Source organism: Xenopus tropicalis, chromosome 2 (genome assembly GCF_000004195.4).
Source record: "Xenopus tropicalis strain Nigerian chromosome 2, UCB_Xtro_10.0, whole genome shotgun sequence".
NCBI classification, from domain to species: Eukaryota; Metazoa; Chordata; class Amphibia; order Anura; family Pipidae; genus Xenopus; species Xenopus tropicalis.
In genome coordinates this window covers 45,792,662-45,854,756 of record NC_030678.2, presented here as the reverse complement: position 1 = coordinate 45,854,756, position 62,095 = coordinate 45,792,662, and the positions used below count along the sequence as shown (strand labels likewise).

At 41.7% G+C, this 62,095-nt stretch overlaps 1 protein-coding gene across 2 annotated transcripts; it reads right to left on the bottom strand.

Annotated features, from left to right (window-relative positions):
• Positions 1 to 19,463: 19,463 nt before the first annotated feature.
• Positions 19,464 to 56,901, bottom strand: pitpna (phosphatidylinositol transfer protein alpha). 2 transcript variants are annotated; one of them, NM_001097363.1, is given in 12 exon segments: positions 19,464 to 23,169; positions 24,392 to 24,458; positions 25,357 to 25,479; positions 27,830 to 27,940; positions 28,188 to 28,265; positions 28,734 to 28,817; positions 28,970 to 29,044; positions 32,156 to 32,163; positions 33,411 to 33,502; positions 34,091 to 34,236; positions 53,111 to 53,141; positions 56,844 to 56,901. In NM_001097363.1, coding segments are annotated over 11 exon segments (816 nt in total). In that variant the 5' UTR covers positions 56,864 to 56,901; the 3' UTR covers positions 19,464 to 23,169; positions 24,392 to 24,410.
• Between the last annotated feature and the right edge of the window lie 5,194 nt (positions 56,902 to 62,095).

Genomic DNA, 62,095 nt, shown 5'->3' with positions numbered 1-62,095 from the left:
CCACAACAGAACAGCTATAGGTACAGCATCCCTGGAAGACTGATGGACCCAGGGCCGGGCCAAGGTATTTTGGCACCCTAGGCAAAGGCTTCAATCAGTGCACCCCCGCCCCCCGCATTACCATTTCCCACCTCACTATTATACAGTTTAATTTTTTTTTTTGCATTTTAAATAAAATTGTTAGTGGCACAACAGACAGTTTCATTCATCTTACAACACATTTATAAGGAAACTTAATTTATATAAATTAAATACAACCAAATAATCACAGCACACAAGAAAGAGCAGTCCCCAGTCATAGCAGTCACACATCGCAACCCTGAGGCCCAGATAGTCAGAATCTGCCATCATCCAACCCTTCCCCCTTCTGACTGTCCATGTAGCCATGCCAGCAGCCTTCATATTGTCCCCATGTACCTGGGCCATTACCCATCATATTGCCCCCAATCTGTACCTGTGCCAGCAGCAGCCAATCCCTCCAATTGCCCCCAAATAATCTGTACCTGTGCCAGCAACAGCCATCATATTGCCCCCAATCTGTACCTGTGCCAGCAGCAGCCATCATATTGCCCCCGAATAATCTGTACCTGTGCCAGCAGCAGCCATCATATAGCCCCCGAATAATCTGTACCTGTGCCAGCAGCAGCCATCATATTGCCCCCGAATAATCTGTACCTGTGCCAGCAGCAGCAATCATATTGCCCCCGAATAATCTGTACCTGTGCCAGCAGCAGCCATAATATTGCCCCCAATCTGTACCTGTGCCAGCAGCAGCCATAATATTGCCCCCAAATAATCTGTACCTGTGCCAGCAGCAGCCATAATATTGCCCCCGAATAATCTGTACCTGTGCCAGCAGCAGCCATCATATTGGCCCCGAATAATCTGTACCTGTGCCAGCAGCAGCCATCATATTGCCCCCGAATAATCTGTACCTGTGCCAGCAGCAACCATAATATTGCCCCGAATAATCTGTACCTGTGCCAGCAGCAGCCATAATATTGCCCCCGAATAATCTGTACCTGTGCCAGCAGCAGCCATCATATTGCCCCCGAATAATCTGTACCTGTGCCAGCAGCAGCCATCATATTGCCCCCAATCTGTACCTGTGCCAGCAGCAGCCATAATATTGCCCTCGAATAATCTGTACCTGTGCCAGCAGCAGCCATCATATTGCCCCCGAATTATCTGTACCTGTGCCAGCAGCAGCCATCATATTGCCCCAATCTGTACCTGTGCCAGCAGCAGCCATCATATTGCCCCCCGAATAATCTGTACCTGTGCCAGCAGCAGCCATCATATTGCCCCCAATCTGTACCTGTGCCAGCAGCAGCCATCATATTGCCCCCGAATAATCTGTACCTGTGCCAGCAGCAGCCATCATATTGCCCCCCAAATAATCTGTACCTGTGGCAGCAGCAGCCATCATATTGCCCCCGAATAATCTGTACCTGTGCCAGCAGAAACCATAATATTGCCCCCGAATAATCTGTACCTGTGCCAGCAGCAGGCATCATATTGCCCCCGAATAATCTGTACCTGTGCCAGCAGCAGCCATATTGCCCCCCGAATTATCTGTACCTGTGCCAGCAGCAGCCATCATATTGCCCCCGAATAATCTGTACCTGTGCCAGCAGCAGCCATCATATTGCCCCCAAATAATCTGTACCTGTGCCAGCAGCAGCCATCATATTGCCCCCAATCTGTACCTGTGCCAGCAGCAGCCATCATATTGCCCCCGAATAATCTGTACCTGTGCCAGCAGCAACCATAATATTGCCCCCGAATAATCTGTACCTGTGCCAGCAGCAGGCATCATATTGCCCCCGAATAATCTTTACCTGTGCCAGCAGCAGCCATATTGCCCCCGAATTATCTGTACCTGTGCCAGCAGCAGCCATCATATTGCCCCCAATCTGTACCTGTGCCAGCAGCAGCCATCATATTGCCCCCCGAATAATCTGTACCTGTGCCAGCAGCAGCCATCATATTGCCCCCGAATAATCTGTACCTGTGCCAGCAGCAGCCATCATATTGCCCCCGAATAATCTGTACCTGTGCCAGCAGCAGCCATCATATTGCCCCCAAATAATCTGTACCTGTGGCAGCAGCAGCCATCATATTGCCCCCGAATAATCTGTACCTGTGCCAGCAGCAGCCATCATATTGCCCCCGAATTATCTGTACCTGTGCCAGCAGCAGGCATCATATTGCCCCCGAATAATCTGTACCTGTGCCAGCAGCAGCCATCATATTGCCCCCGAAGAATCTGTACCTGTGCCAGCAGCAGCCATCATATTGCCCCCGAATAATCTGTACCTGTGCCAGCAGCAGCCATCATATTGCCCCCAATCTGTACCTGTGCCAGCAGCAGCCATCATATTGCCCCCGAATAATCTGTACCTGTGCCAGCAGCAGCCATCATATTGCCCCAATCTGTACCTGTGCCAGCAGCAGCCATCATATTGCCCCCAAATAATCTGTACCTGTGGCAGCAGCAGCCATCATATTGCCCCCGAATAATCTGTACCTGTGCCAGCAGAAACCATAATATTGCCCCCGAATAATCTGTACCTGTGCCAGCAGCAGGCATCATATTGCCCCCAATCTGTACCTGTGCCAGCAGCAGCCATAATATTGCCCTCGAATAATCTGTACCTGTGCCAGCAGCAGCCATCATATTGCCCCCGAATTATCTGTACCTGTGCCAGCAGCATCATATTGCCCCGAAATCTTACCTGTGCCAGCAGCCATATTGCCCCCAATCTGTACCTGTGCCAGCAGCAGCCATCATATTGCCCCCGAATAATCTGTACCTGTGCCAGCAGCAGCCATCATATTGCCCCCAATCTGTACCTGTGCCAGCAGCAGCCATCATATTGCCCCCGAATAATCTGTACCTGTGCCAGCAGCAGCCATCATATTGCCCCCAAATAATCTGTACCTGTGGCAGCAGCAGCCATCATATTGCCCCCGAATAATCTGTACCTGTGCCAGCAGAAACCATAATATTGCCCCCGAATAATCTGTACCTGTGCCAGCAGCAGGCATCATATTGCCCCGAATAATCTGTACCTGTGCCAGCAGCAGCCATATTGCCCCCGAATTATCTGTACCTGTGCCAGCAGCAGCCATCATATTGCCCCGAATAATCTGTACCTGTGCCAGCAGCAGCCATCATATTGCCCCCAAATAATCTGTACCTGTGGCCAGCAGCAGCCATCATATTGCCCCCCAATCTGTACCTGTGCCAGCAGCAGCCATCATATTGCCCCCGAATAATCTGTACCTGTGCCAGCAGCAACCAAATATTGCCCCCGAATAATCTGTACCTGTGCCAGCAGCAGGCATCATATTGCCCCCGAATAATCTTTACCTGTGCCAGCAGCAGCCATATTGCCCCCGAATTATCTGTACCTGTGCCAGCAGCAGCCATCATATTGCCCCCAATCTGTACCTGTGCCAGCAGCAGCCATCATATTGCCCCCGAATAATCTGTACCTGTGCCAGCAGCAGCCATCATATTGCCCCAATCTGTACCTGTGCCAGCAGCAGCCATCATATTGCCCCCGAATAATCTGTACCTGTGCCAGCAGCAGCCATCATATTGCCCCCGAATAATCTGTACCTGTGCCAGCAGCAGCCATCATATTGCCCCCAAATAATCTGTACCTGTGGCAGCAGCAGCCATCATATTGCCCCCGAATAATCTGTACCTGTGCCAGCAGCAGCCATCATATTGCCCCCAATCTGTACCTGTGCCAGCAGCAGCCATCATATTGCCCCGAATAATCTGTACCTGTGCCAGCAGCAGCCATCATATTGCCCCAAATAATCTGTACCTGTGGCAGCAGCAGCCATCATATTGCCCCCCGAATAATCTGTACCTGTGCCAGCAGAAACCATAATATTGCCCCCGAATAATCTGTACCTGTGCCAGCAGCAGGCATCATATTGCCCCGAATAATCTGTACCTGTGCCAGCAGCAGCCATATTGCCCCCGAATTATCTGTACCTGTGCCAGCAGCAGCCATCATATTGCCCCCGAATAATCTGTACCTGTGCCAGCAGCAGCCATCATATTGCCCCCAAATAATCTGTACCTGTGCCAGCAGCAACCATAATATTGCCCCCGAATAATCTGTACCTGTGCCAGCAGCAGGCATCATATTGCCCCCGAATAATCTTTACCTGTGCCAGCAGCAGCCATATTGCCCCCGAATTATCTGTACCTGTGCCAGCAGCAGCCATCATATTGCCCCCAATCTGTACCTGTGCCAGCAGCAGCCATCATATTGCCCCCGAATAATCTGTACCTGTGCCAGCAGCAGCCATCATATTGCCCCCAATCTGTACCTGTGCCAGCAGCAGCCATCATATTGCCCCCGAATAATCTGTACCTGTGCCAGCAGCAGCCATCATATTGCCCCCAATCTGTACCTGTGGCAGCAGCAGCCATCATATTGCCCCCGAATAATCTGTACCTGTGCCAGCACCAACCATAATATTGCCCCCGAATAATCTGTACCTGTGCCAGCAGCAGCCATCATATTGCCCCCGAATAATCTGTACCTGTGCCAGCAGCATCCATAATATTGCCCCCAATCTGTACCTGTGCCAGCAGCAGCCATCATATTGCCCCCGAATAATCTGTACCTGTGCCAGCAGCAGCCATCATATTGCCCCCAATCTGTACCTGTGCCAGCAGCAGCCATCATATTGCCCCCGAATAATCTGTACCTGTGCCAGCAGCAGCCATCATATTGCCCCCAAATAATCTGTACCTGTGCCAGCAGCAGCCATCATATTGCCCCCGAATAATCTGTACCTGTGCCAGCAGCAACCATAATATTGCCCCGAATAATCTGTACCTGTGCCAGCAGCAGGCATCATATTACCCCCGAATAATCTGTACCTGTGTCATCAGCAGCCATATTGCCCCCGAATTATCTGTACCTGTGCCAGCAGCAGCCATCATATTGCCCCCGAATAATCTGTACCTGTGCCAGCAGCAGCCATCATATTGCCCCCAATCTGTACCTGTGCCAGCAGAAGCCATCATATTGCCCCCGAATAATCTGTACCTGTGCCAGCAGCAGCCATCATATTGCCCCAAATAATCTGTACCTGTGCCAGCAGCAGCCATCATATTGCCCCCAATCTGTACCTGTGCCAGCAGCAGCCATAATATTGCCCCCGAATAATCTGTACCTGTGCCAGCAGCAACCATAATATTGCCCCCGAATAATCTGTACCTGTGCCAGCAGCAGGCATCATATTGCCCCCGAATAATCTGTACCTGTGCCAGCAGCAGCCATATTGCCCCCGAATTATCTGTACCTGTGCCAGCAGCAGCCATCATATTGCCCCCGAATAATCTGTACCTGTGCCAGCAGCAGCCATCATATTGCCCCCAATCTGTGCCCAGCAGCAGCCATCATATTGCCCCCGAATAATCTGTACCTGTGCCAGCAGCAGCCATCATATTGCCCCAATCTGTACCTGTGCCAGCAGCAGCCATCATATTGCCCCCGAATAATCTGTACCTGTTGCCAGCAGCAGCCATCATATTGCCCCCGAATATCTGTACCTGTGGCAGCAGCAGCCATCATATTGCCCCCAATCTGTACCTGTGCCAGCAGCAGCCATCATATTGCCCCCGAATAATCTGTACCTGTGCCAGCAGCAGCCATCATATTGCCCCCAAATAATCTGTACCTGTGGCAGCAGCAGCCATCATATTGCCCCCCGAATAATCTGTACCTGTGCCAGCAGCAGCCATCATATTGCCCCCGAATAATCTGTACCTGTGCCAGCAGCAGCCATCATATTGCCCCCGAATAATCTGTACCTGTGCCAGCAGCAGCCATCATATTGCCCCCGAATAATCTGTACCTGTGCCAGCAGCATCCATAATATTGCCCCCAATCTGTACCTGTGCCAGCAGCAGCCATCATATTGCCCCCGAATAATCTGTACCTGTGCCAGCAGCAGCCATCATATTGCCCCCAATCTGTACCTGTGCCAGCAGCAGCCATCATATTGCCCCCGAATAATCTGTACCTGTGCCAGCAGCAGCCATCATATTGCCCCCAAATAATCTGTACCTGTGCCAGCAGCAGCCATCATATTGCCCCCGAATAATCTGTACCTGTGCCAGCAGCAACCATAATATTGCCCCCGAATAATCTGTACCTGTGCCAGCAGCAGCCATCATATTGCCCCCAATCTGTACCTGTGCCAGCAGCAGCCATCATATTGCCCCCAAATAATCTGTACCTGTGGCAGCAGCAGCCATAATATTGCCCTGGAATAATCTGTACCTGTGCCAGCAGCGGCCATAATATTGCCCTCGAATAATCTGTACGTGTGCCAGCAGCGGCCATAATATTGCCTTCGAATAATCTGCAACTGTGCCAGCAGCGGCCATAATATTGCCCTCGAATAATCTGCACCTGTGCCAGCAGCGGCCATAATATTGCCCTCGAATAATCTGCACCTGTGCCAGCAGCGGCCAAGATATTGCCCCCAAATATGTTCCTGTGCCAGCAGCAGCCATCATATTGCCCCCAAATAATCTGTACCTGTGGCAGCAGCAGCCATCATATTGCCCCCGAATAATCTGCACCTGTGCCAGCAGCGGCCATAATATTGCCCTCAAATAATCTGCACCTGTGCCAGCAGCGGCCATAATATTGCCCTCAAATAATCTGCACCTGTGCCAGCAGCGGCCATAATATTGCCCTCGAATAATCTGCACCTGTGCCAGCAGCGGCCATAATATTGCCCTCGAATAATCTGCACCTGTGCCAGCAGCGGCCAAGATATTGCCCCCAAATATGTTCCTGTGCCAGCACCCAGCATCAGAAAATAAGCCCGGGTTTTCTCCTGCTCTGTATTCCGTGCGATCCACACCAACGCACCAGCTCTCTCTGCCGCCCAGGCCATTTCTATGACATCGACGTACAGTGGAGGAAATAATTATTTGACCCCTCACTGATTTTGTAAGTTTGTCCAATGACAAAGAAATGAAAAGTCTCAGAACAGTATCATTTCAATGGTAGGTTTATTTTAACAGTGGCAGATAGCACATCAAAAGGAAAATCGAAAAAATAACTTTAAATAAAAGATAGCAACTGATTTGCATTTCATTGAGTGAAATAAGTTTTTGAACTCCTACCAACCATTAAGAGTTCTGGTTAGACACTTCTACTCAATTAGTCAACCTCATTAAGGACACCTGTCTTAACTAGTCACCTGTATAAAAGACACCTGTCCACAGAATCAATCAATCAAGCAGACTCCAAACTCTCCAACATGGGAAAGACCAAAGAGCTGTCCAAGGATGTCAGAGACAAAATTGTAGACCTGCACAAGGCTGGAATGGGCTACAAAACCATTAGCAAGAAGCTGGGAGAGAAGGTGACAACTGTTGGTGCGATTGTTCGAAAATGGAAGGAGCACAAAATGACCATCAATCGACCTCGCTCTGGGGCTCCACGCAAGATCTCACCTCGTGGGGTGTCAATGATTCTGAGAAAGGTGAAAAAGCATCCTAGAACTACACGGGAGGAGTTAGTTGAATGACCTCAAATTAGCAGGGACCACAGTCACCAAGAAAACCATTGGAAACACATTACACTGCAATGGATTAAAATCCTGCAGGGCTCGCAAGGTCCCCCTGCTCAAGAAGGCACATGTGCAGGCCCGTCTGAAGTTTGCCAATGAACACCTGAATGATTCTGTGAGTGACTGGGAGAAGGTGCTGTGGTCTGATGAGACCAAAATAGAGCTCTTTGGCATTAACTCAACTCGCTGTGTTTGGAGGAAGAAAAATGCTGCCTATGACCCCCAAAACACCGTCCCCACCGTCAAGCATGGGGGTGGAAACATTTTGCTTTGGGGGTGTTTTTCTGCTAAGGGCACAGGACAACTTATTCGCATTAACGGGAAAATGGACGGAGCCATGTATCGTGAAATCCTGAACGACAACCTCCTTCCCTCTGCCAGGAAACTGAAAATGGGTCGTGGATGGGTGTTCCAGCACGACAATGACCCAAAACATACAGCAAAGGCAACAAAGGAGTAGCTCAAGAAGAAGCACATTAAGGTCATGGAGTGGCCTAGTCAGTCTCCGGACCTTAATCCAATAGAAAACCTATGGAGGGAGCTCAAGCTCAGAGTTGCACAGAGACAGCCTCGAAACCTTAGGGATTTAGAGATGATCTGCAAAGAGGAGTGGGACCAACATTCCTCCTAAAATGTGCGCAAACTTGGTCATCAATTACAAGAAACGTTTGACCTCTGTGCTTGCAAACAAGGGTTTTTCCACTAAGTATTAAGTCTTTTTTTGTTAGAGGGTTCAAAAACTTATTTCACTCAATGAAATGCAAATCAGTTGCTATCTTTTATTTAAAGTTATTTTTTCGATTTTCCTTTTGATGTGCTATCTGCCACTGTTAAAATAAACCTACCATTGAAATGATACTGTTCTGAGACTTTTCATTTCTTTGTCATTGGACAAACTTACAAAATCAGTGAGGGGTCAAATAATTATTTCCTCCACTGTATGCACACGATACATGCGCCGCAGCGCCAGTGTGTTACAGGAGCGCGCCGCGTTGACAGTTTAATAAAGGTACGCACCGGCAAAGTTAGGGGTGGGGAGCACTCCCAGGTCCCGGCTCACACAGTACACAACACACACACAGGGGGGTTGGGGCAGGCGGTTTATAAACGCTTGAAACTATAAAGGCCAAGCCATGCAAACCCGTTTTAAGAATAGAAAAAAAACAAAAACTCTCTCACCTTTAAAGTGTGCCCCCAAGTGATTGCGCTCTAGGCAGGCATGGTAACACCCAAGGCCCCACCCCCGGAAGGGAGGTCGCATACAACCAAAACAGAACAGGGAAAAGTTGTGTGTGTGAGAAGGTGAGAAGCTTGTTCGGCCTGAGAGGTAATGTCACAACCTGTATTCTTCTTATTTTGCACTGTTTCATGTCTGGACGTGGCTGAGTCTTGCTTTCGTTGTTAAGAACAGCTTTTTCTGAGCTGCTGGGAGACGGGGTTTCAAATCATGCTGAAGCTGCTGCACACCAATAACATACACATACATGCTTCTCAGCTTTGTCCCATTTATATGTTATACGTGTCCAGCCCTTAAAGGAGACATTTCATATCACCTTCATATTCAGTTATATGATTCATCTTTCTTCAATCTATGGAATCTTGCAGAAAAAAAAACGATTTGAATGCATTTTACCTCCTAAAATCGTTTTTATATCAGAGCTGCAGAGAGATCTTCACTCCTCTGAAGCTAAACTGAAATGAGAGATGGGAGTGTCTCTTCATTCTCCCACAGGAAATGGTCACAGCACCGACTGACAGGCTGAACTCTGCTGTAGCAGGGAAACCCCTCCCACCTGCCTGCCTGTGTATCTGTTACCAGTCTGCACATAGCTGTCCTGTGCTGCTGCCTGATCTTTACTTTTGGAGTTGTTGCAGGAGAAAATACCAAAAAAAAAAACCCAGCTTAGGTATCAAAGTACAAGTTACAGGGAGTTCCGTGTAAAAAACTCTAAGGCAAATTTTTTTGACCACGCCCACTTTTGTGACCACGCCCCAATGAACACACCCCATTTTTATAGTTGAAATGGCGGGATCAGATGCAAATGTGCTATACCCTCATACTGTACTACCTAAGGAAAACAAAATAGCAACTCCTACATATAACAAATGTTATAATAAATATAAGTGAGTTATAACGATCTACCAGTTTTGCCCCCCCACACAGGGGAGACAGGGCCCCCCATACACAGGGCCCCTAATACACAGAGCCCCCCCACATCCCAACACAGTGCCCCCCCATACACAGAGCCCAACCATACACAGAGCCCCCCCATACACAGTCCCCCCCATACACATAGCCCCCCCCATACACAGTCCCCCCCATGCACAGAGCCCCCCCATACACAGTGCCCCCAAACACAAAGCCCTCCAAACACAGAGCCCCCCCATACACAAGTCCCCCCCATACACATGCCCCCCCATACACATAGCCCCCCCATACACATGCCCCCCCATACACAGAGCCCCCCCATACACAGAGCCCCCCATACACAGTGCCCCCAAACACAAAGCCCTCCAAACACAGAGCCCCCCAATACACAGAGCCCCCCAATACACAGAGCCCCCCATTCACAGTGCCCCCATACACAGTGCCCCCCCCATACACACAGTGCCCCCCAATACACAGAGCCCCCCCATACAAAGCCCCCCATACGCGCTCTGACTCCTTGCGCTGCTTCTCTTCTTATTACATATACAGTTGAGCTCCAAACATCTCCGGACGCCTGACATGTTTCGTGCGCGAACGCACTTACTCATAGGCATACACATACAACAATAGGAGGGTTTAAATAGTGTCATAAGCAATTAAACATGCAAATTAAGACATCAATACATACACCCCCATCAGTAAAAAAGCACACATAGTGGAATCTGGAACCTGTATAATTCAAAAATGTAGGCTATATTAACAAGGCCAATCATTTAAAAAAGACTTTTTTTGTAAAATGCATATGTAGAATACATCCAATCAATCCAAGTAAACTGTTCAATACATCAATATCAATAAATATAGTAAAAAGTAAATAATATTAATTTAATACATGAATGGCAACATTAAATGTTAGAAATTCTTTTATGTACAAATAAATAGACTCATAAATTCAAACATAGCAGCTAATGTCAAAAATAGAATTGAGGCCATTAGGATATCGTGTATCAAGAGTAAATATCCATTTGACTTCAGAACGTAAGAGCCTAGCATATAAGTCACTGCGCCTTGCATCAGGAAGAATTTTATCTATGACTTGAATGTGCAAAAACGATACATCAGATTGGCAACATTGTAAAAAGTGTCTAGCCACGGGACTGTTGCTACTTCTAGCAGCTATATGTCTAATATGTTCCCTCATCCTGCTCTTAAGGGAGCGTGTTGTACAGCCAACATATTGAATGCTACATCTTGAACAGGTTAGAAGATACACAACATATCGCGTATTACAGTTGGCATAAAAATGCATGTTAAATACTGTCCCAGACACTGAACTACTAAAGGTAGTGGATTGCCTAATATGTGAACAAGTAACACATCTGCGTGCTCCACAGCGATATGTACCCTTTACTGTAAGCCATGTCGCTCTCAAGGGCCGGGACCGCCACAGAGTTGGTGAAAGTATATTACCCAATGTGGGAGCTTTTTTTGCAACAATATTGTAACCACCTTGTAATACCAATGCCAAGTCAGGATCATTATAGAGAACAGGAATTAAATTAGAAACTATACGTTTAATCTTATAGAACTGATTAGAAAACGAAGTTACAAAAGTAGGAGAAACATAACCCCTTCCAACTCTGCCATGATGTTGACCTTTCCTATCAGTGAGTAAGTCTGATCTCTCCATCCGTAAGGCCTTAATAAAGGCTGAGGACAGTGACCTCATGCTATACCCACGATCAAGAAATCGATCTCGCAGTATGACAGCCTGCTCCAAAAAGGCACTCTCTGTGCTGCAATTTCTCCGTAAACGCTGAAACTGTCCCACAGGGATGCCCCTAAACATATGTGCTGGATGGCAAGAATCTGCCCTTAGCAAAGAATTACCAGCACAAGCTTTACGAAAGGTTGTGGTTTCCACCACAGTGCCCCTAGCAACCAGTTTCAAATCTAAAAAAGAGATAGTATGGGTATTAAATTCACTGGTGAATCGTAAATTAAGCGTGTTCGTGTTCAGCTCAGTGACAAAAAGTAAAAATTCTGAATGTGACCCCTGCCAAACCAAAAGGAGGTCATCCACATATCGCTTATAAAAAACTATATTGTGTAAGTAAAGTGAATCACCTCCATAGATGTGGGTCTCCTCCCACCAGCCCATGTACAAATTGGCATAGGCTGGTGCAAACTTAGCACCCATCGACGTACCACACCTCTGGAGGTAAAAAACTTGATCAAAAAGAAAAAAATTGTGAGACAATAGATAACTAATAGAATCTAAAATAAAGTGCTTGGTGCCCTCATCATAAGTGCTATACATATCCAAGTGATAAGAGATCGCTAGCATTCCTTTCTCGTGTGGGATGCAGGAATACAATGATGCTACATCAATCGTGCCCCAGGAAAAATTATCAGACCACTCTAAATGATTAAGCAATTGTAAAACATGTTTTGTTTTGAACGAAACTTATGAGCTACTTTCTAATGCTAACTGGTCTGATGAATGTAACACTCTTAATACTAATCTGAAAAATGCTGAGGAAGTGGTCCTTTTACGAAAAATTAAGAAACTAAATCGTGACAGGCATGATTATGATGAGGGGAGGGTTTATACCACTACACAGTAGGGCTTTAGGAAGCGATATTCTGATAGCTTTCCCCATCATGATAGTAACAATAAGAAAACTATACTTAAAAAACCGCTTTCTCAGAAATTTGTCAGATTTTCTAGCACAGAGGACGAGTCCTGCATAGGAAATGATAGTACCTCCTTTTGCTCCTCTGTTTCCTCTATCTCTTCACAGCGTGAACGTGAGCTGCGGGCCATTGAAATGTTTAAAGATACGGGACTTTCCTCTACAAGACGTTTTACCCGTTCACGCGGTCGGGATATGAATGTTGAATCCTCCTCTGTCCGCAGCAGGAGCGATGCCCCTCCCCCTGTGCGTGGAGCTGAGGGTACGGATGTTTCATACCGGAGACGCCAGAGGGGTACTAGTGATCGTGCCGATCGGGCTGGCGAGGATTTACATGCCTCTTCGATACGGGGGGACCGTTCAGGCTATCGTCTCCGTGACCGGAAGGGAAACAGGAGACTTTTGTTTTAAATCTTTCCACTAAAGACTTGACTGAGGCACAACTTTCTCTACTTGGAAAAGGGTTATCTTTTTCACCATCAAGGGACTTTAATATACTGGAAACTTTGATTGATATCAATAGGTTTGTTCGTAAACTAGTTTTAAAGAAATATTTTTTGAATGATTTAAACTGTGTACAACTAGAACAACCTGTAAATGCGGCGACACCGGGAAGCCTTATTGAGAATGGCTCTGATAGTCAAGGTTTGTCTTTCCCCAGTATGTCTGATAATTTGAATTGTCAATTACTGTTTCAGGATGAACGTTGTTTGCAGAATTTATATGCTTTACAAAATGAATCAGACACGTCCATACACCGTTTTGGTGTTGACCCTGAGGAGATAAGGGATGGCTTACGTATGACTTCTGATTTCTATCCACTGCATTGTAGGGGCAGTGTTGTTGATAGATTTCAGGAGCTAATAGAGAAGGAGCTGTTCTCACTTAAAATGGAGACTAGGAGTCAGTTCACTGGCTTTAATTTGACTTCTCAAGAAAAGGCAGCCCTTAAACAATTACAGGATGATAAGTCTATAGTTATAAAGAATGCCGATAAAGGGGGGATGGTAGTCGTGTTAGACAGTGAGACTTATAAGAATGAAGCCATGCGACAGTTGAATGATAATTCTACTTACCAACCCCTGAGTACTGACCCTACCATTGAGTTTACTAAAAATTTGGTGGAATTAGTTAATGATGCTTATAAGTCTGGATTGTTCAATGAGAGAATCAGGGATTATTTGATACCGACTTCTCCGAGAGTCCCCCTTTTCCACCACTTACCTAAGGTCCATAAGTCTGAGCGTCCGCCCTTAGGGCGACCAATTGTATCTGGTATAGCATCTTTGAATGAGAAACTTTCGGAATATATAGATCTTTACTTACAGCCTTTGGTTAAACGGTTAACTTCGTATGTCATGGATACAAAACATGTTTTACAATTGCTTAATCATTTAGAGTGGTCTGATAATTTTTCCTGGGGCACGATTGATGTAGCATCATTGTATTCCTGCATCCCACACGAGAAAGGAATGCTAGCGATCTCTTATCACTTGGATATGTATAGCACTTATGATGAGGGCACCAAGCACTTTATTTTAGATTCTATTAGTTATCTATTGTCTCACAATTTTTTTCTTTTTGATCAAGTTTTTTACCTCCAGAGGTGTGGTACGTCGATGGGTGCTAAGTTTGCACCAGCCTATGCCAATTTGTACATGGGCTGGTGGGAGGAGACCCACATCTATGGAGGTGATTCACTTTACTTACACAATATAGTTTTTTTATAAGCGATATGTGGATGACCTCCTTTTGGTTTGGCAGGGGTCACATTCAGAATTTTTACTTTTTGTCACTGAGCTGAACACGAACACGCTTAATTTACGATTCACCAGTGAATTTAATACCCATACTATCTCTTTTTTAGATTTGAAACTGGTTGCTAGGGGCACTGTGGTGGAAACCACAACCTTTCGTAAAGCTTGTGCTGGTAATTCTTTGCTAAGGGCAGATTCTTGCCATCCAGCACATATGTTTAGGGGCATCCCTGTGGGACAGTTTCAGCGTTTACGGAGAAATTGCAGCACAGAGAGTGCCTTTTTGGAGCAGGCTGTCATACTGCGAGATCGATTTCTTGATCGTGGGTATAGCATGAGGTCACTGTCCTCAGCCTTTATTAAGGCCTTACGGATGGAGAGATCAGACTTACTCACTGATAGGAAAGGTCAACATCATGGCAGAGTTGGAAGGGGTTATGTTTCTCCTACTTTTGTAACTTCGTTTTCTAATCAGTTCTATAAGATTAAACGTATAGTTTCTAATTTAATTCCTGTTCTCTATAATGATCCTGACTTGGCATTGGTATTACAAGGTGGTTACAATATTGTTGCAAAAAAAGCTCCCACATTGGGTAATATACTTTCACCAACTCTGTGGCGGTCCCGGCCCTTGAGAGCGACATGGCTTACAGTAAAGGGTACATATCGCTGTGGAGCACGCAGATGTGTTACTTGTTCACATATCAGGCAATCCACTACCTTTAGTAGTTCAGTGTCTGGGACAGTATTTAACATGCATTTTTATGCCAACTGTAATACGCGATATGTTGTGTATCTTCTAACCTGTTCAAGATGTAGCATTCAATATGTTGGCTGTACAACACGCTCCCTTAAGAGCAGGATGAGGGAACATATTAGACATATAGCTGCTAGAAGTAGCAACAGTCCCGTGGCTAGACACTTTTTACAATGTTGCCAATCTGATGTATCGTTTTTGCACATTCAAGTCATAGATAAAATTCTTCCTGATGCAAGGCGCAGTGACTTATATGCTAGGCTCTTACGTTCTGAAGTCAAATGGATATTTACTCTTGATACACGATATCCTAATGGCCTCAATTCTATTTTTGACATTAGCTGCTATGTTTGAATTTATGAGTCTATTTATTTGTACATAAAAGAATTTCTAACATTTAATGTTGCCATTCATGTATTAAATTAATATTATTTACTTTTTACTATATTTATTGATATTGATGTATTGAACAGTTTACTTGGATTGATTGGATGTATTCTACATATGCATTTTACAAAAAAAGTCTTTTTTAAATGATTGGCCTTGTTAATATAGCCTACATTTTTGATTTATACAGGTTCCAGATTCCACTATGTGTGCTTTTTTACTGATGGGGGTGTATGTATTGATGTCTTAATTTGCATGTTTAATTGCTTATGACACTATTTAAACCCTCCTATTGTTGTATATGTATGCCTATGAGTAAGTGCGTTCGCGCACGAAACATGTCAGGCGTCTAGTTTTTAGATGGAACAATAAAGACCTGGTTTTAGCAGCATGTCGTGTCCGGAGATGTTTGGAGCTCAACTGTATATGATATAACTTCTCCCTTCAGCTACGGGTTCGGGGCCCTGAGCACCCGGACCAACTGTGGACTCTGGTGAGCTTTTTCTGATTCTGCATTAATTACAAATTTCCATTGGGGCCCCCTAGAGTTTTTTCACAACTGCGCTAGGTCTGGGGTGTTCACACCCAGACCTTTATATTTATTTGGTACGGGTTTTGATTTGTTTGGGGCTTCAATTTGTCATTCGTTTACATTTACTTTGTTATAAATACTATTTAGAGTAGAGGCTTTATTATTTGTTCTCTTCTTATTATGCTCCTTCTCCGGCGGTCCATGGCCCTTTTATATGGTTGCGCCCCGTGTGTACGTGTGACGTCATTACGCATGGGCGCAACCTTATAAAAGGGCCAGGGACCGCCGGAGAAGGAGCATCATAAGAAGAGAAGCAGCGCAAGGAGTCGGAGCGCTCATCCCAGTTGGGGGGTATGCTCTAAGCAATTGCAGAACATAACACTGATGGGCAGAGAAACTGTAGGATTGGATGCAGGGAGTTGTTGTAGGAGAAAATACCAACCAAACCCAGTTTAGGTGTCAAAGTACAAGTTGCAGGGAGTTGCATGTAAAAAACTCTCATAGCAATTGCATAACGTAATATTGATGGGCAGGGACACTGTAGGATTGGATGCAGGGAGTTGTTGCAGGAGAAAATACCAAAAAAACCCAGTTTAGGTGTCAAAGTACAAGTTGCAGGGAGTTGCATGTAAAAAAACCCCTCATAGCTGCTGTTTCAATTTCAGAACCTGATCAATTAAAGGAGAAGGAAAGTCAAAATCTATTAAGCACACTATTAAATAGTACTACTATTGCTGTGTAAAAACGCTAAATTCCTGGCTTGCCTAATGAAAGATTTACAGAGATACACATACTAGAACCTACATACTTGTTTCAGTGAATGGCGCCACCATCTTGTCCAGCGTGTCTGTATGGGCTTAAAAGCACAAGCCAGCTCCCCGCTCCTGTCACAAACATTCTGCAGCTCCCCGCTCCTGCCCCAAACCCCCCCCAAGCTCCACAAACCCTCCGCCACTCGCAGCACCTGCCCCCTGCTTCCCCCACCTGCTTGTCACAGAGTTCAGTGACGCTGCATCGCCATGGCAACAGGACGCGCCTGCCCTGTGCGCATGTGCCGCCTGCAGTAACAAGTCGCCAAGTCTTGAAGGAGCGATGCATTATGGGAATCTTCTCTACCCAGCTCAGCGTTTTTTTTTTTTGTTTGGCTTCTGATCGTCTGAACGGGAGAAATATGGGGAGACTTAAGGGCACTATTGAGACAACTGAAGGTATGCCTGCAGCTTGAGATTAACTCTTTATTAGCCTTTCCTTCTCCTTTAAATGAACAATATAACTATATATAATAGGAACCTAAAATAGATGCAGGGAGTTGCAAGCAAAAAGCACACATTATTTATAATTAGGTAGTTTATAGAATAAACAGATTTGACTCCTTTATTATGAATAACTTTTTTTTTTTATTTGGTAAATTATTATTATTTTTTTTAATAAAGAGATTCAAGATTACATTGCAGCATCAAGTCACAGACGTAGCGAATCTTGGAGCGAACTGAACCGCTAGTTAGGAGGGCTGGGCGGGCCGGGAGCAGCACAACAGAGAAGGACCCCAGCGTGACTGACGTGGGCGCTGAAATGACGTCACCAAAATCGCCGCCCATGTCTCACGCCCAGTCCTCTCTCAATGGCTGCAGCGTGTCTATAGAAAAGAATATAGCCGGAAGCCCTGTGAATGGGTGGGGCTTCAGCATTTCTGCAGGCATTAAACAGCGTTCTTGAACAGTAGGTAGAAAATAAACGTTATTTTATTCAATTTTACAGTATTAGCTGCATTTTAAGATAAAGTGAAAAATGATGGTATATGTCTCCTTTAATGCAGAGCTCCTATTAGGAGCTAATGAGGACCGAAACGTCGGTTTTAAACAATATATTTTCAATACATTTTTGATAAAGTATTGAATGGTGTGCCGGCCACGGATGATTATTATTTTCTGTGTACTTAAATTTTGGCTGTGCACCCCGCAGAATATTGAGCCTTGGAGTGCAGACACTATTAGGATTGAGATAGCACACACAGGAGTTTTACACAAAGTCACATAGGATTAGAATAAATGTGATATATATAATTTCCCTATATATATATATATCTCTCTCAACGATGTGGGTGGGGCTTTTGTTACCTATAAAGGATAGAGTTCCTTATATGGGTGTTTTATTGTGTGTAACATCTTGATTAAGGTCCCAGACCAGGACTGAAACGTCGATGTGATGTACTTTTATAATGTAATAAATTGAAGTGGACATTAATGGAGTGCGCAGTACTTTCGGTGTGAGATATTTAAATACAACCATATGTGGCACCCAATCAAGTAAGAGTTTTGCTGTTTAAATTTGATATACTATATATATATATATATATATATATATATATATATATATATTTATTTGTGTTTTGTTGCATTACAAGTGGCACTGCATATATACTCATGTTCTGTGGGCATTACAGATGAAAATGACACATACTGATGTATAGGTTTTGTGGGCATTAAGATTTGTGGGTCCCTAGAGCACCACAGAAGCTTTTATGGGCTATCGAGGGGTGGGGGAGGAGTGCCAGTTAAAGCACTTGCCTTGGGTGCCAAAATACCTTGGCCCAGTCCTGGCATGCCATCAAATATAATTTTTGCTCACAAGGTGGCTTGACCAGTGGGACTGTTGCCCAAGGCCCTTTCAAATTTTGAGCCAATGTGAGCCCAGGCAGGTATAATAAAGTTGAAGCAAATTCATGATTTATGGTTAAATTTGCTGTTAAATGTATGCAATGTACATAACTTACGCATAAACTTAAGCTTAAGTGTAAAGGTGGCAATACACTGCTAATTTGGATCCTTCAGTTCAGGTTGGCACCTTATCTGCCTGTGTGTGGGGCACTCCAATGGGCCTACCAAACTGCCAATTTGGACAGGTTTAAAAATCCTGTTGGAAGTCCTTGCTCCAGCAGCCTGTGTTCCAGTCATTGTGATCATTATTTATATCACTAGTATGTATAAACAAGAAGTGAATGGGCCAAATAATGATATGAGCAATATAAGTACAGGCACAGCTTCTGGATTGAATTATTTGGACATTAAAGCAATACTAGTACTAGCAATACTAGTTTAATACCATTTTGGGACCATGTGTAGGCTCTTAATTATCTTCCCGATAATTTCCGTACAATGGGATTGGCCGTTTAGTGGATCGACCAGGTTAGAAAATTTCAGACGGCTAATGATAAAATCTGCGTGTGTATTGTGTATCAGACGAAATTCTTGGGGAACCTACAGTGGAAGTCACTTTCGTACAATTGGTGTCTACAACTATTTAATGTTCAGAACATCCTCCGATTTGTATTTTAAGGGCTTTATCCTACAATTTCATTTCGAATATTAGTTACAGATTGTTGCATTTAAACGTACGACCAATATCTGAATGTTCATCGGAACAAGACTAAAATCTGAATGTGTATGGCCACCTTAAGTCTTTAGTTCAGGCACAGATTTGTGTTTGCAGTTTATTTTGATTGTTGCTAAGACAATGCATACAATGTGAGAAATAGCAATAAATAAGATACAACTACTAAGTCTTGTAGAATATTTATTTCCAATATACCTGCATTGGAATATTAGACAAAAAGGCACAAACTCACATGAAAGAAACATTATCTAGGCAATTCTACAAATAGTACTTATTTCAAAATAAATAATGTTGTTAAACAATCAAAATCAGTTTGAATTTGAGCTGAAGTTTACATGAAATACAAGCAGAAAAAAGAAAAGCAGTAGATTGGATTTTAACAGTTAATATGAGCAGTGTGTGATGACTACAGTATATTCTTCAGCTTGTGGCGCCTGTACTGAAATGGTCGCTATGGGTTATTGCCATCCACACGAGTTCCGAACAGTAGTGGAAGCAAACATGGGGCATGATGTGCTATAACTAATGCATGAAATTCACATGAATGATGTAAATATCAATACCCAGTGCCATTTTAATCCTTTATACCTAGACTATATTTAGCTGAGAAGAAAAAAAGCAGTAACTGGCAGTGGAATATGCTTTTTTTTGTTAAAATGATGATAATATGGAAGTATAGGTATTCTGGATTATCTTCAGCGCTGTTCAGTATCAAACATGGTTTTGTTAGACCTATCGTTTCAGAGCAAACATCTTCATTTTGTTACAGCAGAGCTACCCAACTACATGCCTTCAGGGGCACCTTACCCACAGTTTTTGCCCTTTTGATTGTCCCAGTGCTATGAATACTGTACAATTCTATCTAACTAACAAGCTGTTCTTCTGATTTCTTGGTGCTTACCTTTCTGTCTGTGCAGAGCTAGCTGAACAAAGGATGCCAGCCGATGGGGATATTGAAATGCTGCAGTGGTGTTTGCATCACTAAATATACTGTGACACAATAGGACACTTGCATAAAATCTTAAATGCAGTCAACCAACAATAACCTTAAATCCTAATATAACCCTATAGCTGCAAGATACATAAATCACATACATAGAATATTTGGATTGCCAGTACTTAAAGCTGAGTTGAAAACACCCACTCCAAACTGCTACCTTTTTATATAATACATATTTGGTCCCTCCACATATGTAATTATGCAGCAATACATGAATCTAGGTGATAATTTCCCATGTAGGCCTAGGCACCCTCAATTCATGTCAAAGCAAACAATTCACAGTGGCAAGCAGCTGTTTTGACTACGGCTACAGGTATCAGCTATCTATATGCTCTGTGAGCCTCTGCCACTTATGCTTCTGAGGCCTGGAGTTGGACAGCCCTGTGCATAACAGGAGAAATACAAAATGAAAACTGAACTAGCAATAGCTGTAAGTTTCTCTCATTATTAAACAGACCTGACTTGAATTTTAGCACCTTACAAAAAAATCACATTTCTTTATCAAGGGTTAAAGACTGCTGATTGTTTAAAAAACAAAAACAAAAAAAACTACTGAACATTTGTGCCTTTTTACTTTTAAGGAATTTATTTTATCAGTAAAAGTTAAATAATTTAATTTTCTCCTACAATATATTATAATAGAAGTGTTTTAATAATACCCCATTTTCTTATCAGCATTTCGCAAAGGTCATTGACAACATTGTTGCAAAACCAGTGCCAGATCTATTACACACCATTAAAAGCAACAGTTAGAATGAAATAGGATTTGCAGAAAACACATAATTTCTTCACTTTAAGAATAGCTATAAATTGCCTTTTGTGCTAGTGGGGTGTTAGGGCAAATATTAACCTATTCTTACTATACATGAGGTGTTGGTGGCTCCAATAGATTTGGTTATCTTCCCATAATAATTCTAAAACTAAACATAAACCTTCATTAATAACTGACGCTGAAACAATTCTACCCAAGATTGAGCTACATTTATAGTCTGCCAATATACTCAAACTGTAACAACACAGAAAAAAAATCAGTTTATATATCCAATCAGATTTTTAAATCACACAAGAAATGCTAGTAGCTAAGATTTAGTGACTCCAACCTAAAATGTCACATTCAGAAAGCTACAGATGGACAATTTCTGCTTCAGACAAAAACAATTCAGGTAAAACACTGGTAAAGTTCAGGTTCAGTTATTTACCTTCCATAAAGCAGCAGCATCTCTATTCACTTATCAGTACTTATGGACCACCAAGGTTCACCTATGTGCCATACAAAGTAGGGATAGCACAACCAGGGGCCTTGCACAATTAAGATCAGCATGATGGTTATTGGGCTGTACGTAAATACTGTATGAGACTATAGTAAATGGAGAAGAGCGGAATTCTAGTTGCTATCAGTAAAGCAGGGCTTCTTAACCTATGTGTCAGCATCCAAAATCCTGATTAGGATAATCATTCTGATGACAAGTCAAAAAATGTACTCCAACAACAATAGCAATTAAAAGTACAATTAAAATGGAATCTAGGGTTGCACACTCCTAGAATTATATTGGTTGCCATTTTAGAAATTAAGCCTGTTAATCTGCTTGAGTGCCTTTCGTTTACAATCCCAAGACCTAGGGAACCAGATCCTTTAAAACAAGCACGCGAGTGGCAAACGTGGAGATCCTGAGATATTTAGGGAAGCGTTAGTCCTTAGAACTCTTAAAATATGTAATGCCATGGGAACAAACACTCAATCCATTACAAGAACAAGGGGGATGAGTTATACCATTACTATGGCATGAGCTTTTCCATTTTAGGGATACATTTGAAGGAACTTCAATATAACTCAAATTTTTTAAAAAAAGCAATATTCTATTTAAAGATTTGTTCTTCATTGCCAAAAAAAAAAAAAAAGTTTTACAGAGCCTTTTAAAAATAAGTGTCCTGTTTTTAAGAAGTTAATTGAATCAAATATCTAACAGTTACAAGCATATGATGGAAAACTAAAGAAACATATTGAAAAGGACCATGGTAGCTGAATATATACATATGTAGCAAGGATCGATATTATTGCACAAGTGCTGGTTTGATACAACTGGGCATGCTCCATCCTTCCAACAGGATCTCCCAAATGGGGTGCAGAGCAATCCCGCTCCCCTTTGGTTTCAGATAACCTTTGATTGGTGAAGCACAGTTATATTTTGCAGCACTGTTTTATATATATATACGTACAGAAATGTCTTCTTTGAAGAAGGCAGGCAGACTTTTTTTTTTGCACAATCTAAAACCATTCAAAAAGGAGTGACAAAAAAACCTAAAAGATCTTATACATTTCTAAAAGGCAAAAGTGGATCTCTGGCGATGCATTGCCAAGCCCTTTTTACAAGCAAAAGAAACAATGCCAAGAGGAAATAATAAAAATAGATTTTAGCTGTTAAAAATTGTTGAAAAATTAAGGAAAACAAAAAACAAACAGCTGAACGCAGTGAATCCCAATGTTCAAAAAAAAAAAAAAAAGTGGCAAAACAAGACAAACCATCAGCAATCCACAATATCACGGGACACTGTTTTTACTAAAATGACATTTGAATTAAAGAGAAGCTCAATGAAAAATATTCAGAAATGAAAACTTAAGAGGAATGGGCTGTGTTAATACAAGAATATATACACAATGCACCTGAGGAGTGAGCTAATTCCTTACGCATTTGCAAAAATCTTAGCTCTTGCGTGTAACGGGAATACTAGCTCACGATATTGAGAGGTGCCTAGAGTTAGCTACAAAGGGGTTAAAAGAGTCTGCCAAAACAGGAAGTAGGGCCTGATCCACAAGTTAGTTATCTATCAGGACTGGAGCATGGAGTTGTCCCATTGGTCAAAACTTCAACTGAAAGAGAAGAAAGAAAAAATAAAATACACTGTGTTATTATGTTACATGTTGAAGTGTTATAAGGTGCGTATGGATTCCTACCTACCCCAATAAAAAAATATGGGACGGATTTATGAAAATGTTCCAATGTTCCAATGCTCCAATCCTGATTGTCAGCAGTTCAAATGTTATCAGCCCAGGATGTTATAACTGAAGGAGAAAGAAAAGTACAATCACTAGGGGGGTGCCAAAATGTTGGCAACCCTCAGTGATTGTAATGACTTTCCTGGTCCTTGGCCAGTGCTCCTGTTAGCAGAAAACTGCCCTGGTCTGGGGTTCCTGCGAGGTAGCAATCTTCTTCCTTCCATCTTTTTTTTTTATGATCCTGGGGCTGACGCATGAGCCGTAGAGTGTTAAAGTTTGGCTTCTCACTCTACTGTGCATGTGGAACAGTGCAAATAAGGAAGACGGAAGATAATTGCTTGCTTACCCCGGCCCCCGGGCCGCTGCAATTTTCTGCTAACGGGAGCACCGGCCCAGGGTATCAGGTAGGTGATTACAATCCCGGACTGATATCATTTGAGCTGCTCATAATTCGAATTGGAGCTTAACATTTTCATAAATCAGCCCCATTTTTTAATTAGGGTAGGTAGGAATCCATACTCAAGTCAAGGAAAACCCATTTCTAATACAGTGAGCTAAACATCTATAAAAAAAAGACAATTTTCTTGGACCAACACATACACTGCATATCTTCAACATGAATCAAACAAAACTTATCAACATATTCAGGGTACTTGTTGGCCCTGAAAGAAGAAAACGGTCTTTTTTTATAGGTAAAAAAAAAATAAATATTGCTGTGAAATGCAAATTGCACTCAAAAATTTGTAAATGAGATTTGTATGAGCACGTTTATTATGCACAAATATAGCGCCAATTTTATATTTGTGGATAGTTTTGCGAATATTTTTTCCGCTTAACTTGGAGTGTGCATATAAAGATTCGCAATTTGAGAATATGCCATATTTAAAATGCTTTAAGGACATTTAAAATTTCGTAATTATGTTTGCACATTAAATGAACCAGTCTTGTCCAGCTTTATAAATATAAACACAGGCAGGGCAAATATGTTCATTGTACAAATAATTCTGCGCTGCACAAATTTTATAAATGACCCCCACAAAATTTAATGAATTTAATAAGAATAATGTACAAGTAAAATACTCTAAACTGTACTTACAGAATTCACTACTCCAGTATTAATCATCTGCAGCCATCATTCCTTTCACTGGATCCCTCTCCCGCATCTGTAGGCAAAAAAAAAAAAAAAAATGTTGGTTTTACATAATCATATATAAATGTAATGTAAATATATCTTTGCTATGTTTGTTATAATTACCCCAGGCTCAGTTTGAGGGATGTCAACAAGCACTCACTGTATTTACACTTTTAGTATAGGGACTTGGGACAGGGTCATATGTGAAACTAAGTTGCAGAAGCAATACTTCTCAAAGGCTGCATAGAATTCCTGCAAATTAGTGTTGGCAAGTTCAGGTCAGTAAGAAACCTACATTGTTTCTCTGCTACTGTCCCAATGGGACTGAAGGTGAACCATGCACTACTAATAGAGACCATTATTAAAGAGCATATATACCTGCATTTTTAATTTCTATAATATTACCAATATTAAAAAAAATATTGCTTTGGCACTGCATCTTCAGTCTATTAAAAATACAGCAAAAGTGCCAAAAGTGCCTTTGCACTAAGGACTATGAGAGACAGGAGCTTTATTGCCCACAGGAGTGAAGATTTCCCTGCTTGAGTTAAAGGGGACATATTGTGTGAAAAATGAATGTGCCAATGAATTGTACTTCTAAATATAGAAGGAATAAGCTTTGAAGAGTAGCGTTTTGGGCTGATTTTTGGTAGGGACCGTTAGGACACACCCATCCCTCAGAGAGGCTCTATAGGAAGCTCCAATAAAGAAGCCATTTTTACACATAGTATTCATTTTTTGCCCAAAGTTAAACCAGCACCATATATTATACATAAATGCCTACAAGATTGGAAGTTTATTAGTGTATCCTATAGGTCTCCTTTAATGCCCACCATCTAACATTGCCCTTAATATATAAATATTAAGGCTTGTGCAGCATGGGAAAGCAGAAGAGATGATTAAAGCGAAAATCAGACAGATTCACCAACCTCATCAAGCTGTTTCTTTGTCTCATCTTCCATTCTGCGAATATCCTCCATTGTTAGTTCCACCCATCTGTCCAGCCAACAGAAAAGTTGACGATGGAAATTTGTAAACAGCCTCTTCTCTTGCTGACAACAAGAAACAAATAGGCTACCAGTTAAAAAAATAATCTATAATTCAAATACCAATACTATGCTATCATGCTAGGGGTTCTAAAGCATTTGTCAGGGTTCCAACCAAATAAACCAAAGCGCTATGAAACATATATTTTAATGAAATACCAAGCCTTCTGTCCTTTTAAAAACCAATATGCACAACTTTCTCTTTTTACATATATCTATGTATTAGGCGTTACATACTTTCCTTTGGTCCAATAGCCCATTATATCCAATTAAGAGTTGATTCTTGTTTTAATTATACTAATTTCATACATAGTAAGTTAGTTTGAAAAAAAAAAAAACCACATCCATTAAGTTCAACCTTTTATGCCTATATATAACCCGCCTAACTGCTAGTTGATCCAGAAGAAGCAAAAAAAAAAACCCTTCTGAAGCCTCTCTAATTTGCCGCAGAGGGGGAAAAATTCCTTCCTGACTCCGAGATGGCAATTGGACCAGTCCCTGGATCAACTTGTACTATGAGTTATCTTCCATAACCATGTATTCCTTTAGCCATCCAACCCCTTGAAGTTATCCAATATATCAGCCAGTACAACTGATTCTGGGAGAGAATTTCACAACTTTCCAGCTCTCACTATAAAAAAAAAACCTTTCAGAATATTTAGATAAAAGCTCCTTTCTTCTAGTCAGAATGGGTACCCTTGTGTCCGCTGGAAGGAGCTACTGGTAAATTAAGCAATAGACAGATTATTATATCATCCCCTTATATATTAAAACATAGTTATCATGTTACCCCTTAAGCGCCACTTCTCCAGCAAAAAGAATCTCAACCTGGCCAGTCTTTCTTCATAATTGAGACTTTCCATATGCTTTACCAGCTTAGTTGCCCTTCTCTGGCCCCTCTCTAACTCAATAATGTCCCATTTAAGACCAAAATGGAACAGCATATTCAAGATGTGGCCTTACAAGCACTCTGTAAAGTGAAAGAATAACCCCCTCCATCGGTGAATCTATGTCCCTTTTTATACAGTTTAAAATATTGTTTGCCCTTGCAGCTGCTGCCTGGCATTGCTTGCTACAGCCAAGTTTATTATCTACAAGGACTCCAAGGCCCTTTTCCATTATGGGGTTGCCTAACACAATCCCATTAAGGGTATAAGTGGCTTGCATATTTTTACATCCCAGGTGCATGACCTTACATTTATTGACATTAAAGCTCATCTGCCACTTAGCCGCCCAGATTGCCAGTTTGTCAAGATCCTGCTGCAAGGATGCCGCATCCTGAAAGGAATGAATTGGGCTGCAGAGATTTGTGTCATCTGCAAACACTGATACATTACTTACTATACCTTCCCCTAAGTCAGTGCTGTCGAACTGGTGGCCCGTGGCCCCCCTCTTGTGTGGCCCTCCACCTATCTGGCTGCTGTGACTGCTTACCTTTGTGTAAACTTTAAATGGTATCAGTAGTAAGATTAACTAGCCCCCTGCATTGATCTCGCATCAGATTTAGGCAGTAAACCCTCTGTATTGTTTAAACATGTAATCTCCTGTACTGTTCACACCTTTTAATCCATGCAGGCAGACACAGGCAGCAAAGGGCAGGCAGAGCATGGCACACACAAGCAGCATAGGGCAGGTAGTGTAAGGCACACACGGGCAGTACTCTGCCTGCCTTATGCTGCCCATGTGTACCGTACTCTGCCTGCCTTATGCTGCCCATGTGTGTGCCATGCTCTGTCTGCCCTATGCTGCCTTTGTGTGCCATGCTCGGTCTGCCCTAAGCTGCCTGTGTGTGCCATGCTCTGTCTGCCCTATGCTGTATTTATGTGCCATGCTCTGCCTGCCCTATGCTGCCTGTGGGAGGTGAACCTGGCAGGGAGAGTTTGTTAATAGTCATTATATGGTCCCTAAGGTGTGTAATTATATGCTGGGAGTTGCAATGCTATCCAGGAAAATGGGGCATATGGATTTAATGTTATGTCTTAATATGACATAATATAATTCTTTCACATATGAATGAAGGGGGATATCCCTACAGTGAGCACCAACCATTTGGGTTTTTGCTGCGCTACCACCATTAATGTGGGTATGACGTTTAAAGCTCTTGTGATAACATGGGAGTGGTTTGAAGTGAGTCAAAAGAGCTGAAATCACCCTATGGCTAGCAAAATGTATTGTGAAAACGAAAAAAAGTTAATTTGGTTGATTCTGTCCATGGGATTCCCACTACCAGCAGATGTTCGGAGTTACTTATATAAAAGTGCCTGACCTCATCAAGATGACTATTTTACATAAAGATGGAATAAAGACACACATAAAGATACAATAATAATATATATGCTTTCTGTTCCACACTAACCTTTTGTATGAAGCTCTCAATTTTGTTCTGCAGGCCCCACCATTTGAACTTGACTGTGACCAGCTTGTAAGCGCACATGTGAGGACAGTCCTTCTGCTGCCCCAACGTTTTCTATAAGAAGCAGCGCACAAAAAGGATCAGTGAAGTTTCTCAATATAAATCACTGCAAAAAAATAATGAAAAATTAAATTCAGGATTTGAAAAATCCTAGCTTGCTGCCTTTTTAATGATAAGGAGGAAATAAGTTATTAAGTTGGAAATAAGAACGCCAAAAACAACAACATCTGGATTTATGTGTCTTGGGCATCTGATTAATAAAAACAAAACAAACAAAAAAAACCCCCATAGAAATAATGACCTTCCAATCAGGGCACAATGGTCCACGACCAGTCTTGACAGACTTAAATTTTGCTGGGTCCTCCTCTGGTTTATAATCCTAAAAAAAAAAAAAGAAATGTTGTCATGCAGTTTGCTAATAACCAGACAGGTAAGCAAAGTATATTTTATAAAGTGACATGGAAACACTGCTCTACATAAAAGGTAACTGTATGGATAAAACAAAAGTGATTAAAAAATTCTTGACCACTGTAAGGTTCAATGATAATAGCTCAGGAGAGCAGGGTGCAGACAAACTGGAGCTTCTCTCCCCACCCTTGATAAAGGTTACTAGCATTGCAGGCTCCTATACTAGTTGTATGTTCTTTGTGTAGCTTTTACTAAATAGCCTTGCACTTTGTAGCTATCCTACAAAAATTTGTAATAAGAAGGCAGCATTAATAATGGGAAGCAGTAAAAACAATCCGGGGTGGATGTAGAAAGCAGTTGTCATGGTTCCATATGATTCAGTCCATTCAGGTTATGATCCCTTTGTACACATATATCATAATTATTCCATTAAACCAACCTTAGTAAGAACCTGGCTTCGGTCAGCAATATCAATTTGAACCACCTCCACGTTCTTCCAGACATCTGGCTCCAGCTTGTGCACCTAGAGAGCAATGACAGCAAGCTTCAGATTGTACTGCTCACAGTGCATTGCAGGTCTGTTATAAAGTGCAGCAATATAAATTATTGTTGCATTTTTAAATTTTGTTTAAACAGGGAGAAAGTAAGAGGGAGGGCATAGAGCCCAACACTTACATTTTCCTGCATTCCTAGATCTGGCTTGTGCCATGTTTCAATCTTAATCAGAAAGTCATCCTTCATGTATTCATTCTGTAGCAGAATATATGGACCAGAAATTAGTTCTGAAATGCAAATCAAATTTTAAAGCAGGGTTGTTTTGGAGGGCATAGGGCTAAATAGGTCAAACCTTTAGCTCTCCAACTTTTTTGAACTCAAAGCATCTCCTGAAAGCTGTAGGCTGCATGTTATGCAGTCCTGATGTACTATCCAGTGAAAATGCATAGGCAAAAGCATGTTAAGATGGTGTTTTAAACACAACCTTACATCTTAATGTACAAACAATTGCACTGTTCAATGTCTTGAAATAAAGATATGGGGAGAAGAGCTGCCATCAGGGGGATACAGGGGGTACGGCAGTCAGGGGCCTATGACAGAGAAGGCCCCAAGAGAGGTAAAAGCATGATTTGCGGATCACAAAGGGGGTGGGGTTTGTGGGAGAGTGGTAAGGCCTTTTTTAATGGGCGTGGCTGGGGTTAATCAGGGGTATGGTTGTGAGTTGGCGGGACAGTTTTTTAATTAGGTCACCACCAACAGATTCATAATTAGTACCCCCGGGATGGGGTACTCCTAACTTAAATTTGTATGGGGGACCGGATTCCTGATGGTGGCCCTGACAGGGAGCATCAGAGTTCCCTAGTGCAGGCAACTGATGTTTTGTGGGACCCGTCAGCAAACTCCCTTAATGGAATACTAAACCTTTACATTTGTGTCATGCTCAGAACCTAATTTTCTGGGGATGCTGGCTTCTTGGTGGTAAAGTTCCACAAATTGCGAATTCCAATATTTATCAATTTAGAAATAACTTAGCAGTGTATTGCTTTTTATGGTGCTTTTAAACCCCGAATGGAATAAAGAACTACTTGTGCGAAACCTCTCAGGAGCTTTAATGTCCAAATGAATAGCAGACTAGTTAATGGTAAATAACTGCTGTTTCTTAAAAATCTCAGTCCTTTTTAATGGAGGCTCATGATCTCAGGAGAAAGATTTCTGTTTGAAGAATCCATCAGCACTTATATTAACTGGTGCTTAGGGAGTTCAGGTCTATAAATAATTATTACATTCCCCAAACAGCCCAAGTTCCCACTGGGACAAAAGCTTTCTCTACTCTATGCAAGTATGAGAGGGGAAAAACAACTTTAATTTCATTTGGATTAAAGGGGAAATTACAACAGCTCAGGAAATATAGCTTGTGCTGAAAATATGTTCAACCCATTATTTTATGGACTATAAGACTAATTTTGAACCACCAGGCACAAAAGAGAGAGAGAGCATTAAATAGGGGTTTACCAAATGCTGGAGTGCAGGAATTCAGGTTTTACATGAATCCCCCTTTTGCAGGATTTAGAATCAGCTAAATTCCACCAAACTTGATCTAAATCCTTACTGTCACGTGCCTTTAATCTGCGGGCCGAGTGAAAGCAACAACTTTTTATTAATTGTAGATATTGCAACTTTTGTCACTGGTGCCTATATATACAGTGGCTTGCAAAAGTATTCGGCCCCCTTGAACTTTTCCACATTTTGCCACATTACAGCTACAAACATGAATCAATTTTATTGGAATTCCACGTGAAAGACCAATACAAAGTTGTGTACACGTGAGAAGTGGAAGGAAAATCATACATGATTCCAAACATTTTTTACAAATAAATAACTGCAAAGTGGGGTGTGCGTAATAATTCAGCCCCCTGAGTCAATACTTTGCAGCAAAAGGTGGTTCTACAATTCCAGCTGCCAGGCTTTTAGGGTATGTCTCTACCAGCTTTGCACATCTAGAGACGAAAATCCTTGCCCATTCTTCTTTGCAAAACAGCTCCAGCTCAGTCAGATTAGATGGACAGCGTTTGTGAACAGCAGTTTTCAGATCTTGCCACAGATTCTCAATTGGATTTAGATCTGGACTTTGACTGGGCCATTCTAACACATGGATATGTTTTGTTTTAAACTATTCCATTGTTGCCCTGGCTTTATGTTTAGGGTCGTTGTCCTGCTGGAAGGTGAACCTCCGCCCCAGTCTCAAGTCTTTTGCAGACTCCAAGAGGTTTTCTTCCAAGATTGCCCTGTATTTGGCTCCATCCATCTTCCCATCAACTCTGAGCAGCTTCCCTGTCCCTGCTGAAGAGAAGCACCCCCAGAGCATGATGCTGCTACCACCATATTTGACAGTGGGGATGGTGTGTTCAGAGTGAGGTGCAGTGTTAGTTTTCCGCCACACATAGCGTTTTGCATTTTGGCCAAAAAGTTCCATTTTGGTCTCATCTGACCAGAGCACCTTCTTCCACATGTTTGCTGTGGCAAACTGCAAACGGAACTTCTTATGGTTTTCTGTTAACAATGGCTTTCTTCTTGCCACTCTTCCATAAAGGCCAACTTTGTGCAGTGCACGACTAATAGTTGTCCTATGGACAGATTCCCCCACCTGAGCTGTAGATCTCTGCAGCTCGTCCAGAGTCACCATGGGCCTCTTGGCTGCATTTCTGATCAGTGCTCTCCTTGTTCGGCCTGTGAGTTTAGGTGGACGGCCTTGTCTTGGTAGGTTTACAGTTGTGCCATACTCCTTCCATTTCTGAATGATCGCTTGAACAGTGCTCCGTGGGATGTTCAAGGCTTTGGAAATCTTTTTGTAGCCTAAGCCTGCTTTAAATTTCTCAATAACTTTATCCCTGACCTGTCTGGTGTGTTCTTTGGACTTCATGGTGTTGTTGCTCCCAATATTCTCTTAGACAACCTCTGAGGCCGTCACAGAGCAGCTGTATTTGTACTGACATTAGATTACACACAGGTGCACTCTATTTAGTCATTAGCACTCATCAGGCAATGTCTATGGGCAACTGACTGCACTCAGACCAAAGGGGGCTGAATAATTACGCACACCCCACTTTGCAGTTATTTATTTGTAAAAAATGTTTGGAATCATGTATGATTTTCCTTCCACTTCTCACGTGTACACCACTTTGTATTGGTCTTTCACGTGGAATTCCAATAAAATTGATTCATGTTTGTGGCTGTAATGTGACAAAATGTGGAAAAGTTCAAGGGGACCGAATACTTTTGCAAGCCACTGTAAATATGCCAAATAGGAAAGAGGATTCAGCATTAGGTCAATTATTGAGTCAGCACAAAAAAACATTAGATACTTACTGTAATTACTGTGTACAGATTATGAAAAGGAAAGAGAAAAATGTAATTAATATCCACAAGATTAACACATGAATGCATTACATAAACACAGAAGTTTAACAGTTCCAGTAGATTTACAATTAGTTGAGTTTGGCCTAATTGGATATCAAAGATTAAGACGTAAATTTGTCCCAAAACCATATTTCTTTTTCAGCAGCAAGTGACATTTCACACTACTCGCATGTAGCGGAAAAAATGTATTTAAAGCAAAGCCCTCTTGTCTTTAGGACACCAGTGAAGGTCACTGTGCAGACATGCACATAAAACATTAAACTACAGGGAACTGATACCCACTAAAATGCTTTGTTGTTTTAATCAATTTTTGCCCAGGGTTTGAAACAACATTCACTACAGCCAGGGGTGCATAATTTTTAAAAAAATAGAAACTACTAGGAATGGGCATTGTGGATCTTATTATAGTAGCGTGTTCTAAAGTTCCGATATTGCATTGGCAGATCTTGATTTTTTTTTTTTAAAAACAGACCGCCCCCCCAATCAAAGTGTGGGCACCCCTAAACTGAGGGAATGATGGAAGCTGCATAATGACTCAGGACACAGATTCAGTTTAAAATTCACTTTTAGTATGATAGAGAGTATTATTCTAAACAAATTGCAATTTGTCTTCTTTTTTTATTATTTGCAGTTTTAAATGTTAGCTTTTTGTACAGCAGGTAGAAGAATCCAAATAATCCCCATAACTGATATGGGTGACACTGGGGATCATATTTTCCTATTGTGTATATGTACAAAGATATACTTAAATATCAAGGCAGTATAATAAATTGATTTCATTACTGAAGTTTTAAATGCAATCATAGATCTTTTGTATTCTTATTTAAGTATCCCCCTTTACATCCTTTAAAGGAATTATTTAGGATATGGCTTTGGCTCCTTATTCAGTTTAAAATGTGACATACTTTTGCCATAAAAAGAGGCCAAGGGAGGAAAATGGGTGCTTGCATTTTCTGAACTTTGGAGTTTCTCCTACCACAGGTAACAAGATGCCTGTCAAAAAAGCCTAAATTATTCAGGGTAAAGAGCAGTGCAAGTGAGAAGCACCATCAGATCAGGTAACAAACTCACAACTAGAGTAATGAGCACTTTTATGGTAACAGTTCCCAGTTAGGCTGCCAGCTTGTAAGGGATTGTGTCTGGTACACAATCATTTTGTTAGTGCTACATGAAACAATGGCACTATTCATCTTTCAATACTCACTGGTTCGACAGTAAGGGTAGGCATTCCAGGCCTTTTCGTGAATATTCAAAGCCCCCTCAGGCGCCAGCATCCTAACAAACATCGGTACTTTGCTGCACAGGGATGAAATATTACATGAGACAAGTAAGCTGGAGAGTTTCCCTGGGAAACACAGAGCTCAGACTACTAATCATCTTACTGCATTACACACATTCATAAAGACTTGAGGCTTTACATAAGTATCAGTTCAATGCTGGCTTTCATTATATTAAATGCGCTAGGCCAAAACGTAGATTGCAGTTTAACAGTAGATCTTAAGATGGTAATCAGTAGATCACAGCAGCCCAGCATTGTACAAGTTCAGCTCCATCAGATCAGCCTTCAGGGTAAATGCCAATAAGATTCAGATGGCATAAGAAATAACGTAAGTGCTGGAGCTTTTTAATTAAAGCACATTGCTCCCTCAGAGTATGGCTTGATTTAGTTATACTTTCTGTAGGAGTACAGGTATAGCATTTGAGGTGTTAAATACCTGGGCACTCCTGTGCTACACCAGACAAAGCTTACTCTTGTCTAGTTACTGTGCATAACTAGACAAAGGTAAACTGTTAACATCAAAAGTGTTCCCCTCCCCCCACCCGGCATAACAATGGTCGTTTAAATAGCGATGGTCGTTTAAAAAATGAAGCGAGACAGCTTACCTCTGCAAGTGGTAAATTTTGTGTGTGTACTGACCCTTCTCACCATCTTTTTCATAAGGTTCATTCACCAGCACTTCCACACCCTCTCCTCCTCCAGTTTCATTCTTGCTGGCCTCAGCCACAGAATACAACTGCCCAACTTGGTACTGAAAAACACCAATTTTTACATTAAATGAGGATATTTTACCAGATGTCACAACAGACTGATTACAGACGGTAACTCTAGAAGTTTTAGGGCTCTGGTACACGGGGAGATTAGTCGCCCGCGGCAAAACTCCCTGCTCACGGGCGACTAATCTCCCCGAGTTGCCTTCCCCCTGCCATCCCACCGGCGAACATGTAAGTCGCCGGCGGGATGGCAGACGCGGCGGGGCGATTTTGGGAAATCGGCGAAAAAGCCTCGCGAGTCTTTTTCGGCGATTTGCGCAAAATCGCGCCGCCGCGTCTGCCATCCCGCCGGCGACTTACATGTTTGCCGGTGGGATGGCAGGGGGAAGGCAACTCGGGGAGATTAGTCGCCCGCGAGCAGGGAGTTTTGCCGCGGGCGACTAATCTCCCCGTGTACCAGAGCCCTTAGAAGTATTGTGATAACAGTAGGGATGCACAGAATCCAAGGTTTGGTTTGAGATTTGGCCAAGATTTGGCCTTTTTCAACAGGCTTCAGATTCAGCCAAATCCCTGTGCCTGGCAAAACCGATTCCAAATCCCTAATATCAAACGACTTTTTGTCACATAAACATGGAAGTTGAAAATGTTTCCCAGCATGCAAAGCACGTGGTGTTCTTTGGGGTTCGGCCGAATCCCAAAATAGTGGATTCAGTGTATCCCAACATAACAAACAGGATTGAAGAGTCAATCTGTCATACAGAAAGAATAACCTTTACATATGCATATGGAATATTTAAACTGCACAAGGTTGCTTTCATGGGATACAACTGAAATGCTCCAAGTCAGCCACCACAAGTTCATAATGGAAACCATTTTCATGCATTATTATACTTTCATCCAATTTTAAAAATATATCAAGAGACACTGTTAAGAGGTTCTACAAGAGAGAGAATGACAAGTACAGCTCTTCATTTGTAAGTGTTTATATATATTGAGGGGTTAAAGGAAATTTATCACAAAAATGATGTATGTATGTATATATATATATATATATATATATATATATATATATACACATACATACATACATACATATACACATACATATATACATACACACACACAAAAATAAACACACATAAAGGCTAACCCCTTACAGTTGTAATTATGAGGGTTTCCTTGAAGTGAAGCAGTGCAATTAGGTTTCAGTGTTTGACTTAGAATGTCAGTGGCAGTTACTGACAGTCCCCTGAGGCAAGTAAATACAGGCAGGGATGGAAGCTTTGAATTTAAAAAGAGAGAGAAAGCAGAAGAAAAAAAGTCAAAGAGAACAAGCCCAGCATGTGAGGCTTTGCTCTGTTTGTTTATAAGGCAGTTCTCTGTAAGTAATATCTTTATGCACTACAGTCTGCATTATGTGCCACAGTCCCTAATGTCTTTGTTTCTGCACCTTCTTCCCTTGGCAGATCTCAGTAATACAGGTCACAGGACAAGTTTTAAGAGGATCAGTGGGTGCCAGCATTGCTCGGATCACCTCTTTAATCCTTCCTGTTATTTCTGATCCTTTAATCTCATTTTGAGTTTTTGAAGACATGGAGAGATTTGGGAAAAAAAGATATAATATTGCAGAGGCTCTCCATTAGTTGACAGATTTAGGAAATAGCAACATCACAGAACTATCCAACTGTCTGGCATGACTGAGGGAGCAACAGAGATAAGGAAAAGTGCATTCTGTACATAGGGTGGACAATCAGCCAGCAAAGCCAACATTATTCTGCATTGCACAACTCAGACAGTTACTTTATGTTTTACATTTGATGTACTTGTGCAGTGTTTTTGAAACGAAATTTGTTACTGCACTTCAACAAATCAGGACAAAAGGGACAGTGGGAATCAAACAGTGTAGAAAGAGAGAAAAATAAAAAATACAGGAAATGAAATGGGATACACACATCCATTATAACATTGTTTTTTTAGTTCTGTTAAATTTCATTATATATATACAGGTATTGTATCTGGTATCTGGAAACCCCTTAGAACCCCCTTAGAAACCCCATAGAAAGACCATCTGTTATAAATGTATTTTAACCAAATAATTCACATTTTTAAAAGTTATTTCTTTTTCTCTGCAATAATAAAAGAGAGCCTTGTATTTGATTCCAACTAAGATATAATTAATCATTACTGGAGGAAGAAAATTAAGCAGACACGTGGTACAGGGATCCAAGTTACATAACAATCCCTTATCAAGAAAATGCTCCTCTGTTTTAAGAACCTTTAAACTAACCTAATGATATTCTATCTCCATGTCGGTGTCAGTTTGCTCATGTGTATACCCTATTGAAAAGTATAGAAATGGAGCTTGCACAACACACATCTTACAGAGTTCTTAGATAGAAGAGAATATTATTTTCACTTTGTCTAAAGTTGCTGACGTTCTTCACACGCACACGCACTCACAGGACATGGTGGCATTGAAAGAAGGACCAAGGACTTAACACTGGCTGTCAAAAGTTTGGGGGAAGGAGATTACAAAATGAAAGAAAAAAAAAAAAAAAAAAAGTAGAAATGTTTACTCTTAAGGCAATGCCAAGGACACTAGATTAGCATTTACAGTATTTAGGCATTTGCTCAGTATGCATTGATAGTCTAAAGATATTAGCTCTGCCCAGGTAATCAGCTATTTGGATAGGTTTGGATCTATATTGGCTAAATGTGTGACATGACAAGAAAGGTACTAAACCCTTCCGGAAGCAGCGTCTCCAATCTCTGTATAGCCCCACTCCATCAGCTCATTCCTTGATTTCTCATCATCTTACCTTGACAGGTTACTCCTTAATCGTTGTTGTGACCCACCTCTGCTTTCACAGCTCATTCCACTATGTTCTAATTCAATTCTCATCCCCACCCTCGCAGCTCTATCCCCAAAGTCTACCTCACCCCCTCTCCGGTTCAAGGAATTGGTAAATGTTGATAACATATTCCCTAGCCCTTAGATAACCAAATCTGTGCCCTGGCTGCAAAGGGCTAAATATCAAGGTCCTTTACCGGAATTGTCTCACCCCAACATACATTATTTTTATCTTATCTGCCTTCTATTCTGGCACTGGAAAAAAGAGAACACACTGCTCTGCTTCTCATCAGAAAGCTCTCAAGACCAGGGCCTCTCACCTTGGTCTCCGTTTATTTCTGGTTGCTGCTTTACCTGCCTGGGTTATCTTCTCTAATGTATTTATTGGATGTATTCCATAAAGATTTATGGAAAATTTGAGCACCACTTTATTTATATTACAATGTATCTGGGTTAAGAACTTCCTGTGGTCTACTGAGCTAATAATTGTTGAGTCTTACTGAAGCATTCCGCTACTATTATATACCCCTAGTGAAACTTATATAAAAAAATAAATAAATAAAAAAGGTTAAGGTTAAAAGGTTTTGTATACATTGAAATATGCATTGATTGTAATACATATAATTGTAATATGATTATCTCTGTAATATAAATCATTGCTATTATACTATTATTTCACTAGTACAATAATAATGATGCTAAAAATGCAGTGTATCCACGGAGACAGCCACTCAATGTATTTATTTCAGCTAATGGAAAAACCCCTAAAACGGTCTGTGCCCCATCCTATTGGATAATTGCACACTAGTAATTTCTGCTGGGGGGGGGGGGCAGCAAAAAAAAAAAAAAAATGACCTCCATTTAAAACAAAGTGGAGGTGCTGCAAAGCACCAGGCCCTGTGCAGTGATAGTGTATTTTGCTCCAAAATACAGTATTGTACAGTACTGAGAGTAGTACTATGACTAGCCATGTATGATCGCAATTACTAGCACCCTGCTATTACAGCTCAAAAATATGTGCTGCATCCAGACATCCTTTAAGGTGGTCTAATAACCAGTCATCAGTCTGGATGTCGCACAGAAAATAATAAAGAGAGTTCTTCAGAGTCCAAAGTGTTCATTTGCTCTTCATCCTAATATGTAATAATATTGCAACTCAAAATATACAAAATAAAAATAGCCTTTTTTTCCCCATACTAAACATGATACCTAAGAACCCAATTGCCTCCACGCCCCTTTAAAATCAGACAAGCCACTGACATCTTGCACTATAATTAGCTTATATATAGAAAAGTTACATGCATACAAATAATTTCCTAATTGCCCATGCAAAATCGGGGTTCAAAATATTATTGGGTTGAAAATGTTATTTATCCTAATGTACCAAATCACACTCAATATTAAATAAAAAGAAATTTTAAAAAAATTTGCAATGAATATTGATATGGTGTGTAGGCTACACAGCTTTTAATGTGTGGAACACAAAAGACTGCAGCTGCAGTTGTTGGCCATAAGTCTAACTTCCCTCACAACATCAGTAAGTACCAGTCACCTCTTTCTGCCATTTACATAAAATAAATATATTATAGCCATCTCAGTCTCCTATGTCCCACTAGAATTTCCTATGCCCCTTTAAGTTGCTCTCATATACATGGATTGCCCAACTATATTGGGTAATAAGCAGAGTTGTGTACTACAGTTCTCGAAAATCCCTTTTCCTGGAAGAACTTTTTCACTAGAAATTAAGTCACTTCGTTCTTCAGACGGAAAAGAAAATAGTCTGTTTCAGGCATGACAACACAGATTCTTCAGGAGTTCCCTATTTTGGCCCCTACTGCTCCGTTCACCCACGTGGCCAAGGTGCACCCAAAATATAAAAGTGTTGGAATGGAATCTCACAAAATTGTCTGTGTGTATTAGTCATCTTGTGTGACAAAGCATTTAGGGTTTGGTACTTAGGGCCTTTGCACATGAGTGTTTGCCCATGCAGCACTATGCCCCCTAGGAGGTGAATGCAGCCTGAATGGGCCTCAAACAAGGCATATTAATCAGTTTGACAGATGCACTGTCTAAAGACAAAGCAGTTTTCTAAAGGCTGAATCCTACAAATATAAAAGAACACACATTTAAGGACCATGTTGTGTTTTAGTGAAGCACCATGTGAAAAGGCAGTGCACACAGTATCCAGCTCTATCAACCTTGTTCCAATCCAGCTCAGCATGCGTTCATGGAGAGTGAAACAATGAGGGGCGACACAAGCAATTGTCACGACAGCAACAATCACACAGTGGAAAAAAATTATAACAGGTTGCACTGTATGCTGAGGAATGGTAGGAAAAATAATCTCAGTACAGAATTTTGTTGCATATTTTAGCACAAAGGCAGGTTACCATTTCCACAAACTGTATCCAAAATGTCAGAACCACAAAAGGACGAAATACAGAGATAAATTTTAAAGTTTAATTTGAAAAATGATCTAAATATTTTGAACTGTACTTTCTGAATGACACTTTAGAACACATTTGAACAGCAGCCTGTCTGTTGCTTTACAGATATGATGGAAGGCATGCTGCTGCTCTAAAAACAGAGAAAATGTCAGGAATGCCCATCGCCAGCTTCAGATAAACATGTACTGTGTCTGGAAGGAAGACTGACTGATAAGGCTGAATTTATTAAAGATGTGCAAGCAATAGTTTTGGTTTTACTAAAAGTAGTACCAGTAATCCCAATCGGCACCCATATGCCCTTCCTGCCAACTGGAATAGCTAATGAAAGGTTCAGACAAAATTAGGATCAATGAGGAGCTTGTCAACCTTTACCCTAAATAAAATATTACATGACCAGTGCCTTAGCTCAGATTCTGAATAAAAGTAACCAAGGAGAGAATGTCCATAATGAATAATACAGTGAAGCGTTTTTATAATCAAGTAAAAATGAAAATGGTGCATTTTATACATATAAATGCAGCTTACTGAAAGCATAAAATAGGCGACAATAGAAAAAAAATTTTAATCTCACATTCATATTATTTTGCTAGTTTTTGCCGAATTATTGAATCTTAGGGGACATAATGTATACATCTTTATTTAAAGGGGAAGTTAAGCTTCCCTGCCAAATTTTTAATTTTAGTACCAATACACATCCTCTAGCCCCCTTCCCTTCATGTCTCTGACACTTGCCCCATAGCATGTCCAGAACTACAGAGCTGCTCAGCAGTGTTGACTATGGCTTTTAGCTGTATCCCTCTCTTTCTCAACATCCATCTTTCTGATCAGCAAGCAGTGCATGCAAACTGTCCAAGATGGGAAGTTACATGGCCAAAGATGTGGGTGTGGCTCTGCAATTCTGGATGCACAATGGGCCGCAATTAAGTTTGTGGAAGTGACGTGGTTGGGGGAGGAAGGATGAAAGATCTGTGCACTGGCACTAAAAATTTGCCAGGAGATAATACCTAATGGGTAAAAACTTGTGGTGCTGCATTCACTAAGTGAAAGGTTAGAAATTTTAGGTGAAAAAACATGCATTATCCCAAACTGATCTTTAAAAAATGCATGGATTTGTTTCTCTAACAGGTACGTTCACTAGTACAATGCATAGGTACAGCTAAGAGTTACCTAATGGCAGATGGATTAGGAAAAGCTAAAAACAAAATTAACAAAAACCAACAAACAAATGCAAGATATGCAGATCTATTCATTTAGGGCAGTGCTGTCCAACTTCTACGGTGCCGAGGGCCGGAATTTCTCTAGCATACATGGTGGAGGGCCGCTAATGGAAGCCAGTTTTGACCACTCCCCTTTTTGAAACCACACCCACTTCAAACCACACCTATTTTATCACAATGGTGGTAGTACAGCAAAATCCCAAATGCTTGGTCCTTACTGTGGGGATATCAACCATCATTCATATGTGAAAGAATTATGTCATATTAAGATATCCCATATGCTGCCTCCTCCTCCCCTGTGGATAGCAGAGCAACCCCCAGTACATAATTACACACCTTAGGGACCATTTAATGGCTATTTCCAACTGCTAACAAACTCCCACAACAAACCCCTGCCAGGTTCACCTCCCACAAGCAGCATAGGGCAAGCAGAGTATGGCACACAAAGGCAGCACTCTGTCTGTCCTATGCTGTCTGTGTGTGCCATACTCTGCCTGTCCTACCCTGCCTGTGTGTGCCATACTCTGCCTTCCCTATGCTGCCTCTGTGTGCCATACTCTGCCTGCCCTACCCTGCCTGTGTGTGCCATACTCTGCCTGCCCTACCCTGCCTGTGTATGCCATACCCTCCCTGACCTATGCTGGCTGTATGTGCCATACTCTGCCTACAGTACCTATGTCTGAGGTGTGAAGAAGTGAACAATGGGAGTGATTACAGTCTGAGCCTGAGGTGTGAACACTGCAGGGGGTGAACAGTGCAGGTATTAAAAGGTGTGAAAAACACAGGGGATTACATGTTTAAACAATACAGAGGGATTACAGCCTGAATCTGAGGTGAGAACCATGCAGGGGGCCAGTTAATCTCAGTACTGATACAATTTAATGCTTACTCAAAAGGTATACAGTATCTAGTAGAATTAAGTCTAAAACAACTGGACTTTTCTGAGTTTTTCTTGAAAACGTTTCACCACTCATCCGAGTGGCTTCTTCAGTTCAAATGACTGGTAGGGAATTCCCCGGTATTTAAACTCGATGGTAGTAGAGTCACAGACATCCAATCACAATGGTTCCATTGAACTTGTTCAGTTAGGTGTTAGCTGAAACTGACAGGTGTAAGAAGGTATGATCCAATCATAATGGTACCAAGATTCTCATTGATGAAGGTGTTAATCCTTCAAAGTACATGACTGGAAGTGTGAACTGTTGTGAAACTGCCGGGGTAAGGATGTCAACGTGCCAGACAGGTGGGGGGGCCACACAGAGGGGGTCGCGGGCCGCCAGTTGGACAGCACTGATTTAGGGTATGCCTTGAAGCAACAATGCTCTCCAATAGCCTAAAGATGGCAAAGTAAAGCCATATCCTTCCACCAGAACCTTTCAAAGCAGCAGATTAAAAGGTTCCTAGTCAGGAAACAAACAAACGAGTAACTAATATCTAAATACAGGAATAAGACCTGTTATCCAAAATGCTTAGGACTTGGGGTTTTCCGGATAAGGGGTCTTTCTGTAATTTGGATCATCATCATACCATAGTTAAGGCTACTAAAAAGATCACATGTTAATTGAATCCACTAACATTTTTTTTTTGCCTCCAATAAGGATTAATTATATCTCAATCTGGACCAGTACAAGCTACTGTTTTTTTTTTTTATTAGAGAGAAAAAACAATTATTTTTTAAAATTTGTCTGAGAGAGACAGCCTTCCCTTAATTCAGTCCTCTCTGGATAAGGGGTTTCAGGACAACGGAACCCATACTAGAAGTGTACATAAATATGAACAAAACAACTTTGGTTCTGATCTGAGTATCCTTTGAATAAGTCACTTTTTTACTTTCAAAAAAGTAGGACCACAATTTGGATCCATTATGATTTAGGGACCGCCAAAATTTAACCATGAAAATTCCTCTGATATGCTTTGTGTGCCCACCCACAAAGTGTGCAACCAATGTTCAAATGCACTTGGGTACTATTTTTATTTTGTGCAGTCACCCCTGAGTGCTTTAAGTCTAGGACCATAGCAATTTGATCCACTGATTGGATATAGCATGAATAATATATAGTCTGTTGCACATTATATACTTTCTAATAGTTTGTTTTTTTGCACATCGCTACAGAAAAGGTCACTGACTCTAGCAGCCAAAAAGCATATTGATATTTTATTTGTGGCACTAAAGAACAGGGGGATGATTTATGAACATAGGTGCTATATTGCACAATTGCGGTTGCAAATAGCAACCAATCAGCAATTACTTTTAAACATTCTACAACAAACCAAAAAACAAAGTAAAGACCTTATCGGCTGCTACTGGCAACTGCACTTCACAAAACTAAGTGCATTTTTAAAACAACTGTGTGTGTTTTTGTGAGTTTCAAATACAAAACTTTCATTTTATTGACCTTTGAATGCACATCTAGTAGTGATGTGCAGGCTGGGCCGATACCCGCAGGACCCGGGCGGGTTCGGGCCAACCTCGGCACATGACTTGCAGTTTGCCAGCTGGTTCGGGTTGAGCTCTTCCGCTTACCCGCCTGCAATCTAACACTGCCCATTACCTCTTACGACTTCTGTATTTATAGGCGTGCGCCCAGCACGCCCCTCCCTTTTTGTGATGTCATTGCGGGGCGGGCACGGGTCGGGTTGGGATGTGTAGCATGTTGCAGCTAAAAGATGCAGTGAAATGCAAACGCAATAAACTGCAACTTCAAATGCTCATGAGTACAACCAGGCAGAATATAATGGAAACAATCTTTTGTGTTTAGGTATGCTCCAACCTGCACCTTATACATATACATACATATATACACACACACGCACTACTCCACGAGAAACATATTAATTGCAAAATAAATAATGACTGGTACTAGCAGAAAAGGGAATTTAAAAGTTACTTTAGACTAGATACAGCCTGTGAGCAACTATTACACAGATCTCTGAGCCTGTGCTGTGCTTTTGGCTTGTAGCTTCAGTGGCATAATTCTCTTACCATTTCTTTTTCCTTTGCATGTGAAAACTCCCTACTGCCAGGCCAGGGCTGAGCTTAATGCATGAGTCATAACAGGGAACAGAATCCTGACCAATATAATAAGTGGGCTGAACGGCATAAGGAACATGAAAGGGAGATAACTGGAATTGACTGCACACATCGCTGAAAAAGCACTTCTTACTAATATTAAAATGCATTACATAATTGATTATATATAAATATATATGCGCCAACTAAAAGTAGTATATAAATATAACTAGATAAGCCGTAATTTAAAGGAGAAGGAAAGCCTAAGTCACTTTAATCGCTTACCTTGTACCCCGGGCTGGTGTCCCTGTTAAGAGAGAACAGCACCAGCCCGGGGTAGCAGCGAGCGCTTCCTTCTTCCGCACTGGCACGCTTGTGCACGTGCATGCGCATTAAGAGTGAAAAGCCGAAGTTTAACAACAAAGTTGGCTTTTTACTCTAATGCGCATGTGCCAGGGATTTCGCCGGCAGAAGAAACGCGGAAGAAGGAAGCGCTCGCTACATGTACCCCGGGCTGGTGCGGTTTTCTCTGAACAGAGGTACCAGCCCGGGGTACAAGGTAAGCGATTAAAGTCATTTGGGGGTGCCTAACATTTTTGCACCCCAAGTGACTTAGCCATACCTTCTCCTTTAAAAAATTCCAGCTGTTCACAATGGCAGCAAAACCAAAGTCATGGCTACAAAACAAAGCGCCTTGTGTGATAAAACAAAAATTACTGCAATATAAAGTAAAGCCCAGCTGCTTTTAAACTATAATTGCCTGTCTCCATTAAAACATTAAGGCAATGATACACATGGCACTTTGTTGCTCAGAGGAAATCACCTTACACATGGTTAAAGCTCTTTTCTCATCGTAGACTAAATTCTAAAACAGACTTGCTCATGCGTGCACTTAAGGTTTTTTTTACCTTTAAATTAAATTTTACTATGATGTAGAGCAGTGATCCCCAACCAGTGGTTCGTGAGCAACATGTTGCTCCCCAACCCCTTGGATGTTGCTCCCAGTGGCCTCAAAGTAGGTGCTTATTGTTAAACTTCTGGCTTGGAGGCAAGTGTTGATTGCATAAAACCCAGTGCAAAGTCAAACACAGCCTTATATAGGCTGCCAGTCCACATACAGTATTGGCTACCAAATAGCCAAATTATAGTTCTTATTTGCACCCCCAGGAACTTTTTCTGTGCTTGTGTTGCTCCCCAACACTTTTTCCATTTGACTGTGGCTCACAGCTTGAAAAGGATGGGGATCCCTGATGTAGAGAGTGCTATTCTGAGACAATTCGCAATTTGTCTTTTTTTTTTTAGATGATTTTGGCTTTTGTTCAGCAGCTCTCCAGGTTAAGGTATAATGTAATGGTATAGTGTAATGGTTTCTCCAATGGTACAAAGCAAGGAGTACAATCAAAGAGCAACAATAAAACCAATAATGCAACCACTGAGCTTTAGATCCTTGTGTGGAAGAGTGCAGTGCAGGACACTTTGCCAGGATCCCCAGAGAACTTTGTATCCAAGAATGCTATGCTGTGAAGAACTGCCAAATTCTTGAAAACTAGGTACAGTAACTATGCAGCAATAAGAATAATAAATAAATCATTTAAAAAAAAACCTAAAAAAAAAAAACCTCTGTTCCTTTTTTCATTTTGTGCGGGAAAAGCCACACCCAACAACACCCCAACATTTTAATTCCAGCTCAGTGAACAAACGTAACCACTGATTAAAGCAGTTTCACTTCCCAAATGAGTCAGCCTTGCAATTATACAGCTGCTGAAAACCATGCACTTGTTCCTCAGTTTCAGCTTGCAGTTTCCATCATGGGCTTCTTAGTTCATTTAAATAAGGGACTGGGAAATGGTTATACCAAAAGTTACTTTTACCTTCAGCAGCTGCATACTCTGAGAACAAGAGGCAGTATAGACCCAACTGCCTCCATTTTTCCAGAGACATTCAAGAACTATTAGAAAGAGAGAAGTTTAAAAAATATGGACTAGCCAACATTTGTTTATGTGTCCAGCCTTATAGGAGACTGGGGCCTTACTTTAGTTACTTTTCGGCACCAGAATATTGATATAGTCTATAGGGGATTACTAATAGTAACATGAGTTTAAAGGGCAAATACAGATATCAAATGTGAAACCCACACAGGCAAACTCCCAATGATGGATGTGCTACAGACATAAAATGGCAATGATAAACATCAGCTAAACACTTTAGCAGGAAGTTATTAACAATCTAGAAGAATCTTTCCGAACCTTGGAAGTAAAGGCCCTTGGACCGACTCGGCAGCTTATCGGTCCGTGTAGGGGCAGTAACGAGGGGCCTGGCCGACCGATATCTGGCCAGATATCGATCGGGCAGGTTAGAAAATTCAGTCGGATCAGGGACCGCATCGACTCGTTGATGCGGTCCCTGAACCGACTGCCCCATTGCCGCGTGCAGAATTTAGATCGTTTTGTCTACATGCCTCCCCGATATCACCACCCGTAGGTGGGGATATCGAGTGAAGATCCGCTTGCTTGGTGACATCGCCAAGCGAGCGGATCTGCCCGTGTATGGCCAGTTTAAGCTGTGCTCTACACTTTGTGCTAAAATGCACAGAGAATGGGCCCTAAGGGATGCAATTATGCACAAGTTGGTATTCTAGCAATTGTGCTTGTAACACTGTACATGGCATTGCATGCACTGGTCAACACCTCACAAGCATGGCCATATAATAAAATTGTCCCATACAGTTAGTCAACTATAACTATAAAATATTAGACTGTCAGAATCAAATCATCTTTGTCAAGAAGAATTTCCCTTGACAAAAGCTTGTGCTAAAATGCTGGGGTGATTCTCTTTTGCCCAAATATATCCACATTCTGGTACTTCGCTTTCATTTTGTTGGGTGGTATGTATGTACTATTACAAACTTTTCCAAAGATTTTTTTCTATGTCATTTTATTGTATTGCTGATATTAGTGCTCATACTCACAAGAATTCCTTTCATCATGGTTCATCTAATTTCTTAAAAAATATCTATAGCATAAGTGAAAATCCTCCCAATCTTGTAGTAAATAATAATTAAATGATCATTAACTTTAAAAATGGCTCCTTTATTGGATCCAGAGATCCACTACGGTCCCTGTCCGTGTTTAAAATGAGAGCCCAAATCCTTCCCTTGGCCAAGGCACAATGGTAATACTGTATATACTCGAGTATAAGCCTAGTTTTTCAGCACCCAAAATGTGCTGAAAAAGTCACCCTCGGCTTATACTCGAGTCGGGTGCCATGGGTCCCTCCAGACTAGCACACTCTGTCTTTTGTGTGCAAATTAGGCCACCCACAACCAGACCCTCCAGTGCCCTGGGCCGCTCCCAAATTCATCTTCATCTACCGTTCTCACCTGTCCCATTCTGCACTAGACATTGCACTTTATATTCTATATAATCTATATATAGTTTTGAATGATTTTAACTTTGTGTTTTAGCTGGGTTGCTGATTGAGCTAAGGGGGTAGTACTCTTAAGGTATCATTATTGATACCATAATGTTTTTGTTGACCCTCTTCTCCACTTACAGAGCTAATTTACTGTTTTTCTTTGAAATAAATATTTAAAAACATATACCCCACTGATGCCTCATTTAATGTAATTGTATTGGTATTTATTTTGATTACTGAAACTTAGCAATAGCCGCTGCATTTCCCACCCTATAGGCTTATACTCGAGTCAATAAGTTTTTCTAGTTTTCTTAGGTAAAATTAGGTACCTCGACTTATATTCGGATTGGCTTATACTCGAGTATATACGGTAACTAAAATATGAAATCAGCCTTCTGTCAAACAATAGGGGACTTGTTCCTAGTTTTCCTCAGTTAATGGTTAGCTACAATCCTCGATGCAAGGATTTTGATAAAGACTACAGTTTTTTTACCGTTTTTTCATCATTTATGAACACAAGTCAATTTTTAACATCTGCATGCTAATTAGTATTAATGCAAGTTTTATCATGTTCCATGTACAGCAGCCCTAACAGGACAAGGTAAGCACTGGAGGAAGCTATTTAGAATAATTTAATTTAAGGGCTCTATGGAAAGAAACATTTTGCACAGTTATGTTTTTCTGGCAGGCACCTGTGCTACACTTGAAGGGATACTTTTCTAGAAGTATAATTTCCCATATCTTCCTTCCATGGGATTACATGCTCATTTTCTCAGGACAGAACTTTTAATGGCTCACAGCTTAGCTCTATGCCAACATTTCTATACCCTGGAGGAGCCCAAAATATTTCAAACAAACGATGCAGCGGACAGGCTAGTTTAGCTTCCATGCCCTTAATAAACCATTAAGACTACACAAGTGACTAAGTTGTGGCAGTGCACTTTTGGCTGTACCAAGGGGATGCACAAAGAGGGAAAATTAACCCACAGCTGTCCTTACTGCAAGCACCTATTTGGCCATCGCAACATATGAGCTGGAGACTTGCTAATTAGTTTCATTTTGATGCACTGATCCATAGGTCAGTGCCTGAGTTCTCCCATTCCCCCAAGATGAACATGACAATCTGTACTCAATGAGAAGGGTTCTTACCAAGTCCTGTTTTAGCTGTGGGAAAGGCAGAGAAAAACAACACTGCTGACAGGGAAACCTAACACAGACAGGTTGATATCTGCAGTTCCTGGAAATGTTTGGCAGAACATTTAGTAAGGGAGCCATGCAATGAGGACCCTTTGTGTTTTTTTTTATGTTAAAGGTACAGTAACACCAAAAAATGAAAGTGTATAAAAATAATTAATATATTATATTATATACTATTGCTCTGTACTGGTAAAAGTTGTATGTTTTCTTCATAAACACTACTGCAGTTATATAAATACCCTGCTGTGTAGCCATGGGGGCAGCCATTTAAATTGAAAAAGGAGAAAAGGCACAGGTTACTAAGCAGATAACAGATAAATAGCATAGATTCCCATTGTATTCTACACAGTTTATCTGGTATCTTCTTATGTAACCTGTGCCTTTTCTCCTTATTTCAATTTAAATGGCTGCCCCCATGGCTACACAGCAGCTATTTCTATTAACTATAGTAGGGTTTCTGAAGCAAACACGCAACTTTTACCAGTGCAGGGCAACAGTACATTATATTTTAATTATTTTAAAACATTTTTATTTTTTAGTGTTACTGTAACTGATAAATCTAGGAAATTTTATCTATATAAAAAGACAAGTAATTAAAGGAGAACTTGATCTAAATAATAGAAAAATGTACATAAAATACTATTCTAAGCAACTTTGCAACATACATTAATTAAAAAAATGTTTGCATTAAAAAAAAAGATTTTGCATTATTTGTAGGTTTTGCTGTGTGGCTTGCCCTTACTGTGCAACAAGTTAGGTAAACTCAGCTCTCCTCCAGCCAGGACTCACTTTCCCACAGTACCTTGCATGCTTCTTCACAAATCTGTTATTCAGAGAATGTGCAAGGCAACATGGGAGCTGTAGTCTTGGCTAATAGAGAGCCAGGGTTTGCTACATTATTTTCATGAGAGGCAGTGCAGACAATATAAAGGGATAGACATGTACTGCTTTTAATAGCAACTACATTTACACAAATTTGGAAACAAGTATACTGTAATATTGCTTATAAATTACATTTCCTTAAATTAGGCTTCTTTTTTCCATTACTAAAAATACTAGTGTTCCGGAATATTGTTTTTCTGTCCATAAACAAAACTTTTCTGATTTTCTGAACTGAAGTTGGGCACACACTATACCAGCTTTGGGCACCAGCTTGCAGGGCCAAACTGGTAAGCCGATATGATCATTTGGATCCCAAACTAACAATAACATCACACAGAGAAGCAAAACCTGTTGGGACAATGCTGCATCAAGGTACCAATGCAGTTCTTGCCCAAAGGGATCTTATAACCTGCCTGATAGATTTATGGCTTATTGTTTTAAAAAAAAAAAAAAAAAAAAAAAAAAGATATTGGGCAGGTGGACCATTGGGAGACTGGGGGGGGGGGGGGGGGGGCAGCTTTGGCAACTATTATCAGCCCGTGTACAATTTTGAATTTAAGCTGGCCATACACATTGAGATCCACACTGGGACAAATGGGACTGTAAGGCCACCCATGATCTGTTGGGTTGATTGGGCTGAGTGGGCGCCAGAAATCGAAAGCAACAAATTTTATTTACAGAGATGCAGTTATCATTTTTATTCCCTTCAGCCTTAGCTTTCATATCTCAACCACTTGCCACTTCCAGGTATCAGTGCTGGCCTGTATATGTCTAAACCTGACAGACATATCACTGTACAACATAAATATGACTGCAATCCTAGTAATAATATATATACTATACTACACAAATACTGTTCTTTAATAAAGGCAACCCTTTAAAATAATAAGCTTGACTGGCACACTATGCATTATGGATTACAGACAAGTGACGCCTGGTCTCAGATTCCACTGATAGGGCAGGTCATCAGAAGGCAAGAGAAATAGTTTCTGCCCTGTGCATCAGGTCTTTGGTGGGGGTAGGAGTTTCTAGGGCCAAGCAAAATACAGAAGCTGTGTGTGTAAATTGTAATATCACGACAGTAGGACCTATTAACAAACACACTGCAATGTGCAAAATTTGGAGACCCATTAGAATGCTTTTTAACCCACAATGCAGCTTTTCCCAGATTTTCCAGTGCAATGTTGCTACGACTACATCCTGCACACGATAAACAAATATGAATGCAAAGTTTGTTTAATCTGTTTTACTAAATTACATCCAGTGACAGCAAAAACAGCATTAGCACCCATTTCAATTGACGCTAGGCAATTGCAGCTGTTGACTCAATCCACTAAGGGCACCTAAAATTACTGACAGGTCCTGGCTGACAATAATTCCAGGGTTCTCGTGTCAATGCATTCACTTGTGCGTAATTAATCAGACTGGGTGCTTGCCACAATTTGCAAAGGAGCATGCATGGGTGCAACTGCCTTTTTTAAAAAGAATCAATGCACGCTCAGTTTTGTGTCCATTTTTGTGCTTTGCACTTGCGTAAATAAAGGAGCCCTACTGTCCTTTTAACTCTTTCCCTGGCAGATATACTGCAGAACTGTGTTAGTGTTGATACCTTTAATATATTTCATGTATTAACTTGGTGTAACTTCCATGGGGTTCCAGCATGCATATATGCCAATATTTAGACCAGGCAAAATCTGTACAATTATTAAACAGAGGCTTCACAGAAACACACACACACACTACACATCTGAACTGAATATGGAGTTTTTAATGTAATGGTTGTTAAACAAGAGTCCAGAATAGGCGTCAGCCAGACCTAGAAAGGTATAGGTAAATGGAAGAAAATACTTGAATTGTTTACTTAATGCAGTGCGTATCCCTTATGCAAGCAGACAAAGATTTTCTGAACTTGGCCCCAGCATTATGCACAATGCTAATCTAAAAAGATATTCTGTGTTTCCTGATAGTATGTCAAACAATCTTCTGATACATATCTTGCACAGCCTGCACCCTGTATGACTTTCTGTTAAACATCACTGTTTAAAGGGGTGGTTCACCTTTAATCTAACTTTTCATATTTTATAGAATGGCCAATTCTAAGCAACTTTTCAATTGGTCTTTATTATATTTTTTTTTATAGTTTTTGATTTATTTGCCTTCTTGAAACCCGTCGCAGCTTTCAAATGGGGGTCACTGACTCCAGCAGCTAAAAAAAAACTATTGCTCTGCCAGGCTACAGTTTTATGGTTATTGTTACTTTTTGCAATTTTTTTTTTTTCAATTCAGGCCCTCTCATATTCATATACCAGTCTCTCATCCAAACCAATCCCTAGTTGCTAAGGTAACCTGTACCCTAGCAACCAAATAACAACTAAAACTCCAAACTGAAGAGCTCTTGAACTTAAAATGAAATAACTAAAAAACTACAAATAATAATAAATGAAGACCAACTGCAAATTATCTCAGAATATTACTCTCTACATCATGTTAAAAGTTAACTTAAAGTTAAGTTAAAGATGAACAACCCCTTTAAACATTAAATATCAAACGATTGAAGAGCATTGTCACAGAGCTAACACAGTGATTTTGTGTCTATGTTCTTACTCGTGCTGCCAGAGCACCCAATATTGTATCCCAGTGGACCTATGTTCTAGCTGGGAACAAAATTTTAAAGAATATGGTGCAGTCTGGGGATTACCAGTATGGCTTTCCTGCATCCTGTCCTTGGCATGCTGGGAGCTGTATCTTAACATTAGCTAGCAAAATAAAGAGTATATATTGTATGTAATTCATACAGTGTATACTCTTTTTGCTAGCTGGCAGAGAAAAATGCAGGGAAATGGAGGGACACACCTAAACCATCCATGAGCCTGACAGATGTGTGTTTGATAGAGATTTGAGTACTTTGCAAAGAAAACTCTGCATGGCAGGCATCCAAGGCAGGTTGTTCAAATGTAGAAGGGACCAAATATCTGAAAACAATACTTTAAAGAGAAGGAAAGGATTAATCACCAGGTTTGGTGCCAAACTTTAGGCATCCCCCAGTGATTGTAATCACTTATCAGGTACTCCGGGCTGGTGATCCTGTTACCAGAAAACATTACCGATCTGGGGTACTTCTGAAGAAGCTGATCTGCAGTAATCTTTTTCCTCAGGGTCGGACTGGGCCGGAAGGACATCAGGAAAGAACCTGGTGGGCCCCACTGACACAGGCCCAATCTAAGCAGGCACCCCCCATTCCCAATTTGGAAGGAAGCAAGTGGTAAAGGACACGTGGGGGGGGGGGGGGGGCGATATGGTTTTCAGGTTTAACCGCACCAGCCCGGGGTACATGCAGGCGAGCGATCCTCTTCCTTCTTGTTTCTCTGTGATCCCTTAGTCCACACATGCGCAGTGGCGTCAAAAAGCTGACTTTTTTGTTTAAGTTCGGCTTTGCACTCTACTGCACACGCACAGCCAGCTTGAAGAAAGAAGACAGAAGAGGATTGCACACCTGCATGTACCCTGGGCCAGTGCAGTTTTTTTGCTAACTGGAGCACCAGTCCGTATCAGGTAAGTGAATACAATCACTGGGGGCTGCCTAACATTTGGCACCCCCCAGTGATTCGAAATTTCCTACTCTTTTAATACAGTTAAGAATAACAAAATGGTTCCTATATTTCAGTGAGGTCCCATTAGGGCCAGATAAAGGCCCTGAATGGAATGGTAAAAACCAATCCTGCAGCATTTGAATTGCTGACAACTGGAAGAGCAAGGTACAGTACAGTACAAGTTGTGTTATTGTTATTCTGTACTGACTCACCTAGCACACAAAATAACTTGCCAAGAAATCATGTCACAAACCTTCAGTCATCTGTAATTTAAAAAAAAAAAAAAAAAAGTGGCAGATCTTACCTCCTCCACAGATACCGGCAAAATAACGCGGCTATAAAAGAAAGAAATTGAAATTAGAAGGAGTCATGTGACAATTTATGATGATCCCACAATGGAATATAATACACACTCACACACCTTGGTTTTCCAAGAAAATCATAGCAATGAACTCAGTATGAACCAGTACGTTGGTAAGGATGGCCCGGTAACATCATTCCTAAATGTATACCCTGTATTCAATCTTCCACCAGATGATACATCAGGCTTTACATTTAACCAGTAAATAATTACCAAATCTTAACCAGTATCCATCTATTGTCAGTAGTGTTAACAAGCCCAATCTTATAATGTATGCTCTGTCAAAGTAATGCTATACCTGGTGTTTACTGAGCATCCCAGCACTATGGTTCTATGGATTACAGCAGTAATTTCTGAACAGAACTGGAATTGTTTAATTTGTACATTACATATGTAGCTGTGGAACATGGCATTAAAGGGAGAGCTCTAGGGCACTAAATGTTACTATGTTCCAGATGACTAGCTTACAGAGAACATACAGGCAACGGGAAATAAGCTTTAGCTACCTGTGACCACAGAGATTTCATTTTATAAGAGTAGGCTAAAACCTGCTTCAACCGAGCACTGAAATATAGAGATATGGTATCAGGTTGTAAAGGGGAATTTTTACCCTGGTTGGGTAAGAATGGCTCATAACATACAATAAGAAGCTAGATTTGCTTGAACATGAGATGCAAAAATCTTATTGGTTGCTCATGGCCTTTGTATGTATTCATGTATAATCTCTGTAAAGTGCTGCAGAAAATGTGTCTGCGCTATATAAATAACAGTAAATAGCTACTGGCCAAAGCATTTTTCAAAGTGCCCTTTGTTATGAAAACCAATAATATCAATTACTGTCAATACTGCTAGTTCAAGCAATGCATCAGATTGACATAGGTGGGGGGAAGAAATTATTTTTTCAGAACCAAACTGTGCCTGAAATTACAGGGAACAAATAACGGCAGATAATTTAATTTGTCATCTGTTACTCGTGGGATTATTCCAACTCTACGCACTTGCCAGTCTCCCCTTTCCAGTAGGTCACCCACGCAGTCCCCTACTTCACAATATGCAAATACATTTCTAACTTCAAGCTAAAACCCAGACCAGGATCCGCTACTAAAGTTAGCATTACAAACACTGATATGCTGCTCACACTGCAATAAACTTGTATACAAATGCTCTGCATCCATTAAGGAAAACTACTCTAAAAAAATTTAGGTCTCTATAACAATATATTGCATAAACAAGCTCATTTGTAAAACCCCGCTTCATCTTAATAAACCATTTTTAGAAAAATATACTTTTTTAGTAGTATGTGCTATTGGGTACTGCTAAATAGAAAATTGCCATTTTAAGAATTAAGGGCCGCCCCCTGGGATCATAGGATTCACAGTGCACACAAACAAGCCAAGGCACACATACTGCTAGGCCACATCAGCCAATGAATGGACAGAGTTCTGCCTTTTGCTTCCACACTACTTCCTGGTACAGTTAGAGCTGCATTATTTCTGGTCATGTGATCTCTGAGGGAACACACAGCCCATCACTAAAAGGAACATACTTACGCAAGATTAGCCTGGGGAATGTTTGCTATTACTGTAAAGTTGCAGACCATACCAATTTTTCACTGCTTCAGAGGAACCATAAATGTGCAATTACAGGGGGATCAGTTATCCAGAATGCTTGGGACCTGAGGTATTCTGGATAAGGGGTCATTCTGTAATTTGGATCCCCATACTAGCCAAAAAAAGGGAAAAGGTTTTCTGGAGGAGGTTTAGGGTTGAGGTTTTCCCTGCAGATGGGAAATATTGGTACTGTCCAGAATTATAGAAAACTGTAAGTATAGGTGAAAATAAAATCTGGAAGTGAAGCCACTGGATTAGGGTAACCAGATCACTTGAAAATTCAAGGACACGTCTAGAACATTTAGTCAGCAGGGCAGAACAGAATGCAGTTTAATTAGAATGCAACTAGTACTGCCCTGCAACATGTATATATTAGATGTTTTGGTCACCCTACCCTGGATAACAAGTACAGCACAGGAAAACAATGCAGCCTAATGGCTTGCCCTGCACGCCTCTTTTACACTAAGCTTTAGTGCAATCCCTTCATATTGACTTACATGTACTGAAAATTGCTGCTGTAAGATGCCACAGACAGTCACTATGTACTGGCCTGGCAGGGGCTGATTGGCCCTTTTTCTACTTGAAATGCCAGGGCTATTTTGACTCCCAGTCCAGATCTGCATTAAAGTCTGGGGAAGCAGACAGACTATATTAGGCTATCAGATCAGACACAGGTGCAAGGGTATACTGTAAGCGGCATGTGTGCAACGTTGGCATCACACATTTAACCTAGAAATGGCATGCCCTGGCATATTCATGGGGGCACAGCCTGCTCATGGGCAAGAACATGTTAAGCAGAGCCCCGTTTAACCATTCAATCCGAGCTGCCCGAGTCTGGCAGCAGCCATGGGTAGTGACTTTCATGCTGCCCTAGTCAAACAAACACAGAAACTACAGCGCTGAAGTTGGTTTCCTATTCGGCCAGTTTCCCATGCAAAGTCGCTAGTGACACAGAGGCCATCGCTTGTCACAGGCTGAGCTTCCGTGACACCAGCCTGCCCCTGCCCCTGAGCTGGAAGCCCCCGGCCCCTCTTGCCCTCACACACTGACCTCCTTGCCCTCACACACTGGCCCCCTTGCCCTCACACACTGGCCCCTCTTGCCCTCACACACTGGCCCCCTCTTGCCCTCACACACTGGCCCCTCTTGCCCTCACACACTGGCCCCTCTTGCCCTCACACACTGGCCCCTCTTGCCCTCACACAGGCCCCTCTTGCCCTCACACACTGGCCCTCTTGCCCTCACACACTGGCGCCCTTCTCTTGCCCTCACACACTGGCCCCTCTTGCCCTCACACCCTCTTGCCCTCACACACTGGCCCCTCTTGCCCTCACACACTGGCCCTCTTGCCCTCACACACTTCTTGCCCTCACACACTGGCCCTCTTGCCCTCACACACTGGCCCCTCTTGCCCTCACACACTCTCTTGCCCTCACACACTCTTGCCCTCACACACTGCCCTCACACACTGGCCCCTCTTGCCCTCACACACTGGCCCCTCTTGCCCTCACACACTGGCCCCCTGCCCTTGCCTCACCACTGGCCCTCTTGCCTCACACACTGGCGCCCTCTGCCCTCACACACTGGCCCCCTTGCCCTCACACACTGGCCCCTCTTGCCCTCACACACTGGCGCCCTCTTGCCCTCACACACTGGCCCCTCTTGCCCTCACACACTGGCGCCCTCTTGCCCTCACACACTGGCCCCTCTTGCCCTCACACACCAATTGCCAGCCTGCGGTCCCTGCGATTCCCACATTGCCGCGTTAGCTTGCTCACAATCTTAGCGCTAACAGATCCCATAGACGAACAGCAGTACAGGGCAATATACCTGAGCCCTACCCTCAGTACAGCGGTCATCCTATTACAGAGCAAGGGATCGGGCTCCTAAATGTCAGCAGATCCCCAGCGGCTCGTACTCTCCTCAGCATCCCCTCTAATGAGCCAGAGCGGCTGCCCGACATCATCTCACGCAACACCTGCCGTCTCATTCATTCTCACAGCGCCCTCCCCTCCTCCAGCCACTTCCCGCAGCTGTCCGCCATTCTGCCCCGGCCCGGCTCTTACAACTCTTTGATCAGCACCATGGCCGCTCCCTACGCCGTCGGCTCCTTCCCTGCGCTGCTCCCGGCCGCGACTGAAGGTTACCGGTGACTTCCTAGTCCGCACCGCGCGGGGGGCGGAGCGTTGCTGCGGCAACGGAAACGTCACCATAGTTTCGTAAATAAGTGTGCGCGGTGGGGTCAGGTGGGGCTGCTATGAGAGACTCCGCCCACTAGCGCAAACATCTGGATTATTATGGGAAGGCTAAGCTCCTTCCAGATGCGCTCCCAGCATTCTTAGCAAAGCCGCTTACCAAATAGAGTTTGTGCTACAGCATTTGAGAGTCGGGGACAGTTTTCAGTCGCTGATACAGAAGGAAATATACGGGTTTAATATTCCTGCTGTCATAAACACGTATTTGCAATCATACATAAGGCGATTTATTCGTTTGTGGCTCAGCTATAACATGCTTGATAAATTAAGGTAAATAAACCCCTGCGATTTATAAAGAACTGCCTTTCTTGTCAGCAAACTCAGTGGGGATGTTTATTCATTAAATTGGAATAAAGTGTGAAAAGGGGCAGGAAGGTGGAAGGTGTTTGCATGGCTAGTATGTAGCTACTTTCACCTTTTAGATGCACCTGTTTGTGCTACTAGGTGGGTATGTAATAATGGGTGCAAACTTGGCTACTATATACTATATAACCTGTATGTTCTTTGTATACACCCATTTATTGTACAGTACTGCAAAGTAGCATTTTAGTGTCATAAACCCTACATTTCCACAAAATTCATACTTGTATAAAAAATTGATTGAATTCATCCTCCAAATTAGAGCTACTTTTAGCCAAGACTTCATGCTGATTTTCATTTGTTTCATGTGGGTAACCTTGCCAAGGCATTTCATGGCCACTGCACTCCTGTAGCCCACTAGACAGATAAGCATGCATCAGAACCAGATATATAAGCTGTCTGCACCTTTTTAACAATATTTTCAGTAAGTGAGTAGAAAGTGGAATCTTGACCCCAGCAAAGGAGGTTTTATTTGTCACATAAGAAGGTTGAAGAGCTGCTTGCAGGGAACTGTTGGCCTGCTCTTGGTTAACCACATTTTTGACACTACATTTACTGCTTGATCTGACCCCAGCACTTCTGAGACTCCCAGGAATGAAGCAAATTATGACTTTTGCTTCTTGAATCCCTAAAAACTCTTCTGTATTCTAATTTGTGTTGACCTTTCTGCCTCTGTCCAGCTGACTTTCCTGTGATGTATCAAGCTTTACATTATCTTGGTCTTAAAGGGGAAGGAAAGGCTAAGTCACTTGGGGGTGCTAAAATGTTAAGCACCCCCAAGTGACTTGAATTGCTTACCTCGTGCCCCGGGCTGGTGCCCCTGTTAGGAGAAAACTGCACCAGCCCGGGGCACCTGGGGCGATGCGCTTCCTCCTTCCGCCTTCGTTTCCCTGAGACTTCAAGTCCGGCGCATGCGCAGTAGAGTGAAAAAGCCGACTTCTCTGTTAAAGTTCGGCTTTTCACTCTACTGCGCATGCGCGCGCAGCGAAGCAAGAAGAAGGAAGCGATCGCTGCTACCCCGGGCTGGTGCTGTTCTCTCTGTACAGGGGCACCAGCCCGGGGTAGAAGGTAAGCGATTCGAGTCACTTGGGGGTGCCTAACATTTTGGCACCCCCAAGTGACTTAGCTTTTCCTTTCCCTTTAAAGGGGTGGCTTACCTTTAAAGGACAAGGAAAGGCTAAGTCACTTGGGGGTGCCAAAATGTTAGGCACCCCCAAGTGACTTTAATCACTTACCTTGTACCCCGGGCTGGTGCCCCTGTTAGGAGAAAACAGCACCAGCCCAGAGTACCTGTAGCGCTTCCTCCTTCCTGCTAAGTCACTTGGGGTGCTTAACATTTTGGCACCCTCAAGTGAGTTAGGCTTTCCTTCTCCTTTAAGTTAACTCAGTTAGTTCAATATGTTATAGAATGACCTATTCTATGCAACATTTCAATTGGTCTTCATTGCTTATTTTCTATAGTTTTTGAATTATTTGCCTTCTTCTTCTGATTCTTTCCAACTTTCAAATGGGGGTCATTGACCCCGGCAGCCAAATAGGTCTGTGAGGCTACAATTCTATTGTTACTTTTTATTACTTATTTTTCTATTTAGTTCCTCTTCTATTCTTATACCAGTCTCTCATTCAAACCACTCCTTGGTTGCTAAGGCAATTTGGACCTTAGCAACCAGATAACTGCTGGAATTCCAAACTGGAGAGTTGCTGAACAAAAATTAAAATAACTGAAAATTCCACAAATATTAAAAAGTGAAGACCAGCTGAAAATTGTGTGAGAATATTACTCTCTATATCATACCAAAAGTTAACTCAAAAACACTGTCCATTCTATGGTCTCCTCTTACCTCTCCTGTTTCCAGAGTTACCTATTGTAGTACATCCATCCCTTCTCCAATTATCCTTTTTTTTCTTGGAAAACTTATTACATCTTGTGTGTAACATGTCACATGTCAGTGACACCTTTAGCCAGCTGATTACCAGATTTACATCTTATTACCCATTGCCCATATCTCCCATATATTTTACATCAGTAGTTGCCAGTCCATCTGTATTTTAATGGGATCAAGCCACCCAAGCATGTAGATTGTAAGCTGTACAGGTTGAAAAATCCTTCCTCCTGTGTCTTAACATGTAGCTCTTAAAAGAAAAAAATACTCCGTTGATACAAGCCTATTTACAAATACAGTATATATCTTTTTTATACACAGACATACATGATTGCTGAGGCTGAGAGAAAACCATTATATTCTCACCTACTGTTCCTAAGCTAAGAGCTATTTAGTTCTAATCTCACAAGTTTATGAATCTGCTTCTTAGTGTTAAGGTGACCATACATGTTCAGATTTTAGTCTTCTTCCGTCGAACATTTGGATATCGGTTGTACATTTAAATTCAATGATCTGAAACTAACATTCAGAATAAAATTTAAAAAGCCCTTAAAATACAAATCAGAGGATGTTCTGAACATGAAATAGTTGGCAGACTTTATCATTAGCTGACCAGAATTTTCTAACCTGGCTGATCAACTAAATGACCGATCACCATGGTACGAAAATTATCAGGACAATAATTCAGAGCCCACACGGTCCAAAAGTTGGACAAAACTAGGTTTCAAACAATTTTATCGGTACATGTATGGCCAGCTTTAAAGAGACAAGTAGAAGGAGTTCCCTGACCCTAGAGCTTACATACAATCTAAAATGCACTAAAATGACAATTTAACTATTTATGTATTTAACTCCAAAAGTATACAAAATAAAACAGAATTTCATATTCTTTGAACTCGTTTGAATTGATGTTCTTTGAACCCATTTTAATTCCATTAATACTTCTTACTTCAGTTTCAGTTTACCCCAAAATGGAGGCGGTGGTTTTTTTTTTTGAGTTATTAGCACCATTTATGCTGAAATTAACATCAAATTCAGGAAGGAATTAAATTGGCAAAATTTCTTTATTCTAGCTTTTTGACAGAAAAAACATTTTCTGAAGAAGTGTTGCTGTAGTTATTGCACACACTACATTATCCCCCTTAAGCAGAGGGCAGGGCTGTATTTAGGTATGGTGCTACCCTAGGCACCAGATATTCATCTGCCCCCTCCTCTCACTAATAGGCATATGCTGCCTACATAGAAATATGACCCTGGAAGAAGGCCCCAATCCAAATATTTTGTTATAGGAACCATAAATTAACTGGAAATCACATTAAATGCCCTTGCCTTTGCCATGAATGATACTGTATGGAGACTATATGGAGACTCTGGCCCATGCATGCAGTTAATCTTACAGAGCATGGTCTGGCAATAGGATACAATAATCGTGCCCCTGTGCTATTCACACCACAGGATATATAGAGAGCAAACTTTGCACCTTTTTATTGGCTATTAGGCTAATTGCTAGAGTAATACCAATGCATAATGTACAAAGCAGAGCTGCAGCTGGTAACTACAGGCCAGTGGCTGCACACTGGTGTCACACTGGGTGACTTTATTTGTTTTATGGTACCCTTCATCACTTGCTCATTATGGCTATTAGCAAGTTTCTGCTATTTTGTGAGTCACATGGTGAACCAAGGTTTAATGGAGGCAGGGTGCAGGCCATCAGTAATCACATGCTGTCAGGCAAATTGTTCCTAGTTGCTCACAGATGTAAGGAAGCATCTAATTTTCATGTATGATAGTGTGGGCGCCACATTGTATTAGATAAAAATACTGCAGGCCACAAGTGAGTTGCCATAAGAATATCCAGACTGCTGCATTCTGTGTTGACACTCCCAACTGTACCTACCATGGCGTATGTGTCACAGTCTGGGCAACTCCCCTTTCTAACTTAAAGAACATAATATTGTCATCTCCTGTATTTAAGTCAGTCTTGTTTGTTAATTGATAGCACTGCAGTAACATGTTAGAGATGATTCAACATATAACTGACTTTTCAAACTAATAGAAATATAAAATAATTAATGGTTACTTACTACAGTAAATCAAGAAGGAAGCAAAAGTTACAATATAGTGCAGAAGGCTACACCTTCTAGTGCAGAGGGGATTATTGGTAATGGATCACCTACAAAGGGCAAGAGTTCAGAGTGATTATCTCGTCTAAATCATAAGCAACTAACCAGTACAACCAGGCAGGCAGAGGGGAGGCTCCAGGGTGCTGAGCTCTGTATGTGCTGCCATCAGCTTTAGCCACACTGATCTCTTCATTCTACTATGCAAATCTACATTCAGACCCATTTAGAATATTGCTCTAAATGCTGAAGGATAAAGTAATAGTAAAGTATTCAGACAATTTATAGTATTAGAGGGCAGTAGGAATGGAAACATACAGATGTAAAATGTATTTATTTGCCCATCTCTCTGTCTATCATCTAGCTCTCTCTCTCTCTCTCTCTCTCTCTCTCTCTCTCTCTCTCTCTCTCTCTCTCTCTCTCTCTCTCTCTCTCTCTCTCTCTCTCTCTCTCTCTCTCTCTCTCTCTCTCTCTCTCTCTCTCTCTCTCATCAAAATAGAAAAATAGTCCAGTATTGCAGTTCAGTATAAAAGGATATTTACGTGACTGCAGTAAACATATATATGTAATGTTCTAAACTCACATCTCTTCTTTACTAAAACTGACCATAAATGGGCAGATTTACGGCGCCACGTCGGCCCCTTCAGACTGAATCGTCAGCTTATCTGCCCACCATATATTGACTTTTCTTGGCTTCCTC

Coding starts and splice junctions, on each gene's coding strand:
- pitpna (XM_018091036.2), bottom strand. CDS start 56,636: ATGACCGCTGTACTGAGGGTAGGGCTCAG. Junction 28,266..28,733: donor GAAGCCAGGTTCTTACTAAG/GTTGGTTTAATG, acceptor TTTTTTTTTTAG/GATTATAAACCAGAGGAGGA. Junction 25,480..27,829: donor TTGAGAGCTTCATACAAAAG/GTTAGTGTGGAA, acceptor TCTTGTTGTCAG/CAAGAGAAGAGGCTGTTTAC.